Source organism: Seriola dumerili, unplaced genomic scaffold (assembly GCF_002260705.1).
Source record: "Seriola dumerili isolate Sdu_G_001 unplaced genomic scaffold, Sdu_1.0 BDQW01000822.1, whole genome shotgun sequence".
Classification (NCBI taxonomy): Eukaryota; Metazoa; Chordata; class Actinopteri; order Carangiformes; family Carangidae; genus Seriola; species Seriola dumerili.
This window is the reverse complement of record NW_019175077.1, coordinates 2,770,550-2,842,638: the sequence shown is the minus strand read 5'-3', so window position 1 is coordinate 2,842,638 and position 72,089 is coordinate 2,770,550. Positions and strand designations below refer to the sequence as shown.

The 72,089-nt window shown below is 41.0% G+C and overlaps 1 protein-coding gene and 1 long non-coding RNA gene across 2 annotated transcripts; one reads left to right on the top strand and one right to left on the bottom strand.

Moving 5' to 3' along the window:
* Nucleotides 1-45,655: 45,655 nt before the first annotated feature.
* slc35b3 (solute carrier family 35 member B3) lies at nt 45,656-56,723 on the bottom strand. The gene is made up of 10 exons (XM_022766340.1): nt 56,502-56,723; nt 55,360-55,596; nt 53,724-53,845; nt 53,326-53,480; nt 51,662-51,769; nt 50,961-51,058; nt 50,632-50,724; nt 50,215-50,326; nt 48,197-48,266; nt 45,656-46,641 (listed from the first exon to the last, which is right to left on the bottom strand). Exons 2-10 carry the CDS (start codon nt 55,573-55,575, stop codon nt 46,491-46,493), a joined length of 1,125 nt encoding a protein of 374 aa, XP_022622061.1. The 5' UTR covers nt 55,576-55,596; nt 56,502-56,723; the 3' UTR covers nt 45,656-46,490.
* Nucleotides 56,724-56,808: 85 nt separating this feature from the next.
* LOC111237294 lies at nt 56,809-64,213 on the top strand. The gene is made up of 6 exons (XR_002665757.1): nt 56,809-56,968; nt 62,260-62,445; nt 62,587-62,802; nt 63,536-63,612; nt 63,706-63,880; nt 64,156-64,213. It is a non-coding gene; the product is annotated as an uncharacterized LOC111237294 (long non-coding RNA).
* The last annotated feature ends 7,876 nt before the right edge of the window (nt 64,214-72,089 follow it).

The following is a 72,089-nucleotide window of genomic DNA, read 5'->3' as shown; positions in this document are numbered from 1 at the left end:
GTAGTGGCCAGATTGTTTTTTTATGCTGCAGTCTGCTGGGGCAGCAGCATGTCCAACAAGGTGTAAAAATTGTTGGTCGGACCCAGTTGCAGCACCACAGGTACGATTGATAATGACCTTTATTAAAGAACCAGCAGAGATATTGCACACAGGTGGGCATTGGGGATAGAGGAAGGGGTCCAGGGCTGGAGAACCGTGGGTCAGGTGAGTGGAGCGAGGTGACTGAGCTCACACACAAAAGGGGAAAGTTCGTGGACCCGAAGGCTGGGGCTGGCGATGGAGACGTCATCGAGGGAGCAGGAGGATCAGAACCAGGTGAGCAGTCAGCGGGGCAGACGAACCAGGAAGGAGCAGGCAGGCGGGTTATCAAAGCCAGACGAAGGATCGGGAAACCAGCAGGGAAGCACTCATGTTGCGACGTCGGAGCTGGAGAACGCCAAACAGCCACAGGCAGACAGGGACCAGGGAGCGCACAGGCAGAACTTGTGGTCAGGGACTGAAGGCTGAGGCGTTTACCAGGGCAGAGACGAGGCAGGATGGTCAGGGACGAACAGAGTCGATACAGGGAACTCGGACGCCGGAAAGTCTTGCATGATACTAGAACAATCTAGCAAAGAGCGAGTGAACCGGGGATGTGTATATACTGGCCTGATTGGAGATAGAGTGCAGCTGGGGGCAACAGGTGACGACAGTGAGGCTGATTAGGAGGTGTGGCAGAGTGGAGAGTGAGACAGAAGCATAGCAGGCTGTGACACAAGGAGATTGGAAAAACTGGCCAAAAAAGCTGGGTCTGTACTTGGCTTACTCACTCACTCAGGACTGTTGTTGAGAGACACATGCAATGTAAGATGGAGGCCATCTTGGACAATAACAACCACAATCTCACTGCGCTGCAGAACAAAGAGGTTCAGGAGATCCTTGGTCCCCACTGCCATCAAACTATATACTATACCTCAGCCAAAGGAATTGGACTCACTTGACTAGAAATTTCCTGGAGAAATTTTGAATGTGCCTGCTGCTTGGTGCGTGTACTTCACTCCTCAAGTTTCAATTCGTACAAAGGACGTTACTTTCAGTTTCATTCATGCCGTAGGGACTTATCCTGACACTGACCTCAATCACTGCAGGTGTCCCTCAAAAAGCCATTTGTAGCTGTCACGGCTGGCCAAAATAACCTCATACTGATGGTTTCAAACACAAATTTTTCCCCACCACCAAGACATGTACATGCAGAAGCTGATCTGCAATAAAGCTACACCACTATATCCCCATATAGATGATAGCTATAAGATCAAACTTTTATGACCAACCTTACCTCTTACCTTTTTGAGACTCTTATTTTGAAAATGTCTGTGCTTGTGTTTGGTAGTATAAATTGCATAAGGTAAGAGCCAATAATTCCCTCTTACCATGTTGAGATTTCTATTTTGAGGGTTAATCCAAATCGTGGAGATGGTGTTTGTTTCTGTCAATATATATATGTATGTGTGTGTGCGTGGGTGGGTGTGTGTGCAGCAGTAGAGCTGCCTAACAGAACCTCCAATAAGTCCTTTTAAACTGGTTGATACTCTTACTATTCACTTTTGAAGGTCAATATCAAAAAAGTAAGCTGGTGTTTGTGTGTCTGTAAAGTTGTCTACCATAGAGCCTCCAAAGAGCTTGTGTTACCTTGTAAGCTTAACCTTTAAACAGCCCTTTGAAGTTGTCAGGACCAGCCAAAATGACCTCACAATTATAGAAAGACATGTACACACACGCAACGTAACACACGACACGCACACACAAATACACACAAATACATGCAAATACACTGTGTTGATTTACCTTAGAGTTGCTCTCATACCTGAGTTAAAAGGCTAAGAATTAATGAGTCTAATTAGCCAATCAGAGTCAGCTTTGCCCATTTCCGCCCAGTAACACCTGCTGATTAGTACTTGCTGAGACACTGGTTGCTACTGGCGACTGTGGCCACCAGGGGGAGGACAGAAACACGCACACAAAATCCCCTCTGTCTCCCTAGGCAGATAACAGCTTTTAAGATGAAAGTTTTGTTTGACAATGAGATATCAGAGGGAACGCTATCAGTCCTATTGAAAAGATCACCTCATTACAATGCTAAAACGGTTGAAAAGGCAGCTCATATTAATTGAAGAACAGTGCTTTGAAAAATGTGATGCCAAAATTATGATTTTTTATGTGAATATCCAAAGGTGGAGATGGTTTGTGTGTCTGTCAATATATGTGTCTATATGTGTACAAAAATGGGTTCTTAACAAAATTGTCATAGGAAGACATGAAGACAGTGCTGATTTGCCTTATAGATGCTCTCATACTTGAGAGCAATAATGGTAAGAGTTACTGAGTCAAATTAGCCAATAAGAATCAGCTTTGCCCATTTCTCCCAGCATACTACGTACTGAGTGATATTTAAGCTCGGTGAGCACTCAAACAACTGCTGTTTTTGAAAATAACGGTAACTCCCATCAGAACCATGAATGAACCGTGAGAGCCACAAGACCTTTGTGCACAGATTATGTGGCTTTGGTGTTTCTAGAGCCAAAAATGTGGACACAGGAGCGAGTTACAAAAAATGGTCACTTCTGCTTTTGAATTTTCATTGACCCTAACAGGTGCTATTGACTACAGCGTCAGCAGTTAAAATCGCGGAAAGAGCTACATGGGTACACGCCAGCCACTGCAAGAAAATACCAAATCCACAGGACGACCAGTCTTCAATAACACCTTAAGAGACAACCGAATGGAGCAGTATCAGACAATTGCCAAATTTCTGTGTTTGGGGAAGTCTGGGCTATAAAGGTGTTGGTACATTAGGTACACTCGTCTCAAAACCCAGTGAAGTAATCAACTGACCCAACACTCTTAGGGCAAGAATTTGATATCTGTGAAGTGGAGACTACAGGAAGATGTCACCTAAATCTTGGCATCCATTCAGACGGCTTGGATGTGGCCTATTGTGTTGACGAGGAGACTGTTCGATTTAGATGTTATGTGATATTTAGTGTTTGTATTTCTCATTTAATGTGAGCATTGAATGCTCAAAAGGGTGGAGTGTATTAGGAAAATACAGCACATTCCTCATTCTATCTTTGAGGGTCAAAAAACTCTATTTAAATCACGGTCACATAGCTTGTGGTGCCTACACTGCTAATTTGTACATTCTCATTCTCCCATTCATGTCCACTTTTAACTTGGCTTACTGCCATACATGGTGGGCATGTCAAGAGTAGTGACGTATGTACTACAGGTGTCCCAGCAATTGTACTGTGTATTATTAGTGTATAAAAGCAGACTGCAGTGAACATGCATTGCGCTCTTGGTCAGCAACACTCTCTGTTGTTGGCTAAGGCTTCCACTTGCAAGTATTAGAATAAACTGGAAAGACCACTCTCTTGTTGTCAGTCCTGTTTCCAGAAATTCCCACGATAACATTATAACAATACAGCTCAGTGGATACATTAACAAAGGTTAAGAGTGCTGTGCTTAGTTATGTTTTTTTTAACACTTTATTTCTATTAGTTTTCCATTGATAAGAAATTATATACACACAAATGAAAAGACAATAAAAAGAAATTGCATACACACAAATGAAAAGACAATAAAAAGAAATTATATACACACAAATGAAAAGACAATAAAAAGAAAAGACACACAACAAAAGGTCTGGATTGCTGTGTCTCCACAAAACCTATCAATTTCTATGAAGAATTCACTTTCACACATTCTCACATCTTGTCGTTGACATGTATACATCGTCCATTTCTCCCATTTATCTCGACACATCTCTTCTTGAGTTCTTATCCTAGGAGTTAACTGTTCCATTTTATATATTTCAGGCACAGTTTTCAGCCATTCTTCTAGTGTTGGTGGTTTAGCTTTGAACCATCTCCCTGTAATAGCCTTTTTGCAGGCTGCCAACAGAATTTTACAAATGATTAGGTATATCATGGCCCAGGACCTTGAAAATATCCATATACAGTACACATCTCCCCAAAATTGTACTATTTCAGGACAAAGCCTGAATACATGTGAATGGTCTACATTTACTGCCCCACATTGTCACCAACATGGTTGTGCTATATACATGTATTTGCTACTAACTTTGGGTGTAATAAAGAATCTAACGGCATTCTTCCAACAGTTTTTACTCCAAGCACCTGAAGATGTTGTAGACTGCTGCTTCCTCCAGATATGTAGCCATTCATTTTCCGAAATGTTTCTACTCAATTATTATTCCCATTTGTGCTTTACATATATTGTATTCCCTTTTCTTTCCATTTAATGTTAATATAAAGTTGATATAATTCCATATTTCTTTGAATGATAGACTCCAATTATGGTTCTAATTATTACATTTTTTTATCGAAATTTACACCGCACTTTAATTCTCTGTCGAAGTAGTCCTGTAATTGTAAATATCTGAAGTGGTTCTGGTTGTTTCATCCATAGTCTTGTTTCAGCTCTTGAAAGCTCTTTCCATCTTTTATTACTGTACATAATGCTGTTATACCACTTGGAATCCATTCTTTGTACCTCTGGTCAAGAGTACCTGGGGTAAAATTTTTAATGTAGGCCATCCATCCAAGTAATCTGAGCACATTCTCTATGCTACATTTTCATACAGAATTAATTCATAATTCCAATATAAATCGAGTCACATTATCTAATTTTTTCAAGCAAAACCTTTGTTGCCTCCCTGTGTGCAATGAGGCTTTGAACTTCCCTTCCTTGTGCATATTTAAGGTTTGGCAGGGCCATACCCCCTTTGTTTTATCATCCTGTAATGTTTCAAATTTGACCCTTGGCTTTTTATCACTCCATATAAACCTTGAAATGAGTTTATCCCAAGTTCTAAATTGTTTGTTGGGTATATCAATTGGTAGTGACTGAATTAAGTGAAGGAGCCACGGAAGTAGGTTCATTTTTATAGTATCTATTCATGAGCTGAAGTCCAATGTGGGGACAGCCTAACTCTCAATATCATTTTTAATGTCCTGATCCACCTTCAGTTTCTTTTGTTAAGGTGACCCCGAGGTACATCATTTTATTTGAGCTCCAATTCAGTTTGTACCTTTGTCTTATAATTTTAAATGGGTGGTAGTTTATTGTCGGAATCTGTGTTTTGGCCAAGTTCAATTTATATCCCGAATAGAAACCAAACATCTCCTATTGATTGATTTATATAGGAAGGCATTTGTCTTGGTTTTCTAAGTAACAGATTGCGTCATCGGCAAAGAGCCCGATTATGTGCTCCTCATCCAGAACCTTTATCCCTTTAAGGTCTTTATTCTGCCGAATTACCTGCACCAGAGGCTGTATAAAAATTGCGAACAAGGTTGGCGAAAGACAACAACCTTGTGTAGTGGACCGTTCTAATATTATACTATCAGACAGACTGCCATTTATTCTTATCCTTGCAGCTGGTCTTTGGTAAAGTGTTTTAATAAATTGAATGGCTTTGTCATTTAGTCCAAATTTCTCAAGCACCTCATACAGAAAGGTCCAGTCGACAGTGTCAAATGCCTTTTCTGCATCAAGGCTTATTAAGGCTGCACTGATATTATTATGTTTCACATGGTCAATAATATGAAGTGTCCGCCTTATGTCATCTTGGGTTTGGCGTCCTCTGATTAAGCCTGTCTGGTCTTCATCTATGATATGCTTCATAAAATTTTCATATCTTTTGGCAATGATCGAGGTATACAGTTTATAATCTATGTTCAATACTGATATAACTCGAACAAGTCTCACTGCTCTTTCCCTTAGGAATCACTGGTATTACAACTTCATTCCAAGATGGTGGAAGCTCACCATAATTAAGAGTACAATTAAATGAAGATTCAAGTAATGGTATTAGTTGTTCACAGAATGTTTTATACCATTCAGATGGCAGACCATCACTGCCAGGGGACTTAATTGTTTTAGCCTACCTATCGCCTTTTCTATTTCTGTTTTTGTAATTGGTGAGGTGAGGAGATCGTTTTGCTCCTGTCCAATTGCCAGTAGATTCAGTGTCTCTAAAAGAGTTCTTATTTGGTTAATATCCGCAGATGGAGGCTGGCTATACAATTTTCCATAGTAATTTCTAAAAATTGTTTCTATCTCTTTGGGTTCATATATTATCTTATTTGTGAGTGTATCCCTTATCTTATGAATTGTCCTAGCAGCTTGTTGTTTTTTCATTTTTAGCTCTAGGCCCCACCTCATAGTAAGACTGCTTCAAAAATCTTGCTTTCTTTTCAATGTCTGTGGTCAGTTGTTTATCTATATTTTCCCCAATTTCTTTAATTTTTGGTAATAGTCTGGTGTCTCTTTAATTCTTATGTTGTTGTTCAATTTCATTATTGTAGGCTTCTTCTTTAGCTCTTCTGCTAGATACTGTCTTGGCTAAAAGCTTTCCTCTCATAACTACTTTGAGAGCATCCCACAAAATAGCGAGATTAACTTCATCATTATCATTTTAATTTTGATATGTTGTAATCTCTGTTTTAATTCTTCTACAATTTATTTATTATTTAATAAACACACATTTAACCTCCATAATGTTTTTTTCTCTGATTTTATTTTGATTTCTAAATATACCACAGAGTGGTCCAATACATCTGTTTGTCCAATTTCACAGTACCTCACTCTATGAAGGTCCTTTTTACTCATAAAAAATAGTCAATTCTAGAGAAACTTTTATTAGGTGCAGAATAATGTGTATAATCTCCTTTTGATGGGTGCAGTTCTCGCCAAATATCAATTATGCCAAATTCTTTAAATATTGTCTTGATCATTTATGTAACATGGTTATTATTTTTCTTATCGTTATTGTGTCTACCATTTATTCCAATATTAAAGTCACACCCCAGATTAATATTCATAACATTTACAAGATTATTTTATCAAGCAGAGTCTTAAAAAACAATTTTTCACTATGAGGTGAGGCATAGACATTAACTAGTGTAACTTCTTAATTTTCCAGTCGTCCTTTCACAATGACATATCTTCCCTCCTTATTACTGACTTCTTTGGTACATTCAAATCTTTTTTACAACCATGGTGGAATGAACTATGGAATGCATTTGCATAGTTAAACCTCTTAAATTTCTCATTCTCCTGCCGAGATAAATGTGTGACGAGACGGAGGAACTGAACCCAAAAGCAGCCAGACAGGGAAACAGTTTAACAGGGTTTATTGTAAATGATGAAGCAGGAACGAAGGAAATCCGGAGTTCAGAGAAAAACCAAAAGTTGTGGTGGAGAGTGCTGATCTGGAGGCTGGTGTGAGGCACGGAGGGAGACACTGGAAAAGGCAGACAAACAGGAGGATAAGAAACACGGTAGTAAAGCGAACAATCTTTCAAAAATACTTATTCTTCTGGAGCCGTGTACCACTGCGTTGAGGTGATAATACTCTGGCACTGAGGCTGAAGTCTGCAGCGGTCTTATAGGCCTGGAGATGCTGATTGGCAGCAGGTGAGTGCAATCAGCCTCAGCGCCACGGGCGGGGGAGGGGAGCAGCCTCTGGGGAAAAGTAAAAAGCCAAACACACAGCACAAACAGGAAAGGGAACTCCGGCAACAGTCTTTCAAAATAAAACCATGAGTCCATGATCACCACAAAATGTGTTTCTTATAGACATATAATCTGTTATATCTTTCCTTAATCTGGTTATTACTTTCCGACGTTTAACAGGATTATTCAAACCGTTTACATTCAACGACAGTATCTTAATATTACTCTCTATCATCATCATTCATGGGGTCATGTTGCAATCCACACACAAACATAAAAGGAGAATATGAACAGTAGAACATCAGTTGAACCCAGAACTTTGTGACTTCCAAAGTAAAGGATGTATTTGGCCATCCCTTATGTTCCTTGTTGGTGGGAGGAGGGTGCAGTACCCTACTTTGGCAGGGGCCCTCCCTTGTAGTGAGAGAATACTGTGAGAAATATTAAAATGTATGTTGCATTATTAAGAGAGTGTTGTTTATTATTTGTTTATTATTTGTTCTTTAGTATTATGATGATTACTGTTGCTATGCGTTGGGGAGCGCTAGGGTGAGACTCAAGGCAGTCACGCACACATAGGGAGACACCAGAAGAACAGGATGACAGGTGACCGCCTCAGATGTTTAAAGTAAGAAACAACTCCTAACAGGGTGAAGAGGCGGTTACAGGAAAAGGGAGAGTAGGTTTTTTTCTCTAGGTGAGGACAGCTGAGATGAAGGAGGCACTGTGCCAAGAGGCTGGGACCAGCCTGTGCACCAACGAAGGGAGAGCTGAGTCTAAACCATGGTTTCTCCCCAACCTTTTCACCAATCAGATAGTTACAAAAATACATACAAAACTCTGTGTAACTGCTAAGATAGACACTCTTCTCTGGGACGTTGGCCACAGCTAACTGCTTGCAGACTATGGTTTTCAGATCAGAGGAGATCCATGTACATGCTGATTTTGATTCTTTAATAGCAAATAAATATTTGTTTAAATGGATAACTTTGAGTGGAGAACTCTTATTGCAAATAAACGAATGCGCTGACAATACCCACAAACTGGTATTCCTCTTATACTAGATATGTCCAACATTCAGCGCATACATAACCCCTCACTGTCGGTTTTGTATACTTACTCAATTAAGCCATATGTTTTTATAGTGTGGCCCAGAATGTCCTTATTTGAAAATAATAGACACCACAGTATAAAGAGAATGAAGATTAACCAAAAACACAATTTGCCATCCTTATTTATCATAACTTAAATTATTAAAAGGGCACATTCTTAAAATGTGTATTATAAATAATAATAAGAGGTTTGTATAGTTCAGATTAAGCTCAATTATCACGACCATTTCCTATAAGAAAGATTCAACCTCAGTCTCACCAGGTGCCTTAACAAAACGAGATGCATTCCAAAAATAATTAGTAATTAATTATTATTAAAATTAATTTGGTTCACTTGCGTTAATGTCTAGCTGGACCCCACTTATCTTATCAGGTTCTCCAGCTTTAATACTGCGAGCTCCACCTGAAATCCGTGAGCCTTTCTCGTGAGCGTTGAGCTGCGTTGCCTGTAGTGTTGACTCGTTTCCATGGTATCAGCTCAATCAGTCTCTCCTCCACGGTCGCCGCAGTGCTCACCTTCGCTGTCACCATCACCTTGATTTCGCGTTTATTCAGGTCCCTGGCTGCATCGTCTGCACTCTCGCAGATCCGTAGTCCTGAGTCCCAGTACACTCGTATCTTCGTGTAGGGCGTCTGGTACCGGATCCCTTTCCGCTTGAGCACTGCTTTTATCAGATCATATGCCTTGCGTGCTCAATCATCTGCTGCCAGGCTCTCTTAAGGATCAGTTCTTTGACATTAAATCATAGAAAGTTAACTATTATTGATTTCAGAGTTGAGGTTGTAGCCAGCTTCAGCACTAATGCTCTGTGTGCCCGCTAGATTTGGAGCTCCACTCCCTCGGGCAGTGTGAGGTTTTTTGTTTTTGTTTTTTTTAAACATATGAGTCACAAACTGTGTGACCGATCTCCCTTCTTTATCTTCCAGCACTCCATAAATACAGACATTATTTCTCCTAGAACGACTTTCCAGATCAACTATCTTCTCCTGCATGCTTACGTTTTGTTTCACCACAGTCAGTAATGAGTCTTTCATCTCCAGGCAGGCTGATTCCAGGTCTGTTGTCGGGGCTTCTGCCTCCGCGATGCTAGTATTTTGACTCTGCAGCTCCCGTAAAACTTAGTCTTTAAAATCGTCAAGGTCTGTTTTCATAGTTTTCTTGACATCATTTTTAAAGTCGCTGAGGTCCCGTCTCATATCCTGTTTAAAGTCCTTCAGCTCTTTGGAGAGCAGTGTCAGACCCTCAAGCAGTGCGTTTTGATTGGCAACATTAGCTTCTCCTGCCGCTTCCTGGTTGTCGCCATCTTCTCTTCGTTCGGCACCCGAGTTTCCCTGGATTTTGTTCATTTTCTTATCCGTTTTATGATTCCTTTGCGGAGGAGATTGAGGAGTTTACCACTACATGTCCATCTTGTTGTCCCTATTAATGTTTTATGCTTAATTTCATGGCGGCGAGGACTCGCTGATGCTGCTTGGGCACCAAAATTATTACCTGACAGCAGTGTTTGGTACTGGGTGGCATGGGTGAGTGAGCATATTGCAGGATTAAATCTGAATGCACAGTGTGATTATGTAGAGACATTGCCCTTCATTACATGAATGATATAAAAACATTTTTTTTATGTATGTGTATAAGATATAGTGCATTAATTAAATGTGTCAACGGTAAGCAAATAATATTACTTTGAAAAAACAAACTTAAAGAGATGATGACTGAATTTTACAGTTATAAATAGTCAAAAGATAACAGCCATGACAACATTGCTTTAACAAAGCAGGGGATCAGTGGAAAAAAATGTGTCTGACACAGCTGGGTGTCGGAAACAAAGGTAAAATGAAAGCCATAGTTGGTCATAATTGATGCCAAAATTGAAAACGTTACATTGCTGTTAATATTGCCTGAAACTGTTGCATGACCTAGACATTTCAGATTTAATTTCTTCTTGCTTGTTTTTGCAGCATCACTTCGACAGCTCCTGCAAAATCACATTAAAGTTAAAACCAAGTATACCCAAGAACAGAACACCACAAGATGGAAACAAGAAATAAAAATCCTAAATAATTACAGCTTAATAAAATTTTTTTTAGAAGTTCCTTTGAAGGTAAGCAATCACTTACATCAAACACATTTTCCCTGCATGCCAATGACGTTTAAGTTGCTGTTTCTGTCACTGTGTGGTGTGGTGTAGCGCTGCATAATAAATGACTTGCATCGCCCTGGAGCAAAGTACTAATCAAGGCTGTCCCCTAACGCCAATGTAATTGTCCACATCCAGCTGATCAGGCATAGGAGGCCTTTTTACCAAATACTTACTGAGATCATTGATTTGAGAAATGATGAAGTGAAATGTACTAACTCAGATATAACTGGGTGGGCATTTAATAGCATTTGGGGGATGGTGTTGTCGATGTCTGTTGCAGTGCTAATTGCAACTAATTTACTGTGAAACATATCCCAAGCAGCAGTTGTTGGGGGAGCATCCATAATAGTCTTTATACTTGTTATTTATCTATGTAAGTTGCAGAGCAAAGGAAAGAGACGGGGAAAAGATAGATAAGTGATATTACATGAAAAGGTTCATGTCCATAAATCTGGGTAATTGAAATTATTATAACCTTTTTAGTGCTATTTTATGACTGGTGCCACTTTGAGTAAGTTCAAGGGGATCATCAGTCAAACCAATGTAATACTCTGATTGAATGATTGAGGCAACTCCATGTGAAGTGTTGTGATACTGCCCACATACCAAAATTTTGCAATCAAATAAAATAGCAGCAGTAAGTGAGACAGTGTCTGGGAGTTCTTCACATTGGTGTTGCAAAGCAGGAGAAAATCTCACACATTTGTGAAGCAGGTGCATAGGATGAGTGGCAATGGTTTGCCTGATGAAGGTCGAGGACCAAACATTACATTAAATTGTTTGTTGCAAGTCAGACTGCAGAAAATTGAAATTGCAATTAATTTTGGTTCTAGTTCCTGAAGTCATGCAAAAGACAATACCCAAGATTCCCCAAATCCCAGCTCCCACTTTAGCATTATATTCAAAGAAAGCTATTATCAGACAAAGATGATGATTTTAGTGAAGCAATTTTTAAAGGTGACTATAATACATGTTCATTTACTCAGTATTGTGTGTTTTATTGTTTTGTTTTATCACATACCTAGCTACACTGCACCCATCGTTAGTTTTCTTCTCTTTTCCCAATATCCCTTGTGCATGTGGTAATGGTAGGCATGTAACAAAGAAGCACATACCACACCTAACACTGTCATAGGTGATATTCAGTTGTGTTTAATGCACATAAATGTTACACAAGCACCCTACAAATGGCCTTCTTGTTGAATATTAATCTTCTCCCTGCTTATGCCATCAGCTTTAAGGCTGTGAAGTGACAGTGCTCTATTCTCAATGTGGACACACTGTGATCACCTTCATACTTGAACACCAGGCTGTCCACCCATCAGTTCTCAACCATGTTTTATAGTAATCCCACCACTATAAACCTTTAAACCCTAAGTAAGCGGAAAAGCTCCTTCTGGAGACGATCAAATGTGCTAGTTTCTGTTGTTTGCCAGAATTAAAACAACACTACTCATCTGCACTCCTTCCTGAGCCATTGTATCATATTCTAACTTTGTCTCAAACACCTCTCTCTTCCATGCAGTCAAAAAAATAAGTCCTATTATTGCTTCAGTTGCTCTCCAGGCGAACTTGTCACCTCTATGTTACCTCTGGGTTTGCCCCCACTCCAGTCCCTAGCTCTTTTCCAGACCGCATTATTCCATTTAAACTTCAATCCTATTTATGGCCTATCCTATCCCCCTGCTCGCCCGAGGCTATCAAACTATTCATCCAGCCGACTTCATGTCACCCGGCCCTGTCATAAAAGCCTCTTTTGGGATATGTGTGCTGCAGATGTGTGGTTGCGTGTGTGGTGCAGATGAAAGATGTGTATGTGTGTGTTTATAGTAGAGATGAGTGAGTGTGCATGTTTTTAAGTCTGTATAGTTGCACACTACCATTGTTTGTTTGGTTATGGTGGAAACAAACAGACTTGAACACTTGCTTGATAAACCTGCTTCCTCAACGACTTCACATCAGGTGGCCTTTTGTGTTCCTCCATTTTGACAGACCCACATGATACTAATGTTGCAATGAAGAAAAGGTGAACATGCTTCAGTGGCAATATTTGGATAGACAATATGTTTTAAAAGGTGCTATATAATAAAGTTATTATTATTATTATTATTATTATTATTATTATTATTATTGCTATTATTATGTCTCATAACTGCATTTGTAGGCAGACAATCCATCAAAAAAGACCTGGCAGGTATCACACTGAGGAAGGAAATGAAATTCAAATTAAGTTAAAAGAAAACAGATAGATGGAGAGAAAGTGAGAGAAAGTGTGAGGGCACAGAGGAGATTGACAAGGATAGGTTCAGTTCATTGATAGAAAAAGAGACTAAGAGAAAGCAACCCAGAGAGCTTGAATGTGAGCTGTCAACTCATGGCTTAACAGTTTCCCCTTCGACTTCCTCCCTCATCGCAATTTGTGCCCTGGTGGAAACTCCTGGATCAGCAGAAAGGGGAAGCTGGGAAAGACGCAAGATAAAAGATATGCCCATCAATGTCCTCTTCTGCGCTGATTTTGTTGTTGCTAGTTGTTGTTTCATCCCTTTCTTTTACAAGGTGTTTCCCACTAATCTTGTGGAGGATGCTCCTAATGGGCCGCTGCAGCAATGTTTCAGGCAAGGCTCTTTGGTGTGCTGGAGTCAAGGGGTGGGGGTGATACAGTAAGACAGGCAGGATGAGGGATAATGTGAGACAGACTGACAACCACAAGAAGGCATTAGGCTAATGGCATCATTAAAAAGTGCAGTTACCTGGGCCAGGCTTCCTGTGGCATCAGATGAGAGAGGAAGCGTGAAAGGGAGAAAGAGGGAAACACACTGAGGCTTTGCGCCCCCATCTTTGCTGCTCTGGTAATTTTGATCTTCTTGCTCTTCCTCTTCTGTTTTAATATCCTTCACTACTTGACTTTCAGGCTTGCTCATAAGACAGAGACCAAAGAAGAAGTGCTCTTTGATGCTGTGTGTGCATGTGTGTGCTTTGTGTGGTGAAATGCAGATATTCTAATGGCAGAGATTAAACAATTTAAATAAACAGCTAAAGGTGTTACAAAGAGATAAAAAGCTTCATAGGCTCACATATTGGATACTCACGTTGAATGAGGAAGCCAACAATCATGACTTTTGAGAGATGATCAAACTTACCATATTTACTATTATTTAGTTTTAAATCTGAGTCTGGACATAGCTTAATTTGTTTATTTATGAAACTTTGGACTGATTGCCACAAGCCCTCAAACAGTACAATCAAAGACAACTGTGCTGGTATGTGTATGCCTCCCTGTGTGTATCTTTTGCCCATGACACTTATGGGTGTGTAAGTTGGGTTTGTGTATGTAAATTAATGTGTGTGTGCATGTGTTCTAGGCATGTATGACCGTCCTCTGATGCTGCTCTTTGTAAATGGCAGCACAAGGAGAAAAGGGAATGTGAAATCATTTGACTGCAGAGATTCCTGCTGGGGTGCCTCTGGCAGCTAGTCTCACACACACATACACACACATACACACACACTCACACACACACACACACGCACACTTGTTTTACTATATTTGTGGGGACCAGTCTTTGACATAATGCATTCCATAGCCCCTTGCCCTGATCCTAAAACCAACCCTGAACAGGTCGCTTAAATTTGTGGGGTCCAGCATTTTGATCCCCACAAAGCTGTCAGACACCTCAAGTATAGTGGGCTCCCCATGAACTACCCCCACCCTGACGTACCCACACACAATCCACACACACCCACACACAAATTATTTTATGTTCTCTGTAACAAAACAACTGCACCATCTCATTTTTCCCAATAGCTATGTAATTGAAAAGGGCATATTACAAAGGTGGAAGTGGCATAGTTTAACCTGTTTTTAGACCCCTCTTTGTGGTTTCTGGTTGCTAAAACAGCTTTATCTGCAAAATTTTCCTCTGAAGGTTGAGCAACAGTGTAAGATTTCAAGTCTTTTATTTTATTTCACACATGCACTGAATAATGATATATGTAAGTGGCCCATATAGTAGCCCATATAAATGTGCATTGTAAGTGTCCACTTAAACCCATACTGTGAAAGGGTTTTTTTTAAGAACACAATCTAATTAGCCATGCCGCTAGCATAGAGATATTTATGTCAGTTGGTACACCATTCTGGTCCAGACAGAAATATCTCTACAACTATTGGATCGATTGTCATGATTACTGGTACAGACATTCATAGTGCCCAGAGGATGCATCCTAATGACTTTTCTGATCCTCTGACTTTTACTCTAATGTCACAAGCAGGTCATATTTTTCAGTTGCCCTGTGAAATAACTCAGCATCTATTGCATTGAATGGCACTAAATTTGGAACAATTATATTCCCAGCAGGATGAAATTTAATAATTTGTGATCTCTAAACTTTTCATCAAATGCCTTCATCAAATGCCTTCATCTTTGTCCAATACTTAGGCATGTGATTAAATATCAGAAAAAACTAATGACAAAACTAAGGACATCATGCTCAGTTCCACTACAAATTTTAGCATACTGATAATGGTATACCTGCTTAAAATCAGTATTTTAGTATTGTCATTATGAGCCGCATGCTCTATCAGCATTTACCTCAAAGCAGCACTGTGCCTGAGCACAGCCTCACAGAGCTCTTATTAACTCTTATTAATGATATAGTAGCAGATGATAACATCACTATAGCTATATCAATAGGATGGAAAAAAGAGTATATAGCTACCAATTGATTATTTTAATGTAAGAAGGAATATTACCAGACTTTAGTCCTTATTAGCTTTTATTCACTTGTTTTAGTGTAAGGTTGGTCATTTAAATACCCTAATAGTATACAGTAGGTTACATAAGTTACCATATTGATCTTGTGTGTGCACAAGTCCCTGCTGTGGATGTGTGTGCATGTGTGTATTAGTGTCACTTCCAGAGGTCTACACCTGTAGATTAAACTATTTTGTCATTCCAACACAAATTGGATTCCAGCACTGAGCGTAGTCCAGGACGACAGAAATGTTCCCCTCATGATTGTCACAGACCAACAACTTGCTTGTTCCCGGGTGCAATAGACCATTGAATGAATAATGAAATAAATAAAATCTGCGCTTTTCACATGTTTCAAATCCATAAACCTACCTAATTGGCTCGGCTGAGGAATGGGAAGCAGTTGAGGCCTCACTTTCTCAGCATTCCACCATTATGTAAATTGAAGCCAATCAAACTGCCGCCATGGAGAAGCTTTCTAATAGAGCGTTGATTAGCTAGGCAGCTTTGAATCAGCCATAAAAAGAGTCATATAAATGGGTAAATTCAGCTTTGCATAATTTAGTCCAGTGAACTTAATATGACTCTCAAGTCACACTGTGTTATACATGTGAACATAATAGTAACCATCAATGTTCACCTGAAATTTATCTTTCATCTTTGATGTTATTAATGGATTGTAATTCAGCTCTACTTGTGACTTTCACATTAGTGTATGTTTGACTAAATATGTCTGCTGACATTTTGGGCATAAGGAGTGAGCTCTGTACATCCATAAATATTGACATATTAGGTGTATGCTGGGACCTTTCACTCATTGTTGACAGTTTCTGCAAAACCACTGACACTCTTGCTCTACACTCATCATCCTTGTTTTTTATCAAAATCTAATATCTGTAATATCTATTACCTTGTAATATCAAAATGGGAATGAATGTTTTTTTCATGTTTCACCACTTTCAAGTCTTCTCTCTGCCCTTGTTTGTTTTTATCGACCCTTTCAGAGTCAAGATAGAATCTGACCTGTTTGTGTGTCCTTGTGTGTCGCTCCGTCTACACCAAAGACATGTCTAAGATTAGAAATATGTGAGTGAGCACTTCCTTTAGTTGTATCCACTCTGACTGACTTTTGTCCTATTTATTATTGTTAGCCAACAACATCACTCTGGCATTTCCCCTTGGTGACAGTAAACTGCGATTTCTGCCGACCTTGTTGCACACCCAGCCAGGTTGTAGTTTATAGTCTGGTCTTCTGTGTGTCTGTGTAGAGGAGGCATTGAGGCTGCTGTATATTTGTGCATGTGAGTAACAGTAAAGGTGTACCAAATACGGAAAAACCCAACTCAATAGTGATGGAGCAATATGATAATATATATAATATATAATACATACATACAATATATACATAAAATATACAATATATAATATTATACAATATAATATAAATGAATGCTGTCACTCTGTAAAAAAAAAAAACATAACTTATTTTATATATATTGTACAACTCTCCAACTCTCACATGCTACAAAGACAACCTACATACTGAGCTATTCCCGAAAGGAGCTGTTCTACTTGTGTAACAATATTCTGTCTCAAACTTACTATTACATATTTATGCAATGTATGTATTTATGTACAATTGCCTGCTTCCCCCATCAAAGGGCAGTAAATTATATGATTGCTGCAAACAGGCAATATCCGATCCTTAATGGGACAGAAAGCTGCTTGAGATGTGAGGAGAGATATCGCTTTTACTTCAGTATCATTCTAATTGATGTCTATTTTTTTCTAATTGATGTCTATTTTTAGCTTTAACTGGGCAAGCACTGCTTGCCCTGACGGCACGCCACTGCCTGAATGGCTTGGTAATGCAAAATAATACTTTTTCAGGGTTCTTCAACTTCTTGCACATGGGTTGCAGCAATCTTTGGTGCATCCACTACCCCATAAAGGGCACCTATAATTCTCATTTCAAGCTCTATATTTTTATTCTGGGACTCCACTAAAGTAGCTTTGCATGTTGCCAGTTCAACAAAAGCAGGGTGCGAGGTATGGGGGAGCCAGGGCAGCTGGGCTCCCTTTAACGAGACATATGGGCTCTCCTGAAAACATGATTTGTCAAATTTTGGGGGGTCTCTAAAAATATTAACAATGTTATTTCCTCCCAAGGGTCAGTGTACCCAACGCTTGTGTCCACCACCTCATCCTCTTACCGGTGTGGACATTCTGAAAACAAACTGTAAAACTAAGTAACTAGTATCTAAAACTGAGTAACACAACATTATTGTTTGAAAATGGAAACTTCTCAAGCCTAAATCATCTATAGCAACAAAGAGTACAACAGGACATCTCTGTTCGGTAAATATTACGTCCATGACCTGCATATTGAAGTGGAAAACGTCTGGTGTCAGGAAACACCAAAACTAGTAAAATGTTACTCGGCTGCCAGCAGTGACGTATATTTTTGTGAGCCCATGCCTCTTGTCATCCAGCATCTGAAGAGCTTTATCTCAGTGCCTAGCTACTGTACGAATATAGCCACATTGTATGGATTGTGCATATCTGCAGGTGGCACACCTTGCTGTACACAGTACTATTTAATCTATTGGCAACAGAGCCAGAGGACAAAAAAGAAATCACATTCTTACAATGGCGCATACACACAGAAATGTATTTGTCTCGTGAGTCCCCTTTCTTCTCTTTCATCTTTTATTCAAAAGTGCTGAGTAGGAATAAAAGAATTGGACAATCCAGTCAGAGTGATAAGAGGGAGGTGAAGGTGGTGTATGTGTATCTTTGGGTTGAGGTGGTGCTGAAGACACATTTGCAAACTTTTTTTTCTCTTCTCTCCACCTGCTATCAGCAAGGGGGCTCTCTAATCATGATTTTAGTAGTGTTTACTAATGTTTCATTCATTAAGCATCAGCAGCCACGGGAGAGACATCATCCATCTGCCAAACTGGAGGATATTATCATCTTAAATCATCTTAGTACGTACCTGTTTGGTTGACTGTCAGAGGCAAAGGGGGGTGAGCCCCTGTTAGCCCCCGGGGAAAGAGAGGCTGTTACTCTCCTCCCTCCATTCTTATTCTTTCACATTACTCTACCCTCTTGCTGCATTTCTTTCTTTCTTTCTTTCTTTCTTTCTTACTTTCTTTCTTTCTTTCTTTCTTTCTTTCTTCATGTTGTTTAACTGCACTTGTAAAAACAAAGTAAACAGAGCACTGGTTGGATAAAGAATAACTTTGTAATTTTATTTTTGTAACTGTATAATATTTTCCACTGAAAGACTTTCTGGGAGGACTTACTTCATGTGGAGTATTCCCTGTCTGAACATCAGGGCTGACAGTTGTCCTTGCAGCACCGGTATGCTTTGTCTCGGAATGCCCTCTAGCAAACACGCACAAGCACACACACACACTCCCCCTTTCTTTCCATCTCCATTCTGTTCTCTTATCCTCCCTCTCTTTCTTTCCTCTATTCATCTCTGCCTCCCTCTTCTCCCCATTTCTTCAGTTTTTGCTGCTCAGCACAGCAATTATTGCCCCACCTTGCTCCGTGGTGACCTCTGAGATGATTAAGTGAGATTACCTGTACAGGACTTGTGGCATGAAGCATGCTGTGAGACAGTTTGTCTGTGTGTGTGTGTGTGTTGGGGGGTGGGGTGGGGGATACAGTAGCTATAATCGTCTTTAGCCATAGGGCAGGTGAGCCTTGCAGTGTCTGTATGGTTGGCTGGCTGCTTACAGTGGCCTATGTAACAGTGATTTGTAGCCTGGCATACAAGCAGCGCTTATCATCTGAGGACTAAATGAATAGATTGGAGGGAAAGAGAAAACACAAAGTGACAAAGAAGAACTGAATCGTCTTTTGTGCTCACTTTTTTTCTGACAGCTCATCTCAACACAATTTGGATTTGCTTATGCACATTTTACAAATTTTTTTGTCAATTTTGTAAGGAGTGAAGATAGTCATAAAATTTGTCATTGTACCTGCTACATGAATAGCTCCATGTAAAGGTACAAATTATAAACCCTACAGAACAGTAGACTATGTACCAGAAGTCTTTCCACACATTCCGATTTAAGGGCCCTTGTCTGTACTTGGGCAGTTGTTGGTTCCCCGCTTTGATTACAATATGTGTCTCATTAGGTGTCCGTTGCTCAGCACCACCTCCGGGTGGAACTTACACTAATGAGAACACTACATCTAATGAACATCCTCCTCCCTCTGTCCTTAATTACAGTGCTGTGTCTCTCTGCGAGCTGAGAGTTGCAGCAAAAAGCCAGCTGAAACACAAGCACCACAAAGCTCCTTGTCCCCAAGAGCCTAAATAGCAGCCACATGTCCATGTCCGCTGCTCTGCTGTACTATGTTTGGAGGGTGTAGCAGTGAGGGTGTGTGTGCATGTCAGAAGCGGGTGTTTGTTCATTATACAGTGAGCTGTGCTATTATTTGATATTAGATTAAAAAAGCTGTTGGCTGCTGGGTAGATTGATGATTAAACATGCAGTTACAAGACAATGCCTGACACACAGTGCGTCAGTGGATAATGCAGCTTAACAAGAAATTTAATGACTTGCTATACTTGCTATTTACATACGGATGTAACCACTAGTTAAGTGTCTGTTTTAACTGTACAATAAACAAAGCTGTCTAATAATTTCTTCTTTAAAGGGGAAACGTTTGTGTTTTCACAGTTGGCTTTCAGAAACATGGTGTGATAACCAGAGAAACATTTTTATGAGTTTGACAAACAAAATCATGTTGTAGTGTAATTTCAATCTAGATTTATATTGTGTAAATCTGTAAAGTGTATGGTGGCTAACAAGGGCAAATGCACTGCAAGGGCCCAAAACACTTCCAATATGAGAACCAAGCTGGCCATTGTAAAAATAGGATAACTTTACTGAGATTGAACACACTAAACCAAATGCATACTGGCACTTATATGAAAGTGAAGGATGCAGACTCAGAGCAATATAACACAATGGTTAATAATACCGTCTGTGGAGGCATCACAGCTCTGTTGTCAGTTTTCCATTTTAACTTGATTTCCAGTGTATTATTACTGTTTTCCTATATGTTACACAATACAATATGCACATTTAACAGATTTAGAGAGAATTACTATACAAATCAGTAAATTACAATTCATGCCTGTGTGTATCTGATAAGCCCTTGAAAGGATGATTTGCAGCTAAGCCTCAGTATTAGGCATGAATTAATCAACAGAGGATGTTGTCCGATTCCTGTATTATCTCTGACCAAAATAAGGCGGCCTAATTGGTCATTTTGAGCATCTGAAGAACTCCAGTACCATTTCACGTAAAAATACTTTTGGGCCTACATTTCCCATGAGTACCTAGGGCTGTTGCATGCAGATTCCCAACAATTTCTCAAAGACTAACCCATGGTCGTGGCCGCTGGCTTCTCCTCCCTCTCAGGCTTAGTGGGGATGCGAGGCCACTAATTAGGGCAAAGGGGAGATAAAAGTATGCCTCGAACTTTTGTACCCATTTTAATTTTCCTCTGCTCTTCTTCCTCTCTGGGGATGTTCTCTCATGGCTGAATTAAGGTGGGCCGAGTTCAGCCAGCCATGTACAGTTAAATCCTTTCTGTGTCTTCATATCCCCCTCCGTTTATTCATTTGGTTTGTGGGCATAAACCAGCCTAGGTTATTAAAGCATCCTCCTATTCCGCCTTCCATCCTTGACTTCACTCCTCTCTCTCTATCTGCCTTTATTCCCTCTTCTTCACTGTGTCTCTGGTACCAAGGGCGCCCACAGCTTATAATAAAAACCACAGGATTTAAATTAGAAATTAATTTGGATAATTTGTCTCCAACGAGCACCCTCCTCCTGCTGTTCCTGCCAGAAATATGTTAATATATCATATTAAGTAATTTCTGGGCCCAGATACACATGCTTATGGAGGGGGAGAGAGAGTGTGTATGTTGTATGTATGAGGGAGCTAAGCCTCAAAAGAGAGAGAGCACTCATCGAGACTCATTGAGGCTGGGTCTCTAATTAGTCAGGTAGGCTCTCTGGGCATTCTCAATGCAGACCTTGCAAGCATTGCTGCCACATAGAGCACCTTGGAACCAGAGACAACAATCTTCATATTAGAGAGGGCTGTAGAGGAAGAGGGCATGATGAGAGCACGGCAGAGATGGTGGTGGAAGGAGTAGAGAGCAAAAGTGGATGGAAGAACCAGAAAAGAGAGGTGGGAAAATCAGTGAAGAGGGATAGATTTCAATAAGCAGACATGACAAACAAAAGGAGAGTTAATTTTTTTTGTTTCAAAAATGCATCCTTACACACCCACCACTTGGTTTACTTGCTTGTACCTGAAGCCTAAATAAATATCAATGCAGATTATTTTTATTATTAAAAGCTACAAACGTACTCTATCATGTACGGGAGACCAATGTCTTATGAGACAGTATGAGGAGGCCATATCATTAATAGGCTACTTCTCGATACATTATTGAATAAACTGCACTTGTATAGCACATTTCTAGTTTTAACAACCTCTCAAAGTGTTTTACAATGAAAGCCACATCCACACACAAATTAATGTAGCACTTTTTCCTACACATATACTAATTTTTCTACCATACACATACATTCACACAAGGATGATACATCAGAGGCAATATGGGATTCAGTATCTTGCCCAAGGACATTTCGAAATGCGGGATGGAAGAGCTGGGAATCGAACTACGGACCTTCGATTAGTAGGGGTGACCCACTCTACCTCCTGAGCCACAGCTGACCCAAATAACCACCATTAAACTATTATAATGTCTATAATTGTTCTCTGTTAATTACTAATAATTTTTTGGCCATTTTAGGTCGGAAACAAGCTGTTGTCAGGATCTTTCAAGTTAGTCTGTTTTAGATGGTTTTCTTGTCAACCCGGAATTTGCAGGTCCTGTTTTAGGATTAAGGAGAGGTTCTGGTGGTCTTCGATGAAGAAGGATGTCACATTGCTGCCTGCAATGTTTGCTCCCAGAACAAGACCTCCTCTCCTGTGCTAGTTTTGGTCCTCTGCGCCCGCTGCCTGTGCCTCAGCGCCCCTGGTCAGACATCTCACTAGACTTTGTCATTGGCCTGCCTTTGTCTGACAGTAACACCACCATTCTTACAGTGGCAGATTTTCTAAAATGGTATGATTTATTCCATTGTCTAAGGTTCCCTCTGCCAAAGAAATGGCAGAGGTTCTGTTGACTCATGAATGTCGAGTTCACGGCATTCCTAGGAATGTGTTGTCCAACCAGGGCTGCAGTTCGTGGTGCAATTCTGGAAATCTCTCTGTCAGCTTCTGGAAGTAACCACTGTTGGGTCTGAGCTCTACCTCATGAGCTGGACACCAAATATGTTGGATTTCGGTTGTTTATCAATTTATTGGCTATCATAAATTAAGAAAATATTAATATTAAAAATATTAATATCAAATAATAACTTTAAAATTAATTAAAGTTCACGGGGCACCAGCCTAAACTAATAGGCAAAATAGCCAATATGGTTTTAGTCTCAATTTATTACCATTAACCTGGAACTCTGATTAACTATTAGCTTACTAACTATAACCAAATTACCAAATCAACAGTAAGTTAAAGTTGAAGGATTGGAATTCTACCAAGTAGAGGTTGGCAATATTCACACTTGTGCAACATTAAACACACCAGTAGTTATACTTAAAGGCATTTATTTACAATGAAGCAGAGTAAAACACAATGTCTAATCTAGTATATACAGGTGTGTGTATGTGTGTGTGTAGGTGTATGTGTGTGTGTCTGTGGGAACACAGACAAAGGCAAGATGGCCGATTCAAAGTGATCACTGTGACCACATGACCTGAACAAAGAAGACTACACAAGATGGCGGTAAACAAAGAAACTACTCAAAATGGCCGCTGGACCACCTGGGGTGTGTGAGAGGGAAGGTGTGAGTTTCTTTGTTAGCCTAGCTCATGTAATCTAAAGGTACCAGGTTAGAGGGGGGTGGTTAGCTTCATGCAGGTTCTAGAACTGAGACGTACTACCATGTGTGTTAACATACGAGTACCTGATTAACTGTATGACTGACCACAACCTAAGCAAACATTACAACAACAAGACATCAATCAACAAGTACATTAAGAAAGTTAAGACTTCTGTAGCTTAGTTATGCTGTGCTGTGCCATGCTGTGCCGGGAGAGGTTAGGCCCAGTCAGTTAATGTTACCCAGCCCTTGGAACAAGCAAAGAGGTCCTTTCCAGTGTTGGTGTAAAGTCCAGTGAGTTGGGAGGTTTCCTGGTGGAGTAAAGTCCTGTCTGGCTGTGTTGCTTTGCTGTTATCTCCTTTGTTCTCCTCACAGAGTTAGCTGTTCCATGCTAACTCTGCTACGAATCCTGTTGCTTGGAAAACCAGCTGGCCTTGTGTCGTAGCTGCTGATTCTGAAGAGGATTTGGTTCACTCACAGTTAATCCGAAGCAGGTCGCTGCTATTGAGGAGAAGAGCGTTTGGAGGCTGCTGGTAGCGGGCCGGCGAGAGAGCTGGTTTCTCAGGTAGCAGAGCTGACCTGGGCTGGGGCCTTGTTGCCCTTTAAAGAACCGAAGGAGAGAACAGAAGCTGCTCTCCAGAGCAAGCCAAGAAAGAAGAGAGTGAGAAGAGGGCCAGAGATCTGGTTTTGTTTGGTGACACCCTTGGGGGTCACATGTCACACGCTGACCCACACTGGCTGGCCAGTAAGGTCCGTGAGGGGAAGGGTCGTCCCCAGGTGTGAACGTGGAGGAACTGTGGAGTGTGAGTTCCTTTGTCCAGTGGAGCAAAGAAACATATGGTCTCTTGAATGATGAGTCCCAACACCACCAATTTAACATTGGCTGCACACTGCAGTTTTACCTCCCAGAACCCCTCTTCATGGAGTAAGATGCTAATTTGGATTGAGTATACACACAATACCTTACAGAGTGTTTCTACTGTAATGACACCTTTACAGTGTGTCTTCGGTTATCAGCCACCGGCCTTGGAGCAGGAAGTGAGTGTTCCCTTCGCGCTAGCCATAGTGCAGCGCGGCCATTGAGCTTGGGCGAAGGCCCGACAGGATCTGCTGTGGAGCTGAGATGCCAAAAAAAGGGAAAAGGAGGGCTGCTCCAACCTATCTTTCGGGACAAAAAATGTGGCTGTACACGAAGGATCTTCCTCTACAGATCGAGTCCCGTAGGTTGGCACCTAGTTTTATTGGTCCATTCCCTTTGTCAAAAGTTACAAATCCTGTGGCTGTGAGACTTAAGACACTCTAGGTCTATGAGAGTGGACCCAAACTTCCATGTCAGCCGGATCAAACTGGTGAAGGAGAGTCCCATGGGCTCAGCCTCAAAACCCCCACCACCCCCCGATTCATCGATGGCAGACCCTTTTTTTACAGTGAAGAAACCGCTGTTCGTGTTGTACAGGCCAGGGGTTCCAGGACCTGGTCGATTAGGAGGGATATGGTCAGGAGGAGAGGTCATAGGTGTCTGCTAGCAACATCGTTGATCCGAGTCTCATCAGGGATTTTCATCGAGAACATCCTTGGGATCCTGGACCGTCAAGAGGAAGTCAGAGTCGTCAGCAGGAGCTGGTGGATCCTGGGCTGTCAGGAGTGGGCCAAATAGGGGGGGATACAGTCAGGGTCCTTCAAGTTAGTCTGTTTTATCAATTTATCTATTTTGGTTTGTGTCACTTCCTGTTTTATTTTGACAGTCTCTGTCTTGTCTGGTATCATTCCCCATGTCCTGTCAAGTTTCCCACATGTGTGATTGCTGTTCCCCGTCCAAATGTCTTGGACCTGTGTCTCATTGTCTCTCCCTCTGCTAGTCTATATAGGGTGTGTTCGCCTTCCCTTCTGTGCCAGATCATCTTTACCCCTGTTCCAGCGTTTCAACATTTTCTCGTGTAGTCCCTTGCGTTTGTGTGATTTTGCCTGTGTTTGACCAGTGAGTTTTGCCTGACGATTTTGATACTTTTGCCTGATTCTGATTGACCACCTGTGTACTGAACTATTTTTGTATTAAAGACGTTGAACCTTTTCTCGCGTCAGGGTCTTTATTGGGAGCCATTCTGTTTGTGAGCCTGAGAGGTGCAACTGCAACACTGACATTACTGTCACCATTTTAATTGATATAGCAAACTTGCTAGGAAACAGTTGCCTATTTACTCATCTAGCTGATAACAGGGAAACATTAGCATTTGTGGTTGTGTTTCTGGTCACCTGATGAAGTTCAATATTCACTCTCCTTTACCCTGTTTTTTTGTCTTTGATACCTCCTCAGGGTGTAATATTTCTGGATTGAACAGAGACTTAGATGCAGTGAAATACTCATGAGATGATTAAAAGGTCAAAAAGGCAAAGTCTTTACTGAATAGCCAGGTAAGTATGCACAGACAGCCAGTCCAATTCAAGCAAACATTACCAGGTAGGGGCTAGGAAGAAATCCAGAAAACAAAGAACAAGGCAACGGGGGAATAACAGGGAAAAAAGGGGAAGTCTACAGGGTTGACTGAAAAGAAAAACAGGGGAAGGTAAGTGGTTGGAAGTTGGTGTGGATGTTCAAGGGGCGAAAGATATGATGGCAGGAACTGAAACAAGGAACTCACAAAGTGAGTATTTCAAAATAAAAGAGGAAATGAGACCACACCCTCAAATGTTCTGTGTTCTCAAGATAATAAAAGGTAATGACATACCATTCACAATGCCTGCTCAATCAGCGTAATTTCAATTTTGTATATTTGCATACACTGTAACTCCCTGTATTAGCTCAGGTATTTGGCTAAAATGGGTCTTTGCTGGTCCAGCATTTGTACATGTTTCAGCCAAAAGCATACAAGCATAATTCCATCCTCTGATGAACTGACTCATTCCCCCACAATGCAGAGGGAAAAAAACAGATGAATATTATAAGCTTTGCTATTCCTTCACACGCTGGGAATTGAATGGAGAGAGAAATGTCTTGGCAGCAATGGGGTGGAGTTTGCTTAGTGGAACTAGTGTATATGTGTGTGTGTGTGCAAATGTAAGTGAGTACAACCTGAGATCAACTTCACTTTAAGAAGTACCCTGTGGGTAGATTAATGATGAGAGAGCAGGCTGGCTGGGAAGAAATATGCACAGCAGAGAGACAGAGAGAATACTAAGGTGATGGACACACATATCATGCTGCGCGTTTTGACCAAGCACTGTTTAATCTGTTATGGATTTTCTTGCCCTTTCCCTTTCCCTCTCTCTCTCTCTTTCTCTCTCTCTCTATCTAGCTATCTATCTCTCATCCCGCATGCTTGACACTCTTTATGGGAGTCTCCTCAGGTGTAGCAACTTGCCATGCCTCGTGGCCTGTGATTAAACAATGTTTCAGATTTCAAAGCCAAATCTGCCTCCTCCGTACAGAGGTAAAATGACATCTTGCATGTTTTAGAAATCAAATTAGTTTAAAGGGTCTCCTGTAGAAATGAGCCCCCTCCTCTGCCATCAAATCTTTGCAGTTAGTCTAATGTTTTCTAGAGGCATCCAAAGGACTTAAAGGGCAGGAAACCTCCCAATTACAAATTTAATTTGACTCCTCAATTTGTGGAAAGGCAAAGAGGAGCCTTTTTTCATTATTAATGAGTTGTCCAAAGAAACAAACAAACAACAGACAAGTGGGCTACTTTAGCTTTTCATCATAAAAAAACAAAAAATAAAACAAAACAATGCAGATAATGCATTTCGCAAATGTTTAAATAGACTGTATTAATTAAAGGCTTTCCTCTTCCTTTTCTCTTTCTTTTTATCTTTTCCCCTCTCATTTTCTTTCTCTATCCTCTTCCCTCTTTATTTGTGATAGATCTACAGCATGACCCCCAGTTAACTGAAACCCAGGAGACTCTTCGTGCATAAAATCAGATTTATCTATCCATAAAAAGATTTTGTTAAAAATAGTCCAAATCCAGTGGCTCACAACTACAAGCCTGCAGCTACTGAGGCGAGCCTGGCTCCAACCCCTTTCGCCCTCTCGCACTCGTCACGGTGAAACAAGTGCTGCCTACCACTAACTAGCTGGGGACCCATTAATTAATTGTAGGAAAACACAGACATTATGTCTGTGGGGCACAATTTTTCCCCAAAAGAATTTTTTTTCTTTTGGGGAAAAAGGAAGATTCTCTGTGTGTGTGTGTGTGTGTGTGTGTGTGTGTATCTCTGTGTGTGTGTGTGTGTGTGTGTGTGTGTGTGTGTGTTGTCCCTCATCCACTGCTCCTCTGAACTGTCTCGAATATGCCCCAGACTATAATAAGAGGAAAGTAATGATGGGCCATAGCGTTAATGAAAAACCATGCATCAAACAAAACACACTGATTCTTGGGGACAGGTCAAATGAATAGCTAGCAGAGTGGCAGAGAGTCCATGACAGGGAAATTGGTTTGTCACTGGTAGACTGAATTTGTTTGTAGGTAAATATAAGTTTTTATAAAAAAAACACGCTTTAGGCACTCGACTACTGAGAGGGAAGTAGTGATTTGGCTTGTGGGTTGTGAGCAGAGGCCATGTTCTACATTGAAACTGAAGACACTCTGCAGTAAAAATACAATAAGAAGTTCAGCAGTTATGATGGTTTTAAGATCATATTTTTGGAGGATTTCTGGCTGAGGCCCCTGCATGCTCATTGTCACCACAGTGGTCATTTGGGACTTATGGTGGACCGTGTCCAAATACCCCTGGATTTACAGTTCTGTGGTCTCCCCCTTTCCTTCCCCATGGTGAAAGCGGTATTGTTTGGATCAGTGCCAGAGATATTGGTGTTGCCATACCCTCTTCAGTCATTTGGGAGGCAGGGGAGGGGTCTGAAGCCGGGTACCTAATTAAAGTGGACTGGGATTTCCAGCAAATGTAAAGGAGAAGTGAGGACAGTCTACCTAAGGGACCTATTATTGATGCCACACCCTAAAGACAAGAGTAACATATGGGCCCCTCTATCTCTAGGGTTTTCTTATTAATTCGCTATCATTAGGCATATAGTTCCACATCTCTCTCAAGTAGCCCCTGACTTTGTGGCAAACGGGAGCACATTACAACTATGATGTGAATGTGTTTGCTTTTGTGTGGGTACGAACATGCATTTATGCAATTATTTGTGTGTGTTTTTGTTTTGCTACAAAGTGATACATGGTGCGGCTGTGATGTGCCTCCAATCAGTGCTCCTGGGCTCTCCCCTCTCTCCTTCTACAGGAAATTAATAGGTGGGTGCCAATGATGCGTTAAATTGCTTTGCATTGGGCACTGCAGACAACTGGATTATTTATTCTCTATAATCTCCATACTAGAACAATTGCTTCCTGCCTTGCTATTGTTTGTAAATCAGATATTGTTCCCAGTGTAGCATTTAAACAGCTGTATGGAATTGTTTCAAAGCGTACAATGGCTGATCAGAAATTTTGTGTTGCCTTTTCTGACTCTTTTGAAATATGTGTTAAATTACAATAAAATGTAAAATGAAGGGCTTATAGTTTAACATTTAACTGGTGGATTGTCAGGGGTTTAGGGTTTAATGAACCACTGAGACATCAGGTGAGCAAAGGTATGCATCTTTAAAACGATCATATTTAAATGAACTATTGGAATTTTGAGTCTGCCGAGTGTGACTGTATAGTTATATTCTTGTTAAAAATTGTTGTGTCACTCAGTAGCATATAGGTAACACCTGGAGAACTGAACAAAGGCATCATTAGTTGCAACTTCTGGACTGAAAATAAAGAATCACAATTCATCACAACTATCACAGTTCTTCTCTTTTGTGTTTACAGCACTGCAGAGTACTCTATGAACCCCTTCGTTGCATATAAAAAAAAGCTCCAGATTCCTTCACAAAAGTAATGTAGAGTAAAAGAGCAAAAGTTATTGTGGTGAAATTCTACTTATAAAGACTCATGTCATGGAACAAAAACCCTTCCAAAGTATCTGTGAACAACACAATTTCACTCATACTAATTCTGACTCAAGTTTTTGGAAGAAGGCTGAATGAAAAGAGAAGCTCCTTATTAAGATAAACTATCATGTTTTTTATTACATGCATTTTTATTGTTAAGTGTTGATGACTAAGGTGTGCTTAATCCTCAGATCATGCACTAGGCTGTTGCCAAAACAGGAAGATCTGACCTTGTAAGAGCCAAATCATACAGGATAAGACTTGCAGAGCTGAGATCTTTTTTTTTTCAAATTGAGATGCTCTGGAGAGAAAAGAAGTTAATTTCACATGCAACAATGCACATACTATATAGTATATAGTTGAAAAGATTGATTGTTTAATTAATTAATTGTTTAACAGGAAATGAATCATTAATAGTTTAAATAACTGTTTCCAAAAAAAAGCAACAAAAACATGAATCTGAAGACGTGACCGGGGGTTTTGGGAATTTTTAATGGTCATATTTCTGACATTTTATAGATCAACAGATTAATAATCAGCAGATTAATCAATAATGAAATAGTTTAATAATTATTTGCAGCTCCGACATAATCTCTATGCCATGAACTAATACTGTACTTCCTATATTAGTTTCAATGGCCAAATATGATTAATATATTATATAATATTTTAAGAATTATGCAATCATATATCTGTCTCTGCATAACAATGTTAGTAACATGGCTAAAACAAAATATACTTGAAATGTGTGATACTTTATTGTGACTATTTTGAGACAGATTGCTGTTTAACACTCTTGTTATCTCTAACATAAACTGACATTACTTTTATTGTTTAATTCTCTTATTCTTGGCTCTGCTCCTCTCCCTGTGTGTAGTGAAGAAGGCCTGCTGTTTCACTTTGCAGCAGAGGTCTCCACTCCCCCCACTGGACCATTGTCAGTGGGAATCTCCTTCAAACCCCTGCTGCTGCCTGGCCTAGCATTGCCTCATGCTGCCTCTGCACATATGCATGTCATGTGATGTCAGCGCCAAGGTGGGCTCTGATGTTATAAGGCCTGATGGTAGCATATTCCCTGCTGATAGCGATGATTGCCATGCTCAGGTATAGCTCTAAGTGTGTGTGTGTGTGCCCTCTGAACCCACCCTTCACGTTATGGGTCTATGCCCGAGCTGACTGGTTAGCCCCCTGCACTTACGTTTGTCTGCAGTGAGGATTTAACGTGGCAGCTGCAAGTTTATGAGACTGCAGAGCCTCCTCCCCTGTTCTCTATGCTCTATTTCACCTGGTTCTCTGTTCTCTTGCCCCTATTCCTTCCCCTTATTCCACTAACCCTTCTACTCTTCCATGTGGCTGAGCATGGAATAGAAGGGGGTGACTCACATACTGTGGCTGGTGTACATAGCATCACTGAGCCGCTACTCTGTTTTGCATCCCCCAGTTCAATTTAAACAAATGCCTGGTGGGGAGGAATGCAAAATGGGATCCCTCACTACCAGAAAAAATAAGTGCAAATGCTGTATTATAGCTCCATTTCCTTTTCACTTCTGGCATTACAAAAACCCACAAAATAAATACATATGTATAGTTAATATAGTTAGTTTAAAAATAACAAAATAAGATAAAACCAGTAAAGATACAAGAAATCTTACAAAACTTATTCAGATAAGGCCTTGCATGAGTTAGCTGTGATTTAGTATGACATTTAGTAGATTTTCCTTGAGCACACAACACACACCAGACAGCACCCATGGGAGTTTCCTCTCGTGGTACACAGTTAACATTCTGCATCTGTCCAGTACTCTGTAATTTATTGGATTTTATCTGTCCAGGCTTTGATTTATATATTGATTTGTAAAATAAATAAAAGTGATAGGGGTGTAATAATGGTGTAATGATGTGTCGACATGCAGGAGTAGGTAGATATGAAACATTGGGAGGAAATTAGATATTATGCCCCCAGGACAACTGCAGCCAGCAGCACATTCATTATTGGCTGGATATTTATTATTAAGAATTTCTCTTCATGAGTGACACCATTTTGGTAGCTTGAGCTTGAGCTACCAAATGGTGCTGCGTGAGGGTGTCTGCGTCTGTACAGTATTATATGTATCTTTATGTGTGTGTGTACAAATGTTTGCTTCCACGTTGTCAAGTGCATCCTGACAAGCTGAATACAAGAATGTTTGTCATGTGTTAAGACTCTTTATGGTAACACACAGGCACAGTACACATAGACCACACCTATGAAGACAGATGCACACTGCTTGAAAAAACTGTGTGAAATTGTGCGGTACATGTACACGCAAACACACTCTCCAACTCCATATCAAACTGACAGGACCACATTCACTGAAATGGCGCCACACAAAAAATAAATAAATAAATAAATAAAAAATCCTTGCCAGGACTTCCAGCACTACTCTGCACCAGTTTTAACCACAGCGCAGAAAATTTCAAACAGCAGTACATGTAGAGAGGGGCTGCTGTCCAACCTTCAACAAATTTTATTTAATTTTTTCCCTCCCACCTCTCCGATCTAATCCACCTCAATTATGTTTCCTCCGATTTCTCCTGATCACTTTACAGCTCAACAGCACCTGTGCTAATTGTAGTGGCAATGATTGCCGATATGTTTTGCATCCTTAAAGGAGTCTTAGAGGGGGACGACAGATAAACATCTAGCCCCGGGGCTTTTGGGAAGCGTGGCTCAGCCTAGCAGATGGCCATCATATTATATGAGGAGAGCTTCTCGCAGAGGCTGGGTTATGGGTGGGTTGGGTGTAATGAGTCTGAGGTAGGAGGAGGAAGGGGTGAGGGGTGGGGCTGATGTGGAGAGCGAAGGAAGGAAGGAGAGGAGGAGAGATGGACTGAAGGAAGAACATTTTTTTTCTTATTTATTTAAGCCTTGGAGATCACTGAGGTTTCCCTCATTTGCAATGATGTTGAGATACACACAAATACAGAGTTAAAACTGAAAGGGGACAATACTGAATGAAAACTTTTGCACACTGAGGTGAAGTGGTTTGAGATCATTGTCTTGAATTGTCCAGGTGTGGATCTTGAGAGTGTGTTGCAGATAATTCCCTGTGTTTGGTGCACAAAAACTAAAGGCAGATTTTCCAAGTTCACAAAACCCTTGGGATTTGAAGCATAAGAGAGTTAGTAGAAGTGATAGAAGGAATGAAAAAAGAACAGTGGTAGAAGGAACAAAGAAAGACAGAATAATGAGACTAACAAGGGAAAAACAAATGGAGGCATCCCTGCTGTATTTGTTGTAACATTTTTAATACTAAAAACATATTAATGCATTCCATAAAAATATATGAAGTGGATCTTTGCTCATTAAATACAGTTACATTTAATCGTATGACAACACTCCCGACCATTGTGTGGATTTACCCAGCTTCACTGCAGCACGAGCGGACAGAGACGCTGGACCAAGCAGAAAGAATAAAGGTGGAGGACTGGTTCTGCTTGTGAACAATAAATGGTGCAACCCCGGTAACATCACAGTGAAGGATAAAAACTGCTGTTGGCATATTGAACTGTTGGCAGTTGGTCTTAGACCGTACTATGTACCAAAGGAGTTCTCACACATCGTTGCCATTGTTTTTTACATTCAACCACGAGCAGAGCCTGCCGTCGTGTGTGACGTCATTCACGAGACTTTTGTGAGAGTACAGACCCAGCACCCTGATGCATTTATTGCAATATCGGGGGATTTTAACCATGTCACTCTCACCTCTCACCTGACTGGCTCCACTCAGTATGTTGACTGTCCCACAAGGGAAAATAAGACACTGGATCTGTTATATGCAAATGTCAAGGAGGCCTACACTGCTTCAGCTCTACTACCACTTGGCAGATCAGATCATAATCTGGTTTTTCTTCAGCCTTCTAACAAACCCTGTGTACTGAGGAAGGCTGCAACCATCCGCTCATTCAGGAACTGGACCCGTATCTATCTATCTATCTATCTATCTATCTATCTATCTATCTATCTATCTATCTATTGTTGAAGAAAATTCACTTAAGTCCTTAGTTTGAAGTTTGCTGTAGAGAAGTAAGTTTAATGGTACCCCAGGATACGGTGAGCCAACTGACACAGAGTGTCACACAGTGTAGGGCAGGGCGACAGTTATACAGTTCAAGACAATGGGATGGACATCTGTATTTGCATATACCTGGGGTTACAGACATTTGGTCAGACAGGAAAGAAAGTTACAACAAAAGGTAATGTTTATCAAGAGGTCTTGTAGTGTAGCACCTAGGTTCAAGTTATCAGGGGGTAGAAGGGGCTCTAAGGCTGGATCAGCATATACATGGATAGGGCAGACGGGGCCCCTAGACTGAATCAACATATGCACAGGTAAGATATTGTTGTAAAGACGATAAAGCATTGGTGATGTAAGGGGGAAGAAGGGGGTTTCTCCTTGATGAAAGGATCAAGGGGCCAACTCAGTAGGGTTATGGGGTTGTTCGTAGGTGTCAGCAAGTCTACACTAAAGGATGTGTATTTTCTTCCTCACTATCTTTCTATCTATCGTTATTCAAAATCTCTACTCAGATGCAGCAAACGTCTCATCTCACTGTGCTGCAGAACAGACAGGTTCAGGAGATCCTTTGTTCCCACTGCTATCAGGCTATACAACACCTCAGCCAAAGGAAGTGGACTAATGTAATTATTAATACTATTATTATTATTATTATCATCAACAATGAGCTAATGGACACATGAATTTCCCCTAGGGGATAAATAAAGTACCTATCTATCTATCTATCTATCTATCTATCTATCTATCTATCTATCTATCTATCTATCTTCGAGTCATCATACAGAGCTGAAGTCATGACGTTTCATCCGGACCAGCCTCTGTTCCACTATCTTTTGTAACACAATGTAAAGTCTCATTCAGCATTTCTTTCATTGATCCCTCTGAAAAAACAAAGCATATTCCTACTATGAAATATATATATGTAAATATACAGTATATACTATTAAGTGGTATATACAGTATACATATTACAGTTGCAAATTGTAAACACATTCTTTAACCGATCATTGGTAACATGAAGGATCAATATATCAATCAATTAATCGTTATTTTAAAAAATAACATCAACTGTGTTTTTTTTCCTCAATGGAAGCCTTATTTTCCTCAATAACACTGCATATTACATACATAAATTGTAGAAGCATAGACATATTAAAGATATCAGATTACACTGTTGACTTATAGTCTTATAAGAACGATGCTCAAACTACTAAATGTAATGCTGCAACAATAACATTTAGAAATATTTCAGATGCACAGTGTCCCGTTTTCTGCCTACTTGTGTTTGTTGAGGAAAATTGGCATGTCGACATGGACGGTTGTCAGACGGGAGTGCAGCGTGGTCACAATCAGTCCAGCGGGTATGTAGAGGTACTGGCATGCCAGCTTTGCCAGTCCGGGGAATCTCCCTGCGTTAACTTTCCACCAGTCTGTTTGCTTTGTATCCAAGGATGGAGCAATGTCCCATAAAAAAGTTCTCAACCTCTACTGATTCTATTTTACTGATAATGTAATAAGAAACTACACGTTGTTTATATTTCAGATCTTTATCTGATGATAGATTCAATTTCATGTGTTCCAGTAAATTCTTAGCGACCAAGTCATTGATCGTTGATTGCTAGTTATCATCCCTACCATATACAGTATTTACTGTATATACAACAGCAGTTACCATAAGAATTTTCATTTGATGATTTTAATGTCAACTCAACTCATATATCTTCTAATCTAGTTTTTTTCAGCGTTCTGTTATCTCTGTTGTCTAATAACATTCTGTCCTCTGTGTCTTGCTGTTATTACAGACATGTCTATGCTAGCTGCAAACTCTAATGGACTAACTTTTTCTATCAAGCTATGACTTTTAGCCTATAAACATCTAGGACTTATGGTAAATGGTTTTCATTGGAGGCTTTTTAAAAGAATAAATAAATAAACAACATTTGATGTTTCTCAAAAGGTAACGTGGCTCGAAATGTCAGTTAGGATTTCTCACTTCTGGAACAGAAGTCCTGATTTAACTTCTGCTCTGGTCAAGTTTAGAATCATATGTTACTCTGGAACACATACAGCACCTTTAAACAAACAATATGTAGCTAATGTGTTAATTTGTTAGCTGGTAGACTGATTTTGTTGGACAGAGCCAGGCTAGCTGTTTCCAGTTTCCAGTCTTTATGCTAAGCTAAGCTAACCAACTGCTGGCTGTAGCCTCTTACTTATTCTATTGGTAGCGATCTTCTTATCTAACTCTTGGTAAGAAAATAAGTCTTGCTTTTAACCATATCATCTTGTTTAACTGATAATATTCAAGTTTAGCCATATTTGCTTATGTGAGCGTATCTCCTTGTGAAAGAGAGCCAGTGTATTTGTACATGTCTCTCAGAAAGAGCCTACCCCTCACCTAGCTGTCTTACTGACCCCACTGAATGGATTGCACTAATACTGAACAGACTGTTGGCCATCCCTGCTATTTGAGGTCGGACCACATAGCAACCTACTAATCAACTATGAAGTGGATGGCATATTTTAGAGCAATCTATTTGCTGGGATTATGAGTTTAACTTTAACCCATTTTGCTATAATCAAACAGGATACCCCTTAATCATACATGGATACCACACATTCATATTTTATCATTTCATAGTCTATATATTAAAACATCTAAAGAAACTTATAAGAAAAAAGTTAATCTAAAATAATAAAAAAAGCTGTCTTCAGTGGATGGTAAATTCTTATGCGGCTTCCAAAAATGCCAAATCCTCACCGTTCTAAAAGGGTCCGACTGCTTTATTTGGTGTGCTCTCCTGGTGCTAAAAGACAAATGATGTACTTTGCCTTGGGTTAACTGGTTTTTCCCATCTCATTTTGACCTTTCAAGGAGCTGGAAGAGAACAGCCATTTCAATAGTGCGGCAGTGCTGTTCTTCGCTCATCAAAGGTGTATATAATGACAAACTATTGTTTTAAGAGTGCAACATGACCTCAGCCTATAATTGACTCTTTCACTGTTTATCAATCATATAAAAACTGTAGTTAATCAAGGTGCTGTATATCATAGAAACACAATCTTTTTCTATTTTGATTTTGTGCTTGTGTGAAACCTGAATCTGCAGCCAAACAAGAACACATCTAAAGTCTTTTTCTGTTTTCAATTGAGTTACATGCTCCCAATCTGTTGTGCAAAAGAAACATAGCAGTTCTGTGTGTGTACAGCTGTACTGCCAAAGGTTCCCTGGAGGAAAGAGGATCTCTGTCAATTTGTAATCAGACACAAGCTGCCAAATTTGATGAAATACCAAATTACTAATTGGGCCAGCATTAGGTTTCCTGCCTAGAAGAAAGACTGTAATATCTGGGCCTCTATTAGGATCACTGAGAGCGTCACACTCAGCTGTCTCCTGCTGAGCTGGCAAGTCTCTGGCATTTCACACCATGCTATGGCACTGACACATTTACACACACTTACGCACAAAACTATCATCAAGGACAACACACCTTCACTCAAACATTCTCAATGTATTCCTACTTAAATACTTCCCTGATCAGGTTTTCAGTAATGGACCAGCTTGATGTAATAACATGAACTGTAATTCTCTTCTTACTCGCACCTCCGCATCTCCATAGAGTGTCAAACTGCATGGTCAGCAGAGAGAGCATCAGCACTGGATTCCTGCCCCAGGTCACTTCAGCAGGGAAAATTCTGAGTCTAAAGTTAAAAAGTAGTGTCTCTCATCACTTGGCAACCTTGAACCTCAAGACAATAATTATAATTGTACACCTATTGTACACTCCTCCTTGAACCGTCACCTTACCGTGGTGGAGGAGTTTGAGAGCCCTAATGACCCTAGGAGCTATGTTTTTGGGGGCATTTTGCCCCAGGTAGTGTCTCCCAAGGCAGATTGGTCCTAGGTGAAGGGCCAGACGAATAACGGTTCAGAAGATCCCAATGATGAATACTATCCAGAACCCGAGTACCCGGCCCGGAGGGACACCGGGGCCCCGCCCTGGAGCCAGGCCTGGGGTTGGACAAGCGCCTGGTGGCCGGGCCTTAGCCCATGGGGCCTGGCCGGGCCCAGCCCGAACTGGCTACATGGGTTCGTCTCCCAGTGGGCTCACCACCTGCAGGAAGAATCAGAGGGATCCGGTGCATTGTGGATTGGGCAGCAGACCAAGGCGGGGGCCTTGGCGGTCCGATCCTCGGTTACGGAAACTGGTTTTTGGAACATGGAACGTCACCTCTCTGGCGGGGAAGGAGCGGGAGCTTGTGGAAGAGGTCGAGCGATACCGGCTAGATATAGTCGGCCTCACCTCGACACATAGCGTCGGCTCCGGAACCCAAGTCCTTGAGAGGGGCTGATCTCTCCTCTTCGCTGGAGTTGCTCCGGGTGAGAGGCGGAGGGCCGGGGTGGGCTTCTTGGTGTCCCCCAGGCTCTCTACCTGTACGTTGGAGTTTACCCCGGTGGACGAAAGGGTTGCGTCCCTGCACCTTCGGGTCGGGGATCGGGTTCTGACTGTTGTCGTCGCTTATGCGCCGAACAGCAGTTCAGACTACCCGCCCTTTTTGGAGTCCTTGGGACGGGTGCTGGAAAGTGCCCCGAAAGGGGACTCCATTGTCCTACTGGGAGACTTCAACGCTCACGTGGGCAATGACAGCGTGACCTGGAAGGGTGTGGTGGGGAGGAACGGCCTGCCCGATCTGAACCCGAGCGGCGTTCAGTTATTGGACTTCTGTGCTAGTCACAGCTTGGCCATAACTAACACCATGTTCAAACATAAGGATGTCCACAGGTGCACTTGGCACCAGGACACCCTAGGTCGCAGGTCTATGATCGACTTTGTAGTCGTATCATCAGACCTGCGGCCGCATGTTTTGGACACTCGGGTAAAGAGAGGAGCAGAGTTGTCAACCGACCACCACCTGGTGATGAGTTGGATCAGATGGCGGGGGAAGACGCCGCGCAGACCTGGCAGGCCCAAACGGGTTGTGAGGGTCTGCTGGGAAAACCTGGCGGAAGAACCCGTCAAGATGATTTTCAACGCACACCTCCGGCAGAGTTTCGACCGCGTCCCGAGGGCAGTGGGGGACATTGAGTCCGAATGGGCCTTGTTCCGCTCTGCTATTGTTGAGGCGGCTGTTGCAAGCTGCGGCCGCAAGGTAGCTGGGGCCAGTCGTGGCGGTAACCCCCGTACCCGCTGGTGGACACCGGCGGTGGGGGAAGCCGTCAGGCTGAAGAAGGAGGCCTACAGGGCGTGGTTGGCCTGTGGGTCTCAGGAATCAGCTGACTGGTACCGGCGGGCCAAGCGGAGTGCAGCTGCGGCAGTTGCTGAGGCAAAAACTCGGACGTGGGAGGAGTTCGGTGAGACAATGGAGGAAGACTATCGATCGGCTCCAAAAAGGTTCTGGCAAACCGTCCGGCGCCTCAGGGGGGGAAGGCGGCAACTCGCTCACACTGTTTACAGTGGGGGCGGGGAGCTGCTGACGTCAACTGAGGATATAGTGGGACGGTGGAAGGAATACTTTGAGGAGCTCCTCAATCCCACCAACACGTATTCCGTAGAGGAAACAGAGCCAAGAGACCTGGGGATGGATGATCTAATCTCCGGGGCAGAAGTCGCCGACGTAGTGAAACAACTGCGCGGTGGCAGAGCCCCGGGGGTTGATGAGATCCGCCCTGGGTATCTCAAGGCTCTGGATGTTGTAGGGCTGTCTTGGTTGACACGCCTCTGCAACATTGCGTGGACATCGGGGGCAGTGCCTTTGGAGTGGCAAACCGGGGTGGTGGTCCCCATCTTTAAGAAGGGTGACCAGAGGGTGTGTTCCAACTACCGTGGAATTACACTCCTCAGCCTCCCTGGTAAGGTCTATGCCAGGGTACTGGAAAAGAGGGTCCGATCGATAGTTGAACCTCAGATCGAGGAGGAGCAATGTGGTTTTCGTCCTGGGCGTGGAACTGTGGACCAGCTCTTTACCCTCGCTAGGGTGCTGGAGGGAGCATGGGAGTTTGCCAATCCAGTCCACATGTGTTTTGTGGATTTGGAGAAGGCTTACGACCGTGTTCCCAGGGGCACCCTGTGGGGGGCACTCCGGGAGTATGGGGTGGATGGCCCCTTGTTAGTGGCCATTAAATCCCTGTACCAAAGGAGTGTGAGTCTGGTTCGCGTAGCCGGCAGTAAGTCGGACCTGTTCCCGGTGAGGGTTGGACTCCGCCAGGGCTGCCCTTTGTCACCGGTTCTGTTCATAACTTTTATGGACAGAATTTCTAGGCGCAGCCGGGTGGTGGACGGGTTTGGTTTCGGTGGCGGGAGGATCTCGTCTCTGCTTTTTGCGGATGATGTGGTCCTCCTAGCTTCATCGAACGCCGACCTTCAGCTCTCGCTTGGGCGGTTCGCGGCCGAGTGTGAAACGGCTGGGATGAAAATCAGCACCTCCAAGTCTGAGGCCATGGTTCTCAGCCGGAAACGGGTGGATTGCCCGCTTCAGGTCGGGGGGGAGGCTTTGCCTCAGGTGGAGGAGTTTAAGTATCTCGGGATCTTGTTCACGAGTGAGGGTAGGATGGAGCGGGAGATCGACAGGCGGATTGGGGCGGCGTCAGCAGTGATGCGGACGCTGAATCTGTCCGTTGTGGGGAAGAGGGAGCTAAGCCGGAAGGCGAAGCTCTCAATTTTCCGGTCGATCTATGTTCCGATCCTCACCTATGGTCATGAGCTTTGGGTAATGACTGAAAGAACGAGATCGCAAGTACAAGCGGCCGAAATGAGTTTCCTCCGCAGGGTGGCCGGGCTCAGCCTTAGAGATAGGGTGAGGAGCTCGATCATCCGGGAGAGACTCGGAGTAGAGCCGCTGCTCCTCCATGTCGAGAGGAGCCAGTTGAGGTGGTTTGGGCATCTTGTGAGGATGCCTCCTGGACGCCTCCCTGGGGAGGTGTTTCGGGCATGTCTCACCGGGAGGAGACCTCGAGGTCGACCAAGGACACGCTGGAGGGATTATATCTCTCGGCTGGCCTTGGAACGCCTCGGGATTCTCCCGGAGGAACTGGTGGAAGTGGCTGGGGAGAGGGCTGTCTGGACCTCTCTGCTGAGGCTGCTGCCCCCGCGACCCGGATCCGGATAAGCGGGAGACGACGAGACGAGACGAGACCTATTGTACACCCTTGATCTTTAGAATGATGCTCACACATTTAGGATCACAGAACCACAGGTAACTGTCTCACCTGTAAAATTAAGCTGTATGAAAGCATGGAACCATTTTAAACCCCCCTCTTAGAGATACCAATACTGTTTTCACCATATCTAGTGCTGAACATCAGAAGAGCTCTGCTGTTGAACAGGCCTTGAAAACATGAGTACGATAAACAGTGTGTAACCCTTTCGCCACCGGCTCGTGATATGAGGAACGCTTTCAGATCTATTTATTATAGCATTCACCTCCTTTTTTCTCTCTCTCTCTGTGGACAGGTGCTGTGGGCTCCGGACGGCGACCCAATCCCTGGTGGTGGTTCTTCACGTTTTCCGTTTGTGTGTGTGTGCAGTGTCACGGGTGTTTTAGTTTCTCCCCTCCCTCATTGGTTTCGGGCCGCCGAGGTAACCCAGCACCGTCCATTCCCCTTTTCCTATGGCCCCGCGTCTAACATTATGTGCTTAGACAGCATTTAGGAACATCATTTTACTAATTATTGTGAATAAAGTTGAATTATGAACATGGTCTTTGCCCCGTGGTGATTGTGAACTTGCGTAGCCTTTTAGTTTTGAGTGTATAAATTGTTATTTCCTGGGGTGCAATTCCCCAGGTGGCGTTGTTCGGCAACAATTTAATCTATGACCGCCACGCTCTTGCCACACAAGCTTGCATTAGTTCGTTGGCGCGCTTTATGTTGGAGCTCATGAAAACCAGGACGCAGTACTGTTTACCTCCATTAGAAGAGATGAAACAGCTCCTACCACCTCCGTGAAAATCCTCCTCGTCAGGCCTGGCTTAGCCCGCAACAGTTAGCAGCAGCATCCACTCTCCCAACAGCAGCAGACAGCAAGCAGATGGTCTCCGGCCTCAGCAAAACGTCTGCGACGGCCGCTGCAGCTCCTCCCGACCAGTCTCCTCCTCTCGTCTGTGCAGATGAAGCGATGTCCGACCGCTCTCCCTCGACGGCGGCAGCTGTAATGAGCTAACGTGGCTAACTCGACGCTCTCGGTAGCGGGAAAAACACGTTATTAATAAACTGTCCCAACTCTGGTAAAGTCACCTCCAAGCTTTTTCTTCAGTAGCAAGATTTACACAGTCCAACATGAAAACCACAATAACCAAAAAATGTCGGCAATGACTCTCCCACAAATGCAGCTCTTTTGCTAGCCCATCATCCGTTTTTTCTCCTCTGTCTCTTTTTTTTTTGTATCCCCCACGTGAACACACAAAGGTCAACCGGAAGACAAAAACATCCAGGTCATTAATTCTCCAATATAAATGAAAATTACTGTTATGCTTTTCTTTTGGTAATGAACTGAACCATTTTTAAAAGTAACTTATACATTTTAACTGTATGTTTTTAAATAACTATTTAAACAGAGTAATATATGGATAATGCTTGACAAATCTTTTAGATGCAACTTGACCCAACTGAACAGAATTTATGCACCTGTCAACAATTCACATATTTTAAATGAGAGACAAAATACAAAATACAAAATAACTGATTAAGATCAGGTTATTACAAGTGAATAAAACGGGACAAGCACACACTGTAAGAGACACTGTAAAATGTACAGTAACTAGCTGGCAGCAATTAGTAAGTAAGTTGCTGTAGTACATTCCACAGTATGCTTACTGTAAATGTAACCACAGTATCTATATAATACTGTCATTTTTATTACAATAATAATTATAGTACTGTAATTGTCATCACAGTAGTAGGGTGCTGTATTGTTTATCACGGTAAATATTAGACTACTCTAACAGACATTTTTGCATTTATTTTCTGGGTCTTAGTTAATTTGACTGTACTTCTAGAGACAAATATAAAAGAGCCACGTCTCCTAGTAACATTGATTAGGTGTGAAAAAACACACATAAACATCAGTGTAGAAAACTGCCCAAGATATTTTCAATAAACTTTTACAAACGAAACACTAAGTTCCTAACAGTGGAAGTGAGTAAATGTTCAGGTAAAAGTGGAAAGGTATAAAAATGTGGTAGTGAAATATGAACTAAAAACTGAAGAATTTAAAGCAATAAAAAGTCCAAGACTGACTATACTGTTTCTGAACTGTATTCTTCTCCCTGAACTGGATAATTCTTTCTGTGATCATCCTCCTGGGCTGGAGTCTTCTTCCCTGTAATGAAAGGATTAAAAAGGAACTAGAAAAGGCATTTCCTGCTGAAAATGTGTGTGAATGGTGAGAGCTGAGTGAGATTGCTGAAGCAACGCTGAAGTAGCTGAAGCAATAGCTGAAGAATAAAAGTACAATTTGTAAGCTGGAGGTTGAATGTCCTGAATGGTTGCAAAAGGCCTGAGTTGTTCATGGAAAGTGTAACAAAAAGCACAAAACTGTACAAAATACATAACATGTAAAAAACAGATGAACATGTTAGTTGAAAGCTAAATGGCCTAAATTGGGTGAAAAAAAATAAAAATAAAAAAGAAGACATGTACAACCAAAATTTGTAATTTCACACCTGAAGAATATTAGTAACACAATGCTAAAATAGTTGAAAAAATTAGACTGACAAAATGTTAGACTGGAGGAGCTGAACTCCATTACCTACAAAACCTGAGAACTGCAATATGTTGTTGTCATGTTGTCTCCCTCTAGGAGTACTAACTTGCAAACAGCTTTCTGTCCATGTGTTTGTGTGCGTGTGCCTCTCTGCTTGTCTGTATTTACGTGTGTTTCTGCGTCAGTTAGAATGACAAACTGAAATGAACTGCCGCATGCTTCTTGATTACAACTCGACTGAAACAAATTTCCAGTGAAAACAGTTTAGAGACGTCTCTCCACAACAGTCCTGAGTGAGTCCAGACTCCTGCCAAGCACAGACTCAGCCTTTTTAACCAGCTTGTCCAGTTTCTTTGTGTTCATATCTGACATGCTGCTGCCCCAGCAGACTGCAGAACAAAAGAGTGCCTCAACATTCACACTAATTAGTTGCTGATGTAGAAATTTATTTAAGTGCAGTAGCATAGTACAACGGTACATAACACACACACATAAACACAGTTGTGTCTCCATGGCTTCAGAGGAGAAGTACAGTGACTTACGTTCACTTCCTCAAGACTAACTCTAAGCTTAACCATAATTACTACTTGCCTACCTTTAAAAATGAATTAAATGAAGTCTCACCTGGCTGGTCGGTTGTTCTCCCACCCATGTCACATGTGGATTGAGGGACTCATTCTTTCATTGGATCATCTTGCCTGTTCTTCTGCACCTGGATTCTTCTGCACACTTACTCTGCTCTGGATTTATCCTTACAAAACATCACACACTACCCCAGCCAAGGATAAAAAACTTGGTCACCTTTAACCATCTATTTCTTCGCTCCTAGAATGGACTCTCCTGAAAATGAAGTGAACGGTGCTCAGAATTTGACCTGATAGGATAGGGTTTAACATTTAACATAAAGAGCAAAATAACTTAAACACACCTAAAAATGTGAAATACAATACTGACATAACATTAGATAACATGTTAGGTCACCCCTCAAATACTACCATAAACATAACTAATATGTCCAGCAGTTGGTGCAATAATATTAGCACATTTATATTACAGAATCTAGTGCAACTCAGTGTTAGAAAATGGCTGGTGATATTTTCTTTAGTATCACTAAATTGGAAATACTCAACCTGAAAGAAATTAGCCAAATGGTGGAATAAATAACCTGAAACTTTACAATTGGTATTTATTATGGTTCCACAAGTCGGGAACGAAACCTCAAGTCAGGCTAGCAAAATATATCTAACTTTTCGTCCCACAATGAAGCTCAGAAAACACACGATTCTATCAAAAATGGTGTGCTGTTTAAATGCCTTACCTGTTGTAAAATCATATTTTGTCTTTGCCTGCTCCAGTATTTGGTACACAGGCCTCAGGATAACTACTGAGAGAAAAACAAGTGACAAACTTCATTAAACGGAGCTAGCTAGCTAGCGTGCCAACACACACATACAACCGCTCACACATACACGCGATTCCGATTTAATTTTCTTTCAATTATGTTACTCCTACACCAGACTAATAGTGTTATCAACTAAATGTCACCAGATAATAAAATCTATCCAAGTTTCATGTGGAAATAGGATAGTTTATTTTAGTAACATTGTGCAGAGTAGATTACCTGCCAAGGAAGGTGCGTCTCTCTACTTCTCTCTCACTGTGCTCTTAAAGTTACACACACAGGTAACGTTACATGAAAAAATTGTGCTAAATTGACTCACAGTTGCAAAATAATGAGTAGTTACCTTGCTGAAGTCAAAGGCTGAAAGAGTGTGGAAATCCTGTCCATAAGGTCTTGCAATAAAATTGTGTGGAGAAAGGCAGGTGTCTAGCATAACTGTTATACTCCCATCATTTGTGTAACAGTTAGATTGTAGAGATGTTCGGTCCTCCTCTGTCTGCCTGATAACAAACATCTGAGTTGAAAATGACGCCAAATGTCACCAAAGACAAATTTCCGCTCAAAAGTCCCGCTCAAAATGAATGTATTGTGATTAGGGCTGCAACAACGAATCAATAAAAATCGATTAAGTGTTGGCAACGAATTTCACTATCCATTCGTTGTGTTGCACGATTATTGCTGTCTCGCGGAGCTGTTTACATCACATGTAAACTGAAAACTACAGAAACTTGTTATAGTGCAGGTCTCTTGGGAAATGACTACAAATGCGTTGGACTGCATTTCCCCCATTTAAACCAAGTGTACAGTAATATTTAAAATAACATACATACACAGGTTAGATCCAAATAGCCTAGGCACAGTGAAGACTGCTGTTTATTTTCTGTCTAGCAGTGCTATCTTTTTTTCTGGACTCCTAATCAAACATGCCCGAGGCCATTGAATGGATAAACACACAGTTTGGCAACATTTCAACTCTTCTCCCAAGCGGTGCAAGGGGAAAGAATAAGGGCTGGCTGACGAGACACACACACAGGATACTGGGATGAACTTTAAGAGAAACGTTTGTTTATTGTAAAAAGAGTGGTACTTTCATCCACACACATGGTTAGCAAATAACAGTAGTTGACGTTGATGTACAGTTGAGCAAATGTCATCATATTCTCCAGAATGTCACCATCACACGTTTTCCATGATTGAGGGCACAGTCAGCTATAAATTACCAATAAACTATGAAAAAAGCCACTTTTATGAAGACAATTATGTAAATCTAATTTTTGTTTGGTATTTCTGGCACATGCAGAGACAAATATGCCATTTTTCAGTATATATTTTCTTTTAGGATGGGGATCAAACATTCATTTCAGACATGACACATTAACATGTCTCTCTGGCCTCTTTCCTTCCAAAATTTCAGTTTTTTTCCAACCACTGAAGTGTTTAAGTACATGAGCCATTTCCAGTGCAAAACTGTGCGATTTGGTTAGCTAAGGCGTTGGCTTCGCTTTTCAGAGTCTTAAAAGTTCTTGGTGTTATCCTCCATGTTGAAAATGTTTCTGTGGGGCTCCGAAGCATTGCTTTACCATTGCCCACTAGTCATTGATCCCCTATTAAAAATAGGTACAGTTCTTTCGGTTTGCTACAGAGCAATTCCAGCCAGTTCTACACCAATGATGTACTGGTAGACAGGATATAGAGACTCCATCACCCATCGTAGTTCAATGGTTGTTTATCTGTCTGTGAGGCTGACTGCATACCTTGTATACACATCCTTGGCTCAATGTTGGTGGTGATAAGGCCCATAGCTCAGGCATATGCTTGAGCATATCCCCTGAGATATTGGGGTCATCGCTACATCTGACCAGACATACAGTCTGCCTCCTATACATTTTGTGAGAGAAATCGGACTTTCTTTCCTGTCAGCAGCAGGCTCCTGAGGTCTTTGATGGAAGGAAGCTTGATTTTCTCTTTGTTTTTACTGTAAACATTCAAGAAGATGCCGAACAGCACCAGAAGGCCGCCCCAGATGTACCTGAGGAGGGAGGGATGTATAGGTTAGTTAAAGAAAGGAAGAAAATGAAGTTGACCCCAAAATGCGAACGTGGGGAAATGCAAATTAAGGTTAGTGTAATAACTGGCATTACAGTATGAAGTAGAGCAGGGCTCAGTAAGATGCTGATGGATCAGATTTCCTACTTTAAAAGGGACCATATGGAGTTTTTGACCAATACTGCTAGTGAGCAGTGTTTTTAAGAGAGTATCTGTCTATGTGACTTTGTCATGCATCAACGCATCGGTGTGTCCATTTGTTTTGATACGAGCATGCACAGCATCAGGTGAGGGACAGCAGAGCCTGGTGTGCCATTAGACAGCTGCAAAAGTTTAAAATTTACTCAATATAATTAACTCCATAAAAAAACATGCTAGCATGCAGGGCTAACGTTACAACAATGTGAAAGATGGGCCATGGCAAGTGGTCAAAATTGTATGAGTATGTAGGTAAGCTAATTAGCTGCAAGTTGAACCTAATTGCACATCAAATCTGACCAAAAATTTTAAGCAGCACAGCATCTGAAAAACTGTGCACTGTTTGATGCCATGCTGCTGCTGCTGCTGCCCCAGTGTAAAATAAAGCTCAGCTACTGTGCATAGGTCCAGGCATCAGTTCATCTTTGGTTCAACAAGTGCAGTTTGACATTCACTCTCATGTTTTTTGAGTGATTCTTGGTCATTTTCCAGAACATTATTTTCTTCTTGTACATTGCTTGATTTGACTGTTAATATTAACCTCTGGGCAAGGTGTTCTACTTGGGTGAATACTGTGTGATGCCCTTGACTTGTAAAATATTGGGCAAAGAGATGCATGTGTTTGTCACCAGAACACTAAAATAAGAAACAACTAGCAGTTATATGTGTGTGTTGTGACTGTTCAATTAATGCCTAAAAGAATAAAAATCTAAACAGGGAATCGATAAGAAGTGGAGTTGTTAAGTAGAATCAGAATCAGAATCTATAAAACTCAAATGATACCAAGACGACCAGCCACCATATTTCAACCCAGTTGACCCAGGAGACAGCCAAAAGGCAAAGCTTTCAATTTACCAGTCGATCTATATAGTTTTCCTATAAAAAGGTAAACAAATCAAATTTTGTGTCAAACCAGGAGTTTACTGACAATGCATATACTGTATTTTCTTGGTAGTGCAAACTGTAGCCATGAAGGGACCGTGAGTCCAGTGGAGGGCAAACACGAGCTGGAGAGAGAAGTGGGGTGGCCATGAAGATACAAAAAAGTTTTTTGTCGAAAGTCACGATGCATGTCGAAAGTCACGATGGAGAAGCAGCAAGAGAGGTACAGCTAAAAACAAGACCTCTTTGACAGCACAGAGGAGTTAAGAGGGTGAGCAAGAGAGTGAAGGACAAGGAAAAAAGAGCAGCAAAGTCTGAAAATGGACTGAGGACATGAAAACCAGGCACAGGGAAGCCAAATCAAGTTTTATTTGTCAAAGGAGAGGTCAGTGGTCACACTATAGACTCACTTTAAACAAAAAGAAAACTGATCAAAGTCAAAAGGTGCAAGTACTTACTGAAAAGTGAAAGGTTTTGTGAAGAACATGAAGGAAAGTACAATAGTCATGGCCTTTCTCCCGGTGGTCACTGCAAAGGAGTAAAACATTCATGGTACCATCAGTGCTAGCTGTATGAGTTTATTTACTTAATTACAAATATGAAACAAAAGCTTAACAGATGTAACTTTCTAACCTGGGTCATACAGTAAGCAATAACTAATTAACTAATTAAATTAAACTTAAATGTTCAAATTTGAGGACCAACTGCAAAAATGTCAGTACCCCCTAGGTCTACTTTTATTTGTGATGACAGCTTCAATCTTTCTTGGCATGGATGACACCAGTCTTGCAGCTTTGGAGAGATGTTCTGTCATTCTTCACAAATTATTCTTTTCAGCTGTACTTTGCTGGAGGGGTGTTATTGCTCAACGTTCTGCTTTAAAATACTTCCAAGGTTTTCTATTGGATTCAAATTAGGGGACATACTTGGCCAGGTCATAGTTTTCACCTTTAATAACTTTAATCATTTTTGCAATGTTTGGTATTGTTGTGATGTAGGAAAGTTCCTCTCCTGCCATGTTTCTCAAGACTGGGAGTCTTTCATTCAGTATTTGGGTAAACAAACATGCACTGATAGTGCCATCTCTAAATGTCATCTGTCCTACACCTTTTGCACTCAGGCAACCCCACAGCAGCACACTCTTTACGGTCTGCACTTTGCAGTCACTGTGGTGGTCCTGGCAAGGTCCAAACCAAACATGCTGGACACTGTCTGAACCAAACAAATGTATTTGTGTTTCAACCACGGCTGCACCTGTGTTCCAGCCTATGTTCAATAGCCTTTTGTTCTTGTAACCTCTCCCATCTTTATGAAGTGTCACAATGTAGTTTCTTATGTTCAGGCAGTTCCTCACCATATGGAGCCCTATTGTGTTACATGTAACTGAGGCCAAAACTGGCCTCAGAGGAAGCTGGGGTGTCACAGGTTATTTCATAACCTTGTCCATCTAATAAGACTGGAAATCAAAAGTGCAATCACTTTTGTTGTAGTAATCACAGGTAAACTGATTTTTGTTGCATTAAGGTTGTACTTTGGGGCCTCTATTTTCAACTTGTTTGTTTTCCGTTATATATGAGATCAAATATCCTGCACTTCAATTCAGTTATTGTAAAGTGGTACAGTTCTGAATCTTTACATTTTAGTGATATTACACAGAGGCCCTGTGCAAACCTGTTATTAACATCGGTCTTGGGTGATCCGATTACAAGTGGACAGCTCTAAGTACAGGTCTGAACACACCCAAGAAGCATTGAGGACGCATTTGAGATCCGATCACTCAGACCACATTCGGAGGTGATCTGGGCCACATGTGTCCACATTCTTTTAGTAGTGTGAACGCAAATGCATCCTGGCCACATTGAAGAACTGCCTGCTTAACTGTCCTCCTTTGCCACAGTCTGATTAGTCCTGCCACAGAAAATATTTTACTATTTCAAATTGATAAAACTTTATTTCATTATAAGACCCCTCTGTGCCCCGCTCTCTCTCTCTCTCTCACTCTTTCTCACTCACACACATACAAGCACATTGACAACGGACCCATATGTGGACTGGCTAAAAACAACACTGCATACTTGTTTATTTGCATATAAAGCGGGGAATCCAATCACAAGTGCACGTGGAGATAGCTTTAAAAGCCAGGTGTGAACTGACAAACTTATGGCTGACCACTTGTGATCGGAAGACGCATGTTAATACCAGGTCTGAACAGGGCCAGAGGTGTGCTACTGTATTCAAACAGATGCTTTGCATCTTTGGCTGGGGAATAAACATATTTTTATTCAATATAATAATGTTGTGGGATTTTTTTTTTTTTTTTAATATTGTGAGTTCTTACACTGTTTTCTGTCTGCACCAGTACAAACTTTTTAAAACTATGCCACTCTTTTGGTATGACTTTTCTTTTTTTACCATGGAAAAAGAGAGGGGAAGAAAAGAGAATAACAAATAAAGTTTGACAAACTATTCTTCTAACCTGTCACTGCAACCAGGGCACCAAACAGCTTAATCAAGGCCAGCACGAAAGAGATGCCAAAATAACCAGTAAGAGAAAAGAAGAAGGCGTAGCCATATGTCTTCACAGGATGCTGGTAGAGAGGACAGAAATAAAAGGTTATTTAACAAACTTAATATAAAAAAATTACTGAACATTGCATCCTCCTGATGCAGGGGAACATATAACCTAAATTAAAAACTATCTATACAGGAGCAGTAATGCATAAGATTATAATGATAATGTATAAAGGACAAATAATTCAGCATATCTGAAAAAGACACATGAGATCCAGTATGCCAAGGGTTTTGCAACTGAAAGATGCATTGAATACATAAATGACCCCTGAGTCTGTATGCGGCTACATGAAGTAGGGCTATTGTCTTAAGCTATATTCACCTCTGAGCAGAAAGCCACTGCTGTCCCTAGCCCACCCACACAGAGCAGGCCAGTTAGTATGTAGACAAAACCAATGGAGTACGAATACAGCACCTGTCAATGCAACAAAATATATTCAGTCAGTGACATCAAACATTATAACAAGTAGCACAATTCTCACAACCACAACATGGGACACGGTCTGGTTTTAAGGACAGTCAAGCAGTGCTCTATATTCTGCATTTATCTCTGATATTTGTATGCACACATCTACTCAATTGACTTCTATATTTAAGTGTGTACTTATATATACATAATGCACAGCACATTATATACATTACATAGGGTACCATTTCAGAGTTCGAGCCATTATGGAGTTTCATGGCTTTCTCCTGCACATTTCCAATGGCGGCGTCTGCACACAGTGCCAGGGAGATGAGGAGCACACCTGTATGCCACACAAACACACAAACATATAGATACACACATTTTTAGGACATGGAAATTAAAACTTGATAAACTAAATACATGGTATGAGTGGTTGGAATGGGCTAGGACAGAAGACCTGTCAGTGTAACACAGTAGTATCACTGAATGTATTGTAAGACCACTGGGCTACCACGATGCCCTGAGATGAGTTTTGTGATAAAACTAGCCTAAATTAACCCCTTTATTATTCATTATTATTTATAGGCAGTGTAAAATTATATTGTGATCGATAACAAAGTGCCAATCAAAAATCTTAGATTCTAATACAAATGTATGATGAGGCAGAAATTAAACCTAAATACTAGTATTAGACTTTCAATGAGTCTTCTTAACTAAATGAATTTTTTTTTAATGTATTAACAGCTAAGAAGAAATTAATGACTTGACACTTTCAATTTTGTTCTGATGAAACAACACATCTGATTGTGGCTGTAGCTGTAGTTTCTTTTTTTCTTTTTGTAAAGATAGAGCTGTACAGTCTCTACACAGCCACATTTTTGTGGTCTAACCTTAAGAATACAGCATGATGTGGATACTTGCTGTTGGATCGAAGAGATATTACCTGTGACGTTGAAGTTGGGGGCCACTTTGCTGTCAGCTAGCGTAAACCAGATGAGTCCCAGACTCATGCAGAGAGCAGCGGATACATCAGCCACATTATAGCGTTTACCTGGAACACAAACACTGATTATGAAAACTGAAATCCTAAATTTCTAAAATCTCCTAAATCCAATTTTAACTTTGCATAGGAAACCAAGGAAAAGAAATCATACCAGTGCGAAATTTAAAGTGAAATGCATGGTACTGGTACAACTTTCAAAACCTTTTACAACATCACAAATGCAGAGAAACCAAACTCAGACATTGCACTGCGAGACAACCTTCCCTCAAGCACAGCTTGCAAAGAAATTTTCAAAAGATGCCCCACCTCTTTTTTTAAATAAAAGTAGTTAACAATAGATTCAGGTAAAAATATAACTAATAAAAGTTTTTACGATATGTACTCCTCACAATTCAAGGTTTCTGATGTTATGCATGTAACAATGCACAAAAAAGCTGTGTGAAAAAGTAAAAGTGAGGAAAAAAACAACAGGATGAAGGAGTCAACCAAAAAATAAGCTGATGGACGGATGCCTTGAGGATGACAAGGGGACGCAGCATCAGGTTGGCTGTGGTCGGCTTTGATTCCCTGACTTGCCTTTGAAGGGCCTCACATCAGATGCAACCCCACACCCGTACCTCCAACCATCCCCCCCTCTCTCCCACTTTCTTTCCACTTTACATTCTAAGTTAACAAATTCTGTTTTCCACTGGAGCCCTTGAGGGACCATGGTCTTCACATCTATCCATCCAGGGAGAAAAGGAAGAAGGCAAAAATGCCCAAAACATGTCTGACATTGAGGACACAGAACCTTGAGAAGCCCAGTGTAAGGATGAAAGGACAGACAGAACCAAGACCAGGGAGAAACAGTGAGTACCGCTGATTGGCCTCTGACAGCCGAAAAACAACAGACGTGGAGAAAAAGGAGGTACTGAAAGTTGAAAGGTGGTCATTGCTTCAAAGGAACCATGGACAATGGCTAAAATGAGGTGTAACATGAGCCTTCCAAAGTCCACATCTCGAGTTATTAAGGTCAACCCATTCTAAGGAAAACATGTAAATTGAAAATTCAGTGCTTTAAGTGATGATGCACCCTTCATTTTAAATACTTTTTAAAAGTATGTACCAAATAAAAATGCATTACTTTAACGGATTTTGATTCAGGGATTCAGAGAAAAAAATCCTTAATATACAAATGTAAGCTTAATTCACATGTATACGTGTAGATTGTCTCAATAATGAAAAATTTTATTCTAATGTGTTTGTCATCTGATCACAATAAAAAAATCTAGGTCTGTGGGGTATTGAATGGAGTAGATAGGATGGACTTCAAAATCCTCACTTCACTTAAACCTTTAAACTAATGCACAAAGCCAGCACAGAGTTAACACAATTGACAAGCCTTGTTTTACCAAATATACAGTATATAACAGACGATTTCAAAGCACAGAGCTGAGATGTCAAGCACAGATAAAATTATTTCATAACAAGTAATAAAGAGGATTACAAAGAGAGCTGCAATATTAATGGCCACAAAGCTGAACATTAATCAATCATGTACATACGTATATAGCTGTATCTGTTAAGGTCTGTGAAGAAATACATATATAGTACAATGAGCTGACCTTGTATAAACACTCCTCCAATCATGACAGGAATGAGTTTACAGCACTTGAAGATGACCTGTGTAGGGTAGTTCAAGTAGCCCAGCGAGGTATTGGACAGGCCCATGGTTCCCACTGTTAGAAATGCTATGATCATATAGGTCTTCCCTGGTATCCTAAAAGACAAGAAAATATAAAGTAGCTGAAACTGATGTCCCTGCTTAACTGCTGTGTTGCTTCAGCAAAAATTGATCATCACTGATTTTGTCAAAAACATAAGCCAATAAATATGCAGTATACTACATCCTAAAGGAATACAATCTTTAAATGCAAATTATGGTATCACTAAAAAGAAAAAGAAAATTACCAATAAGTGACCAAGTTGAATTTTTGATTAAATGGTTATTTTGTAGCTGTACCTTCTGCGTTTGTCCTGTGTGAGCTGAAGCTCTACTAGTCCAAACATGGAGTAGAAGCCAAACTGGACCAGAGTGAGGTACCAACCAAAAGGCTTGAATCCTTCCACAGAAAATATCAGCTCCTGGGTGGGGGTGGGGGTGGGGGGATGGGGGACATCCTTCTGAGTCCCATTTTGTGAAATGCAAACTTTATGTGTTATGGGTTACATGACATGCTGTACCAGCATTTTCTGTCCAATTACATAGACAGAAACACAGCTACACTTACAAAAAACCACATGTATACACTCACACTCACACTCAGTTGGCCGTTTATAAGGTGCAGTGCATTCAGAAAGTAAAGTATTCAGACCCTTTCACTATTTTCACATTTTGTTATGTTGCTGCCTTAAATCGAAAAAAGAATTTTGAATATTTTTGCCGATTTATTAATAATATGAATCATCTGCTATAGCCTTTGCAGTCACCAGATCTCAACTCAATTGAACACCTATGTGTGATTTTGGACCGACGTGTTAGTTACAGTGCTCTCCAGTACCGTCATCAAAACACCAAATGTGGGAATATCTTTTGGAAGAACAGTTTTCATCCCTCCAGCAGAGTTCCAAAGATTTGTAGTGTCAAGTCAAGGTGCACTGAAGCTGTTGTGGCAGCTTGTGGTGACCCAACACCTGACTAGGACACATTAGGTTTTTTTTCCCCTTTATTTTTTTACCCATTTGTATGTTAACATGATAGTTTTTCCTTTTTGATAAATTTTCTAAAATTCTGTTTTTGCTTTGTAATTATGGGGTATTGAGTGTATATTGTACATAACAAAATGTGACAAAAGTGAAGGGGTCTAAATACTTTCTGAATGCACTGTACACCTAGCTAAGACTATACACACAAATGTTTCTAATATTTAACATTTTCTTCAACAAGATCCTGATTATCTGGATCTGCACAAAATTGTGAAAACTGACAGATCTCAACATCATAAATGTCAGATTTTTTACATCAACATACATGCATTATTTCCTGAGAAACTACGAAAATGGTCCTATCTTGCAATGTTACGGAAAGTGATCAAAGAATTTGCCCTTCCTCTTCAACCTGCACCAATATTAATGTGTTCCTCCCTTGCATATGCCCTACATAAACAAACAAACAAACACAGGTGAAAACATATCCTCCTTGGTGGAGGTAATAAAAACAGATTATAACAACCTTCATGAAGGTAGGCTTCGTGAATGTTGTATTAGATTTCCTTAGTTTTAGCTAGGTGTACCTAATAAACTGCCAATTAAGTGTAATCACACACATATATAAAAAAAAGTAGTAACAGTAAAGCTCTGTTTTACTTTGGATACGTGTATATCTTCATCTGTATCTGGATATATGAAAGCCTGCTTGTATATATGTAAGTGTTTTGTGTTCATATCATATAACTGTGTATTAACTATATTTTAACTGTGCAAACAAATAAGGCTAAATTGCTGTTTTTTGTATCTGTCCATGCAAACAGACACAGTGTGTGTGTGTGTGTGTGTGTGTGTGTGTGTGTGTGTGTGTGTGTGTGTGTGTGTGTGTGTGTTTGTGTGTGTGTACATCTCTCGAGTACATCCCTCAGATTTAGTCTTTATCCCTTTTTTACCTGCAGGTATCCATAGACAAGGTAAAAGAGGAAGACTCCAGCCACACAGATGAAAAACTGTGAAGGGGCGCTGAAGCTGCTCAGGTTGATTCCCAGAACTCTAAGCTCCTCCACAGACTTTATGTGGGGCGACATCACTTCCGTGGTCGATGGGATGGATATTGAAATGTGCTTCCGTGAACTGTTGTAGCTCACCAGGCCATATTTGGCACTCATTGTGTTTACGGTTGCTGTGAGCTTTGGGAACATGAAGAGGTAGTTAGATAACAATCATCTTGGATGTCATTTTCTCCTGCTTAAGCTTCAAGCTAGGGTTGCAACGGTATGAGATTTTAATGGTATGGTAACCATCCCAGAAAATGTATGCAAATTGACAATTCATGCAATAAATGAACAATAGTGCCAGTCAGTTTTTTTCACTGCAGTCTCTTGTGACACGGAACACTTATTCTCCTAAGTTTTCCGTGTCACAGAGACTGCACAGAACTATATTTATGCTAAATATAAAACTGAATAAAACTGCATCATAACACAGCTGATATATAGCAGTTCTCATGTATTCCACAACACCCTTACTTCAGAAATGTAAAGCATTCATATTGTTATGTGTTATTCCTGACTATAGTTAGAAAAACAATGTTGTTTTTCATTCTGAAGAATGAGTGGTTATGTTCTTTCTCTTCTTACTAATCACAGTCACATTACTTAATCGTAGTCAATATGTACTGTATGTTGGAGGGGAATGTTACATACATGTATCATTAGGGAAACATATATATGCTCTATAGCGTAAGTTTTCATCCGAAAAAACAAATCATAATAGTCCAAGCCCCCCGCTGCATTTCATTCAACTACCCATCCACCATAAGTAGTACCTGATATGCATATTTAGCCCATGTACCATGCATTTATTAAAAGGTATGACGTTAGCTAGGCCACATCAAGCAGCCGGTTTCTATCGATTTAGAAGACGTAGAAGCTGTCATTGAATTAGCTATCATAAATTAAGCCTGTAAAAACTCTGAAGTGGCAATTCTAACAATCGATGTCTGCTTATGACGCGACTATTTGTCGTCGCTGGCTTTAATTTCTCAACCAAACAATAAAGCTACAGTAGAAAGCTTGCTACCTTCAATACTTACAACAATACTTCCGGGTTTCTTTACGTTAGCTTATCCACTTCTTCAAGGGCGATGCCGGTGAAAATAATTTCCCTGCATTTGCCGGCGTCATCTTCCGTATATTACTAACCTTGTCACGTTTTCTTCTTTCCAGTGACGAACAGCAAAAGCTAATATGAAGGGTAATAGCCTGCTAGAAGCTGCCTGCACTTGCTACAGTGGGACAGCCAGCCAACAACTTCCGCTTCGCTCTGCTTCGACCTCTGAACTGTGATTCTATTGGTCTATATAGCCACATACTACAGTAGGTACATATTATCGCCATGAATGTACGTCAGTTCTGTCTTAAATTTAGAATTTTATCAGTCTTTGCTGGTTGAAGACAGGAACAGTAGAAGTGGATTGGTCAATACTTTTTAATTCAAGCAAAACGGCGCAATTGGCTGCATATCTTACCTTGGTACCAGAGTCCATCTTGAGTTTACATGGTGAGTCTGCTATCCCATTACCACCACATCATTAGACAATACAACTTTAACAAGTAAATCCGGTTCAGCAACACTGTTTCATCTTGTGATAGGCTTCTTCTGGTTATTATCCTCCAAAGACAAAATCAGAGAAATTAATGTGTAGATTCATATCTTATTTCAATGGTGCCGTATTTGAAGATGACTATTTAATGGACAGTCAAATTAATAATCTGAACTCACACTTCTCAGAGTATAACACAGGAACCTGAGCACGATATTCAGTGGTAGGCCCACTGTACTTGAGTATGATTTTGATGTATGTATTTCCATGTCATACTGCTTCACCCTCTACTTTACTACATTTAACTGGGAAATATTTGACTTTTTCTCCACTTTTTCCACTACAGCTACTTAGTTACCTTGCAGATTAAGATTTTACAAAAATGTGTGTTGCTGTAGATTAAACATTTATGAGGCCCAAACATATATGAACACAAACATGTATGAAGTAGTTAAAATAGCTTTTTTGTTGTTAACACAAATGTACTTTTATTTAATTACTTGCTTATCAGTGTGCAATTCAGCTATGATGAATGTGACAGTAGTAGTAGCAAATCCCTCTTACGAGTCTATCACCTGCATCTTTCTGCACTCCACCTGGCTGAAGTATTAGGCTTATTCCTAACTGAACTGACAGTATATATATCAAATTTGGAGTATTGAGGAAAAATATTAAAAAAAGTCACTTCTTTGGTAATCTTAAAAATATTTACCACTAATTGACAATGACACACTACAGTAACAATGCAGAATATTGATGCAGAATCTTGTATTTTCCTGCATCAATATGCTGTCTCAAACTTACTACACATCTTACACAAAGAACCCTCCACTTTGTTTTGAGAAAGGAAAATAATATGATAAGTAAAAAGCAGAAATGAATTAAAAAGCCAAGTATTATGCTACATGGTTAATTGTCAATATGTAAGTTTAAAAAATAGGCTGTTCGTGTGAAAGCTTCTCAGATTAAAATCGATCTTCATTTGAAGCAGGTATGTTAAACAGGTGTGTTAACTAAGTGCTAGCTCAGGTGATATTAAATTCGGCTTGTACAGCTAGCTACTACAGCTTGTGTTAGCTGGTTGTTTCGCATTGTTTGTTATATGCTTGTCACATTTGTATGCTTTGTTCCTGTTCTTTTGCAGCGTCAGAACAGAGTCAGCCAAGTGATCCAGATGAGACAGGGCTAGGATTATGTAGCAGAGAAAATGCAGCTACAGGTGTACCTACTGGCACTGCACAATACTATGAGTGCAAATAATAGGATGCAGTTTCTAGGGGCAAGTTGTGTTGAAAATTACAGGACAAATGTTATGATTGCAACATGTAGAGATCTCGGACAAGATGTGCTGTAATGGGTGTAGGCATTGTTATTGTAAAATGTGATGAACTTAGTAATGGAGGTATGATCAATAATTATCAAATAGGCCAAATATTTTTATTACATCACGTGGTCAAGTTAAATTAAGCTATGTGATAGTACATTTAATAATAGCTGTTTTTATTTTATGTCATTAAAAGCAGAAATAGATGAGGCTGATCCTGTGGAAATGGCCAGGTAGAGTGCTTCTACCTCAGGGTGCAGAACAGAGACAGCAACAACTGAGGAGAGGGTTACAGTGACTCAAACAGATGAAGTGAATGCAGAGAATGCTGAAAGATTTGATTACTTTGCCTGCCCCCATTCCAAAGATCTTGATATCTTTTTCAACTACCACCCCCAACAAACCCCAAGAAAAGTCTTACCAAATGTTTTTCACAGAAGGGATGGAATCAACTGTAAATGGCACTCATTCACTGTACTGCACTGTTTACTTAGCATTTGCAAAGCCCTCTGTTAGTGACAGTTCATTTATCAGAGAAGGAATGAAAGCCTGGAAGCATGTTCATCAGAGGATTGAGGAGCATGAAAAAGCAGAGTACACAAAGACTGTGCAGAGGCTTATTTCCTTAGGGCCAGCAAAGGAGATATCAGCAGCCTACTGAGTGGTTACCAGACGTCCTTATATCAAGATCAAGTTAAGAAAAAACGGCAGGTCATGGAGCGTGTTGTGGATGTCATCAAAGTGATCAGGAAGCATGGTCTTAGTTATAGGGCAAGCAAAGCTGGGGAAGCTGCTTATACCATTGAAGACAATACTGCTGACCATGGAAACTTTTCAGAGCTGATATTGCTCCTGAGTAAATACGACTCTTGCTTGCAACAGCATCTAAATGAGTGCATCGAAAAGAGCAAAAGGCAGCATGAGACTAGGGGAAGGGCAGAGGGTCCCTTGTTACTCTTCTTTCAAAAGAAACCATCAACAAAGTTGTAGATGTCATCAGCTAATTAATTAAACAAACCATTGCAAGTACTGTCAGAGAATGCAGGGATGTTTTCTGTCCAGCTAGATACCACCCAAGATATAACCTCCAAAGACCAGTGCTCTGTCATCTTCAGATATGTAATAGGTGTTATTCATGAGATGTTGATTGCTATTGTGGAATGTGAGGCATCAATAGGACAGTATTTTCTGGAACTCCTGAAAGACATTCTACAAAAAGTCAACCTGGACATGTCTTCTTGTATAAGCAGCACAACAGATGGTGCAGCTAACATACAGGGACAGTATAAAGGGTTTTCTACTTTTCTATCACAACAGTCTCCCAACCAAATTCACATCTGGTGCTATTCACAAATTCTAAATCTGGTGTTGGCCGACACAACAGGCATAACAAGACAAAACCATGAAGCCATCTGTTAGGGTCAAGGCTAAAGGATACACAGAAGGCCTCTTGAAATATGAGACAATTCTCACAGCTCAAATATTTTTGTGAGTTTTTGAGCACACATCACCCCTGTCAAAGTATCTGTAGACAAGTGGGATGGATGTCCTCACAGCACGTCTGTTGTGGGAACAGAAGACAGCTTCAGCAAGTATGAGAGGGACTTTAGTGGGGTCAAAAGAGCTGCAAACTGATTTCTGGAGTGGGCAAATGATAAGCTGCAGCTGCAGGACAAGGACTGTGAGATGGAGGTGCAGGTTGCGTTACCCAAAAAAAGGTTGAGGAAAGGATCAGAGTCCACAATGTAATAATGGACAATGTGACAGATAGCATTCACCAGCGGTTTGCTTCCAGTGGAAAACTTTCCTCTGATTTTGCCTGCCTTGACCCAAGAAACTTCACTGGAGTGAGGGAAAAGGGTCTGCCTGAATCAGCACTGCAAGAGCTAAGCAAATGTTTACTGAAATGTGGTGCCAGAGCTACTATTGGTGCCTTACAGGCTGAGCTGTCAAGCCTTGCCACACAGTGGGAAAGACTGAAGATGTCCACTCTGGAAGAATACAGGATAATAAAATCATCCGATGATGCACCTGAAAACAGAGAGGATCCTGAATATGGATTGAATGATGGAGAGCTTTAGCTGGTGACAGCAGTTGTTCTTTATGCAAAAACTGTGCTATTTGTGTGCATCTCATTCTGTCACGATATAATCTCTTGACTGATGCATATCATGTCATTGGATTTGCCTACAAGTTTCTCCTTACCTTATCAGTCACCAAAGTGGCCTGTGGGAGGAGCTTCAAACAGACTTAGGAGCACTCTCAACCAAGAGCATTTAGAAGTATTTATGCTGATATGTTGTCAACAGAGAAAGACATTCTTATGTCCTTGGACTTTGATGGAGTGATAGACAAGGTTGCAGAGACCAGTGACCTACTGCGGAGAATTCTCACCTTTTAAGGTAGGGAGCCGCCACAAGAGGCACACAATTATTTAAGAGGGTTAGGACCAGTGGCGGCTGCCGGTCTTATAAGGAGGGGAAGCTCATTTTCGGCCTACATCATAAAATGTGTCCGTTTATTTATATGTAAATTCGCAGAGTGACAGAAGAGAGTCGCCAAACACAACGCTAGTCGTTTTTAACAAAGACAAAGTCGCTGAGGATCAGTAACGTCTCCAGATCAACTCCGAACAACGGAATGAAAAACTTGAAAAATGCTCCGGTGGATGCTTATACTTCAATATCGCTGATTCGCTCATTTCGCTGTCAATCAAAAAGGGACTCAGCCTCAGACAGATCATCCAATCATCATGCAGAAGCCGAGCGTCCGGGCCAGCCCACTGTCCCATAGACCCCCAGAGACGCTGAGCGTCCGATGGGCGGGACAAAGCCCAGCATTTATCCAATGACCGTCTAGTTTCGCTGCGGTGGAACAACCCACTCTGTGCTTCCCCATTGAAGTCAGTAGACGCTCGGCGTCTACACTGTGTAAAGTACTGTGGCGCTGCGGGGATGAATGAGAAGGAAGTCGTGTCGGTTACCTGTGATAAGTAGCTGATTCTGAACAAAAGATGAATGTGTTCTAGCGCATATTAGTCAATGAAATGTACACACAACAGTATATATTTGACCACTTATTTTGTTGACATTTCAGGGGAAGCTGAGCTTCCCTTGCAGTCTTAGAGCAATCGCCACTGGTTAGGACGTGGCTAGCACGTGGTTCTTTATAGTGCACCTAAAAGCTATTTGCTAAGTTCCTACGTTATGTTGCTCAACAGGAATCTCAGGCTCACAGCCTGTAAGTATGAATTATTATTGTGCATCTGTGCGTTTAGCCGCTGGTGACCATAGCAATAGGCATAAATGCTTTACTGTCAATGTTGACATGCTATACCTCGTTACCTCGCATGGCAGCAGGTATGCTTTTTTACCTTAGCTTACTGCCTATAAATTGCAGGTCTCCCTCAATGTTCCGTTCAGATTTTGGGCTCTGGGTACTCCAAAATAGGCGAGAATCATATTAAAAGCTATTACGACTGTAAGCTGTAATGTTATGGTCGAATTCCTCTGTAAGCTTCTGCTAACTGGCTAGCCCCCAGTGTTTTTACACGTGTCGAGCCCTGTCTGCCTGCAAAAAAGTGTTGGTTCGTGGGACCGTGAATACTGTAATGGATCCTAAGGCAAAGTTCTCAGCTTGATTAGTTCAGTCTAATCAATGTAAACCTTCCTCAGTCATAAACATCTGATAATTATCACTTTGAGTATAATTTTGCTTTAGAAATCATGTCCTGTACTGTCACTTCAGTTTCAGTTTTGTGCTGTCTCTGCAACCAAAACAACTTGGCATAATACAGGGACATACATGTCTGGTATGCTTATTACACAGGGTACAGTATTGTGTGGCATTTCAGGCATTCAGGCAACTGTTTTCATCTGATACAAAAGTGAGTGATCGGCAACATCATTTGCATTTCTTTGCTAGAGTACATCACAGCAGGACCCTGGTACCCAACACCACTCCACTGCTGGCAGATGTCAACATGCTAAATGGACGGTCCTCCACAGACTGCCTCAGTGAGAACTCAGTCTGCGGCGGTCAAGAAGTTCAGATCAGTCAGTACACAGTTGTGCAGGGGAACACTCAAGGAAGGACACATGAGAAGCAAAGGTAGTAAGGCATTAAGAGGGTGTTTTGCATTTGAGATATTGCACCTGTACTTCCTAAAATGTATGATTTGATCTTTCAGGCTCACCTACTTGCCTTTTTATGATACTAGAGCAGAAAAGTAATTATTCCTTTGATCAACAGACCTCTAGGCAAGGGTCTCTTCTCACAGTGTTGGCACTGAAACAACTTCCTACCATCCAGTTTTACCACTGACCTCAACACCAATAAAGGGCCCAGGATTGTGGCCTATCAAGAGACCACGGGTGGAGTTGGAGTAGGAAGAAGAACAAGACAGTTCTACCTAACTCCTCTTGACCTGAGTTACGACCCTGGGCTTACAGAGCAATCTGACATATCGTAAGTTTTGTATATCAGCTAAATATTACTATTTCTATTCAACAGAGTTGGAAAAAATGTTGGTTGTTGTTTTGTTATGTTAGGTTTGAGACACAGGCCACATACAATGAGACAAGTATATAGTTTTTGAAAGCTGCCTTAAACAACTGTTTAAAAACTGTGTAACTGTGTGTAAGAGAGACTGTGATGTCCAGCGACAAAGAATGGGGACCTATCTGGCATTCACTCAGCGTTGTCCAAACTGCAGTTACTCCAGACAGTGGGAGAGCCAGCCCATTGTTGGTAGTACCCCTGTTGGCAACCTACAGATATCAGCTGCCACATATTTCACTGGTGCTTCCTTCATCCAACTGGAAAGGGTATTGTAGTAACATCCATAGCATATGAAATTTACCAGCAGTGGACTTTTCCTGAAACTTTAATCCTTAACCCAGCTATGGAAGGCCATGCAGCTTCAGATATTCCAGTATGACACCTTAAGGAGGCATGCTAGAAATTACCTGGAGCCTGCTTTTGTCCACAAGTGGAAGATACATCAGCAGAATCTTTTCTAGCAACTGCAGCTGGGGGGAAAGATTGCTGTTGGATGAGATATGAGAGCAGACTCTCCAGGTAAGCACAAACTCTGACAAAACAGGTAACGGAGATACTGGTCTGTATAAAAAAATCATTCAGCTTATCTTTGTAATTGTGTTTAAAAGCCTTGACATCTTCTGTAATATATTTTCTCTAGGGCACCCAGCAAAGTTTGGGAGCTACACTCTGATGCACCTGGAGAGCAACACCATTATGGACCTCCAGCTTGTTCAGGTGTGTTTCTTTTTTAGGATGGCAGTATGTTGATACACACTTTAGTGTCTTTATGCGCCACATTTACATTTTATTTTGTCTATTCACCACCAGAGCAATGGAGTAGGTGGTAGTTACCACATGGAGAAGGAGGGACTTAAAAGATGCCTTGATCTTCAGGAATCAAAACATTTGGCGGTTGAGGACACCGTTACTGATCATCATCCACAGATACAGAAGTTTCTGAGAGAACGCGAGATAATACAGTTATATGACGTGTGGCAAAAAGGTAAATGGTCATCCTGGCCATTGCAAAGTGTTAAACAGCCCATGTCACATATGCAAACCCAATCCCACTCATTGATAAAAACTGTATTTAACTCCAATCTACTTCCTTCCTCTTTTGTAGCACACCTTGGAACATAACTTTCAGTGATTTCTTGGACAATATTTCATAACATACAGTGTGGCTCTCAGACATAATCTTTGCTTTTTGTTACTGTAATAGGTCTTCATCTAACTATGTCTTGACTATTCACTTATTGTATATGTTTTTATTCACAGGTCTGTCCAAGAAACTTAAAAGAGTTTCACAGACCAGGGACTGTGAGGTGTTGAAGAGGTGGCTGAGACCTATTCAACCACAGGACCGGAGAAGGTGGCAAAGTTGACATCACTGCTAAACCACCTTCAAAATTTCCATTTACATGTTGACCCCCTGTACCCCAAGTGTGATCATCCTGACAGAGTGTAAAGGGATGCAAAGAAATGGCTACAGCCTGGTATTTTCCAATTTTGTTTTTATAAATATGACAATCATAAATGTAAAATGAAATTTCATAAAATCAACATTATTATAAAACAATGTTTGTTGCCAATTTATTGTTGTAATGTTGTATGGGCTGGTATTATACCTAATGTTCTTGTAATTTTGTACAAGGGTCAATTGCACTCCACAAAGTTGAGAAAATACTCAACAACAAGAGAGTTCTCAAGGATGTGGAAAAGCTCAGCCACCAATACCAGACCTCATCGCTGGAGTCCTTCCACAGTTTGATCCTGCATTTTGCTCCAAAGAATGTGGTTTTCCCTGTCAAGGGAATGTTGTGCAGGTAGTACAATGTATAATTTATTCTGTAACATCTTATATCACAGTCACTGATGAGTGCCATGATTGCATTATGACAGATTCTATCTATTAATTTAATTTTGCTGTTCTGTTATGATAGGTTGTTTCTAGCAGCCGCGCACTATAATGAGGATGCTGAACAGGGGGGCAAGCCATAACATCAGTAGGACAACCTCTGTAAAAGGTTGTGTTTCCTGAATCAAGACCCTACATACAAGTTGTTAAAGAATTATATTTTATTAAATAAACACAACCTGCTACTATGGTCATGCTTTAACCATATACAAGGAAAGTAGAAAATAACTTAATTTAAAATAAAACATGACTGAAGCAATATCTTTCAGAGTATATGGATGAGCTGTTGAGGCTGGTATTTGAAATATACTGAGCAACTGGATCAGGAAACTCCTGGCGTATCCGGTGTACGACACACGACGGGATGACAACTCCTTCGTCCTAAATAGCCCCAGCATCAGCTGACAAAATTGTGATAGGCAAGATGCCGGAAACGCCTATGTGGGGGGTGAACAGAAAATATAATTGTATACATCTATATTTACAAATGATGTAAATATTTACAAATGTTTGCCGCTATTTAATTTAAAGTAAATATTGATTGAAATATTTGTTTCCTTCATTTTTATCTGGGTCAAATGACATGAGTAAAATTTAGTGATTTGATTTTATTAAACACAGTCATAGCTTATTACAGGCAAAAATAACTTACTCTTCTGTTCAACGCCTAAAAGGTCCATAGTCATATCTATAAATACTACGGATTTTCTGCAGGGTGTATGGATACAAAAAGTTTGGCTCTAGGCCTGGATAGTGTACCATGCAAGTAATAGGTACTGGAATCTGGCTAATTCGTCTTACAACCTTAAATGGAAAATGAGAATTAGAACAAATGCTGTTTTATAACAATGAAATAATGACTGGGGCAAAATCACTGCAGAGGACAAATATTGAATATCGAGTGATTTACTGTAAAACTTTATTTCCATTAATATGGTGTTATCACAGGCAGGTGGTGATGGAAAATGCAGCGGGTTTTTGTAGAGTGGTGGCAATAAACATGACAGGTGAAGCAGTTGGCAGGACCTTCTCTCCAAATTACACATATATAAAAATTGCACATAATGTCACATAATCTAAATGTTAGCTGTTAGCTGTGGTTACCTCTCTGATTTCCATTCTGAAACGTCCTCCTCCAGTCTAGCTTACAAAGGTAGATCAAGTCTATCATCTTGTTCGGTTCCGACTGGTTCAAACTCATACTCAATAGCCACAAATATTTGTTTGCAACAGCACATGTGAGAAGGACACAACACGTGGGCGGAGGGTGTTCATATCAATCATAGCTCACATAGCTCATAAAGAACCTGAGTAGATACAGGAGAAAGGAAAAAAAAAATTATAAGAAAAAAATAAAATTGGGGGGTGGGGGGGTGGGGGTATGCGGTAGCAGCGGTGGTGGGTAGTCAGCCAGGGTGCAAAGTTTGTATGGAGCTGAAGTATTCTGACAGAGTTCCATTTATGAAAAAAATTTGCTGAGGTGTCTTTCACAAAGAACATTATCTTTTCTAACTTCAGAAAATGCATGACATCCTTAAACAGAGAAATAGATGGAGGCTTAGGAGATTTCCATTAGAGTAAAATACATCAACTTGCCAAAAGAGAGGTAAGCCTAATATGTCTAACTGTGAGGAATTAAAATGTGAAGAGTCAACAGAGACCCCAAATATTGTTTGTCAAAGTCATAGAATAATCACTCCAGTGCTCCTGTAATCTGGAACAAAAGAAAAACATATGACACAAATTCTGTGGCATTGGTCTACAACATTTTGATAGATTTCGGATAATTGAGATTTTGACAGGTGAACTGTGTAATACTTTAAATTGTATAAATTGTAGCCTTGCACAAGGTGTACTTGAACATATTCTATCTATAGCCTCATCCCATCTATGATCTGTAAAAACTACCCCCAGCTCTTCCTCTCAAGCAATTCTAGTTTTAGCATCAGAATGAACATCAAAAGCCAAGAGTTGTTCATATATCTTGGTTATAAGTGATTTCTGATGTGATTTTAGAGTCAAAACGTCTTCCCATGGCTGGTAAGCGGGGAGGGAAGGAAAGCATGGAAAATGAGAGGAGGCACAGTGCCTTACTTAAAAGTAACTAAATAAATGTGATGCAGGCAAATTAAAGTCTGAGGACAGATCTGAGAAACTAGCAAAAGTTCCATCTTTGTAGAGGTCTCTAAACAGCTTAATGCCTCGGCTCTGCTACATTATATAAGTGGCATCAGAGGATTATGGGGGAAACAAATGACCACCACAGGGTTGCTTGTAAAGCTGATAGGGTTGATGGGTAGGGAGGTGGTGAGTAGGGCCATTAGGGAAGATGAGGAACACGATTGAACCTCCAGCATGCACCACAACTCCAAAGATTGAGAGAATAAGCCAAGTTTACCTGTTCATACACAGTGAAGCCAGTACACTGGGGTACGTTAACAATGCACATTACATTCTTTAGATGTTTGACTAAACTGTTGGTCATGTTAAATAGTGCATCAACGTAACTGCTTTGGGGTCCATTTGAAATGTAAACATTAATGTTTTTAATAATGCATCCCATTAGAGAAACAATTTACAGCATTAGTTCCCTGAGAATCTCATTCATATCTGAATATCAAATTGATTCGGGACCTTGTGAATTGGAATTGAATCAATTCAGGAAATCAGTGACAATACACAGCCCTACTTGCTACTGCTACCTCTTGAGGTTTAGAAAGAAAAGACTGTTGAAGTAATTTTCTAATGTGCAGTTACTGTTTCGATACACATGTACACGTGTATAATAATGCATATGGCATATCATAACTGATCTCAGAATGGTGGAAGCTGAGCCAAAGATCCCACAATGCACAATTAGAAACATCCAAAAAATGCTGCTCGCCCCACGACTAGCCCCAGTCTTTGTCAATTGGACACGGCCACACTGAAAAAAATGACATAAATGACAGATGCACTGGCTGATGGTCAATCTAGCCTCCATAGAAAATAGACTACTGCAGACACAAGAGGGAAACAAATTAAAAGATGAATGCAAACAGGCAATATCAGATCCTTTATGGAACAGAAGGCTGTTTTGAAATGAAAGGAGAGATATTGTTTCCACTTTGGTATCAATCTAATTGATGTTTATTTTTAGCTTTAACTGGTCAGTCACTACAACAACCAGAGCAGAGTGGTCAACTGATCACCACCTGGCGTTGAGTTGGATCAGATGGTGGGGGACGCAGCTAGACTTGCCTGGTTAACCCAAATATGTATTGAGGGTGAACTGGGAACTTCTGGCTGAGGTCCCTGTCTATGAGGTCTTCAACTCCCACCTCTGGAAGAACTTTGCACACATTCCAGGGGAGGTTGGGGACTTGGAATGAGAGTTGAGCATTTTCAAAGTCTCCATTGTGCACACAGCTATTAGGAGTTGTGGTTGGAAGGTTATTGGTGCCTGTCATGGTGGCAACCTGACAACCCACAGGTGGACAACTTTGGTGAGGGAAGCCGTCAAGCTGAAGGGGGAGGCCTTTTGGCCTGGCTGGCACCCAAGACAGCAGACAGGTACTGGCATGCAAGAAGGGCTGCAGCGTTCACAGATGCAAAAGCCCAGGTGTGGGAGGAGCTCTAGGAGGCCATGGAGAAAGACTTTCGGTTGGCCTAAAGGAAGTTCATGGTCTCGGAAAGGGAAAGCAGGGCTTACCCCAAGCTTTTTTTAGCAGGGAAGAGAACTGCTCACTCAGACAGAGGATATCATCAGGTGGTGGATGGAATACTTTGCAGAACTCTTGAACCCAACCAACATGTCCTCTCATGAAGAGTCAGAAGACTCAGGAATTTCACTAATAACTCTAACAGAGGTCTCTGAGGTAGTTGAAAAACTCCTCAGTGGCTGAGTGGATGAGATTTTCCTTGAGATCCTGGCAGCTCTGTGCATTGTTGGGCAGTCTTGGCTGACACACCTCTTCATTGTGGCAATGTGGCAGTACCTATAAACTGGCAGACCAAGGTGGTGGTTCCCGTTTTTAAAATGAATTATTGGGGTATCACACCACTCAGACTTGTGCCAGTGTGCTTGAAAGGAGGCTCCAACCAACTGTTGATTCCCGGCAGGAAATCAAACACAATTCTGGTAGGTGTTGGCCTATTCTAGGGTTGACCCTTTTCACCAAGTTTGTGGTTTTCATGGCCAGAATTTGAGGAGGCAGCTGGGGGGAGGAGAATATCTAGTTCTGGGGGATGCAAACTGCTTCTCTGTTCTACAGATCATGTGGCTTTGTTGGCTTCATTAGACTGTGACCTTCAGCAAGCAGTAGGGCAGTTTGAAACTGAATACCAACATGTGAAGACGCTGGGATGAGAGTCAGCACCTCCAAGTCTGGGGTCATGGTTCTCTGCCAGAAAATGGTGGATCACTTCCTTCAGGTTGCGACAGAGTTTTTGCCCCAAGTGAGGGAATTTAGATATCTCGGGTATTGTTCACAAAGCATTTGATTTACCAATCGATCTACGTTCTAAACCATGCCTATGGTCATCAGCTTTGGGTAGTGACGGAAAGAATGAGATCACAAATACAAGCAGCTGAAATTAGTTTCTTCTGCAGGGTGGTTGGGCTCCGCCTTAGATATATGGTAAGGAGTTCGACATTTGAAGGGAGCTCAAAGTAGAGCTGTTGCTCCTTTGCATTGAAAGGTTTGGTTTTGGCATCTGATAAGGACACCTCCTGTGCAATACCTCCTGGGCGACTCCTATTGGAGGTCTTCTGGGGAGAAGGAGACCCCAGGGCAGACCCAGAAACATGCTGGAGAGATTATATATCTGTCTGGGCTACCTTGCTTGACCTGCTGCCAGTGCTGCCTGACCCTGGATAAGTGGCAGAATGTGGATGGATTGATAGATGGATGGTTAACCACTGTTTGCCTTGTTTCTGAGTACTTTTGCCACTGCTGAAGATCTTATAGCCATGTTCATTCATAATGGCCAGTTAATGATGAAATGAAAAATTGAAAAAAGGCTTGAGTAAAACAAAGTAGTTTTACTCCCCCCCCCACCCCCCCATACCCTTACATTTCCTTCACTCTTCCTCTCTCCTTATTATATTATGAGCTACTCTACCTTCTGTGTTCTCCCTCTTTGGTTTCACCAGTCACCAGTACCAGTAAGACACAAAACTCTCTTTTGCCCCTTCATCCCCCTGCTCCCTCACTTTGCCCTCCTTTCTCCCTGCTGTCCAATCTTGAATTCCTCCCTCTGCCCGCCTTCTTTCTCTCTCTCGCTCTCTCTCTCTCTCTCTCTCTCTCTCTCTCTCTCTCTCTCTCTCTCTCTCTCTTTCTCCCTGTCATCTGTCCCCAGCCAGAGGTTAATACACTCCAGGATGGCATTATTTCCTCCCTGGCCCTCCAACAATATAAAAATTCAGAATGGACAGCTCAATCCCTCTTCCATCTCAGATTTGATTGTAATGGTATTGCCTCCTGTCCCTGGGAGGCCCCTTGCCGCCTCACCAACCCGGCCTTTATGACACTAAATGGCCAGGCTACAATTTTTCCATCTATTCAAAAAATTCTGTTAATAACTCATTGGGAATGAGACGTCTGCACTCCCTGGACCATCTGCAGCCAGGTCCCTCACCCCTCTGTTCATAGGGGTCACAATATACAGAAAAAGATGCAGGGCTGAATCGCAAATATAAAAGGTTAATTAATCTCTGTGAATTTACAATCCCCTTTCCCCATTCCCCTTGCACTCCAATTGACAGTCCCAAAGAGACAAAAATGTCATATTTACAACCTCGCATGGAGAAAGTGCTCAGCAATGCACAGTAGTCGAGTGGGGGTGCAGACCTGTCCAGCCACTCTCCCTTCTCCCCATTCCAACTTTACAAGTGTACCCATTCATCACACGTGATGGATTTATGTAATAAAACCCATTTCCTTTTCTCATACGATCCTATTAAATAATAAAATAATTATTTATTGATTATTCAAAAAGGTACATATGCGCGGGTAATGGCTTTGTACCACACCACTGGACCTGCAATAAATAAAGCAGGCAGAGTGAGGGGTTGAGAAAGACAGAGAAGAATAAAGCAGTGAGAGGAAGAAATGAAGGGGAATTAAATGACTTTTAAACCAGAGAAATCTGGATCCAATATGGCCTCTTGCAGTGTGGATCAGGAAGGATATCATTCAGTCTTCAGGAGGCTCATATGGGAGCATGACCTATGAATGGTTTTGATATAATATATGGCACATAGAAATTAAAATAGACAACTGCCATGCATAGTTTGTGTCTCAGATTTTAACATTTGTTTTGAATTGACAATAGTTATTGTTGAGCAAATATTTTTAAAAGTATATAACATAAAAGATTACATACCATACATTACATTTATTCACCATTAGTATCATAATAAGTTCCCTATCCCCAGTTGTTGTTCATTTAAAAAAGAAACTCTTTAATGTCAGCCAGATATTACATTGAGAGCTTCTTAATAACCCATTTGTGTTTGGTCTTTTAGTCGGCTTTAGTGCACTCAGTCTCCCTTGTCTTCTTCCTGGGCTTGTCTCAAGCCTCCTGCATGGTATGGAAAACAGATGCTATCTCGCCTATATTACTTCTCAAAGCATTAATATCCTCTCCCACGTTGTTTTCTCTGATCTGCTAGGCTTGCTGCTTTTACATTTATGTATTTATTAACCGTCAAAATATCCGATTTTGCAGTACAATATCCACTTGCAGTGACAACAGCATTTGGCCTAAACACTTGTTATGGCCATGTTTAGGAACTCACAACTTTGATTAAAGTTTTGCAAAAATATTGTTGTCTGGTTTAAAGTTCACAGTAACTTCAGCCACAAGGCTGGTATTATATTTAACAAAAAAACTCAATCTCTCCGTATCCATCACTTGCTTTTGAGGCCTTAACTTAAACAGAGGCGGGATCCTGGATGCTAACCCTGGTCTCTGGTGTGACCGTTGCATGCTATACTATTAATAATTGTAGTGACTCATTCATTCAAAAAAATTGTTGGCTCTCAACATAATCCAGCCAGCAATTTTTCTATAAAACATACTTGCTGTTGCCGTTGAGTGGTATAGAAACTTAATTTCTAGGAGACAGGGTTGCCATTTAAAATAACTTTACCATCAGAGGAGAGCTTCATATCAAGGTTGAGAGTCAATTTACATTGAGTAAACAGTCCATTAAATTCAAAACAAGAACTCAAACTGTAGATCACTATATTTCTAACATTTTGTTCTAAAGATTTTTATGTTATCAGCTGCAGGGGAATCCATTACCTCT

Coding starts and splice junctions, on each gene's coding strand:
- slc35b3 (XM_022766340.1), bottom strand. CDS start 55,575: ATGAGTGCCAAATATGGCCTGGTGAGCTACAACAGTTCACGGAAGCAC. Junction 53,846..55,359: donor TTGTCTATGGATACCTGCAG/GTAAAAAAGGGA, acceptor ACCCCCACCCAG/GAGCTGATATTTTCTGTGGA. Junction 46,642..48,196: donor ACAAAACCTTTCACTTTTCA/GTAAGTACTTGC, acceptor CTCCCTCCTCAG/GTACATCTGGGGCGGCCTTC.